At 33.0% G+C, this 72,089-nt stretch overlaps 2 protein-coding genes and 1 pseudogene across 4 annotated transcripts; 1 reads left to right on the forward strand and 2 right to left on the reverse strand.

Moving 5' to 3' along the window:
* Nucleotides 1-27,290: 27,290 nt before the first annotated feature.
* Nucleotides 27,291-37,540, reverse strand: LOC139870168 (uncharacterized; annotated as a pseudogene).
* Nucleotides 37,541-38,507: 967 nt separating this feature from the next.
* LOC139870170 (uncharacterized) lies at nt 38,508-41,450 on the reverse strand. The gene is made up of 10 exons (XM_071858012.1): nt 41,322-41,450; nt 40,562-40,829; nt 40,319-40,391; nt 40,095-40,222; nt 39,768-39,991; nt 39,465-39,679; nt 39,266-39,380; nt 38,971-39,168; nt 38,800-38,865; nt 38,508-38,672 (listed from the first exon to the last, which is right to left on the reverse strand). The coding sequence occupies exons 1-10, from the start codon at nt 41,448-41,450 to the stop codon at nt 38,508-38,510; spliced, it is 1,581 nt and encodes a 526-aa protein (XP_071714113.1).
* A 23,748-nt stretch (nt 41,451-65,198) lies between these two features.
* On the forward strand, nt 65,199-71,487 carry LOC139873010 (uncharacterized). Of its 3 annotated transcripts, XM_071860936.1 has the most exons (17): nt 65,199-65,332; nt 65,462-65,652; nt 66,042-66,164; nt 66,261-66,303; nt 66,555-66,616; nt 66,908-67,003; nt 67,205-67,259; nt 67,879-67,978; nt 68,361-68,553; nt 68,656-68,806; nt 68,889-68,926; nt 69,174-69,240; nt 69,313-69,417; nt 69,538-69,563; nt 69,658-70,453; nt 70,562-70,611; nt 71,153-71,487. In XM_071860936.1, the coding sequence occupies exons 3-17, from the start codon at nt 66,113-66,115 to the stop codon at nt 71,287-71,289; spliced, it is 1,971 nt and encodes a 656-aa protein (XP_071717037.1). In that variant the 5' UTR covers nt 65,199-65,332; nt 65,462-65,652; nt 66,042-66,112; the 3' UTR covers nt 71,290-71,487. The 3 variants fall into 3 exon arrangements, with proteins under 3 accessions (XP_071717037.1, XP_071717038.1, XP_071717039.1); XM_071860937.1 differs by lacking the exons at nt 65,199-65,332; nt 65,462-65,652; nt 66,555-66,616 and having other exon boundaries at nt 66,080-66,164; XM_071860938.1 differs by lacking the exons at nt 65,199-65,332; nt 65,462-65,652; nt 66,042-66,164; nt 66,261-66,303; nt 66,555-66,616 and adding an exon at nt 66,632-66,655.
* The last annotated feature ends 602 nt before the right edge of the window (nt 71,488-72,089 follow it).

The raw sequence follows: 72,089 nt of genomic DNA on the forward strand, positions 1-72,089 counted from the left end.
CCTTTCCTTCTGCTTTGTATTTTATGATCATTCGAAACTTCGTACCTACGAATTCTGGACCATTATTCGCTTGACTTGAAGTCGGGAAGGAAAAACAAGAGCATAGAGCTCCGACATATAAGGGAAAATATAAAGCCCGATAACAACACGGAAATTACAAACCGTGTATATCAATGCGTATAGCAACATAAAGACACGGGAGAATTAAAAACACTATAACCCCAAGGTAATTGTAGAAGTAAACAGATTTCTCTGGGGGTAAATGAAAAAGAAGAATGACAGAAACGATAGTCAGAAAAATATCCAGGATAAGAACTGGATGGAGCATTTTCACAATCTTTGAAAGTATGAATCGAGAAAGAAAGTACAGAAGTGGTGAAGATAATGAAAAAGAGGAAGCTAATTTATAGCAAAATTTCAGACACAGCAATCAAGGCAATTTTAATTTTCTTAATTACCGGAGAATCAAATCTTATACAGATTATAAAGATTTTCTTTAAATCTCTTGAATTTCGGAAATCAACTTTAATTACGTCAAGAGTTAAAACAAATCTTTATTTTCCTCATTTCATTTTTTTTTACGATAGCTTCACTCATACTCTTCACGTAATCGAATTGTTTTATTACTCAATAGTGATAAAACTCTATTTTACAACTCATATCCGTCATTAAAACATACTTATTATCAACCATGACGATCTCTGTCAAATTTCGGGACGAAATTTCTTTAACGGGTAGGGACTATAACAACCCTCATATTTTCATACTTGAATTGACTAATTTGCCCCTAGGGTTATTATCCATACTTAATATATGATTAAATTCGACGTTGATTAAATATTTTTTTTTCGTCGACACGTTTTGTTAACTAAAGTTTATACTAATTATATAAAATAACTTTAGTTAATATTAATATTAATGTGTATTATATATAAAACTATATGTAACATAATTATTAATTAAATGATAAGTTATTTTAATCATTATTTATATTTTTAGCTTATATAAAAAAAAGAAATAAGATTTTTTTAAAAAATTAAATAATGAGCCCATGAATTTTGACTAAATATTTTCAAAAACAAAAAACTTATTAAAAACATTTTTAACATGTTTTTATTATTTTGTCAAAATTGGCACCTTTATTTTATTATTTTTTTTCTTTTCACCAACCATTTTTTACCTATAAATACATGGCTCCTCATTCATTTTTTCTTGCCAAACACAAAAACTTAAGTTATTCTCTCAAAACCTTGAAGAAAATTTGAGGTACTTTCTATTTTTATTAATTTTTTTCAATATTGTCATTTATATTTATATTTATTGTATATTCTTTGTAAAATTCGAAATTAATTATGTTTATATGTTATAATTAGTATTATAAGTGTTATGATGCATAAAAATAATTTTGATAATTTATGGAATATTATTTATAATTAAATACGAATTATGTAGTGTTTAAACGTAAAAACAATGTAAAATTCATAATAAATACTTTTAACCAAAAATAAAATATATATAATTTTTTTCTGAGTTTTTAAAACTTATATAGATCTGAAAAAATTATAAAAATAATTACTTGGGTCGAATTGGTATTTATTATATAATTAAACTCTATTATTATGTAATTCGAAGGTAAATTAAGAATAAATATAAAATATTAAAAAAATATTTTTTTTAAATATTTTTCTACAGGTTATTAGACTGATAGAAACTTATAAAAATTATAAAAATAATTATTTGGGTTTATTTAGTAATTATGTAGAATTAAAATTGTTTTGTGAATACATTAAGGGTAAAAACAAAAATAAATACAAAAATATAATAAAAACATTTTCTTAAATTTCTCTACTAATCTATATGATTAACTAAGACTATAAAAATTATGTATGTAATTTTTAGATATTTAATTTATTATTTAGACATTTTTGAATAATGTTCGATTAATAAAACACTATTATTTTTGAAGTAATTTAGGTATTTATTTAAAGGTAATTATATTTAATATATATAAGACATACTAAGGTATAATAACTAAATATTAAATAAAACTTAGGTTATATTATCACATATATAATTATTAAGTACATTAATAATTCGTTGTGTGTATACACCTAAAGTGAAGATTAATCAAAGATAATGTATAATTCATGTGAACTTCATCGCTACTCACGGTCGTAAGTGAATGATGTCTCGGTTGCCATTTATGGGTAAGTTTGTGGATCTCGAATGCCATGACTTAGATTCTGGTCAAGAATCCTGGGCTCCCGGTTACATCTGGTCATTCCTGACTTATTTGATAGCAACGAAGTTTGAGTAGAGTTGTACAACATCTTGCTAAAGATTAACCCGAACTTTCTAAAATTGGAAAATTACTATAAGTGGAAACTTTCCATAAATAGTAACCTTCCGAAAATGGAAATTCTTTAGTGAACCATTACTATCAATATAGTACTATATACTATTGTCTGTTAGGCAATGTCTGATCATACGTTCTATCTCTAGGTTGAGATCTCGGTCACGTCCTTCCGTTCAATTCTTTCGTGTGCTACTAGGGTGAACTTCATAGCCCCACTTTTTACTGTTTCATAACTATTTTATAACTTTTGGGGTGAGACACAAGCTTGCTTTATAACTGTTTTACGCTTAGACACAAGTACTAAATTGTTAACTATGCTGTCATGCTTTGATTCATGTTAAATCCCTACCGTAATATCGTTAATTGCTACGTTTAAATGCAAACTTAATTATTGTGAGTAGGCCTATTGAGAGTAACGTCTCTAACCATTCGACCGTTGGTCTTTGGTTACATAATAATGATTCCACGACACTGAGAGTACAAGGTGTCATAGGGTAAACTTGTTTAGTAGCGATATTACAAAATGCAGCAACACTTTTAGATTGATATTTCTATATCAATCAACTTTAAACTAAATCTTGTGGTCTAAAACTTTGGATATTATTTATAAACCTGTGAATTTCACTCAACCTTTTTGGTTGACACTTTAAGCATGTTTTGTCTCAGGTGATGATTGAGCTAGCTGTTTGCAACTTTGTGATGATAGGTTTGATGCTTGCATGGAGTCCACATCGCATATTATATTTTAGTTCATAAACATTTATTTTACGTTTTAATAATAATGTAAACATGTATTACTGCTTCCGCTGTTTTATTAACAAAGGTTTTATTTAAAAAGTCTCATATAGAGTCGTTCTCGTTTATACAACTGTGTTATGATATGATTGGTCACAATTACCCCTGGTCCATTTTGGGGGGTGTGACACATAGCAAAGCTAATTCCATGAATCGCTGATTGTAGTTGGTGAGTTCAGTACCAACAACTTTCAGGCTTCGTAATTCAGCTTCCAACTTCCTAACCTCGTTCCTTGGACAATATTCGTTGATTAGCATTGTTTTGAATTCTTCCCAGGGAGTATCATAAGCTACATCTCCTCCTACGGCCTTCACATAGTTTTTCCACCACGTGAGTGCACTATCTTGTATGGTGCACGATGCATACTTGGTCATGTCCTTCTCAATACAACCACTGATTTTAAACACAGACTCAATCTTTTCGATCCACCGGGTTAAACCGACCGGTCCTTCTGTTCCACTGAATGATGAAGGCTTGCAACCTTGAAAAGTTTTGTAAGTGCATCCCACACGAGGATTTGGGTTAACTGCAGCACCTCTTGCAGCCTCGACCTATAACATTCTGTCATTCACTCGCTGATTGATGAGTTCCTGGATTTCTTGTTCCGTCATTCGGTTCAATCGCGCCATAATCTTCAATAAGAATGAAAAAAAATAATTATTCACATGGAATATTATAGATGTAGTATGTATTTACAGTACATCATAGCTTATTAATAATATGAACCAGTTATTATTATAAAAGCCTTTTCTTCTTATTAGCGTTTTATAATTATACCAAGGGTAGTACCTACCCGTTAAAGTTCATACTTAATAGCTTAGTACGAAAATCAATTACTATCACCCAAATAATACTCAACCATGGAAAATTATTGCATTTCATACTTCACTATTTTACATATGCTTATCTTTCATCAAACATTAAGCAAGCCACACTAGTAATATTATACAAAACGTTATATGATCCCATGGTTTAAAACAACAGCGCATCATTTAACCCAAAGCGTTCGTGTTCAAAGGAATCACTTAAAGGTTATCCTGGTTGTCTCCCTGCGTTTTGGCTGAGGGGCTGAAGAACTGGATGCCGGGATAGAACTAATAGGAATAGTGGGAATAGGTGTGGAAGTATTTGGTGGAGTTGGTGCCACAACATCCACTCTAAACTCGGGATTTGGATTTTCCATTTCAGTAGCCTTTCGTTTCTTTCCTCGTTCGAACTTGTCTTTCGTAATTTCCTGTATTTCTTCCTCCTCAGGATCACTTTCCGGTTCCTCTTCAATTGATTCATCTGGAACTTGTGAGTCTTCCCCAAAGGTGTCGTTTTCATCATCGGATAGGTTAATGACTGGAACACCATCTGAAGATTCTGGTTCGGAGTCGCTGAATGTGATAACAAGTTCTAAGCCAGACATCTATCACATAACAACTAGTAAATTAGTATCACATAATATTTACATATTAATTTTTTTTTAACCAACAAGGATAAGCAATAGTTTTCGAAATCAAACACGGTCAAAGTCCAGACTCACTAATGCATCCTAACAAACTCGATAAGACACACTAATGCAAATTTTCTGGTTCTCTAAGACCAACGCTCTGATACCACATGTCATAACCCGACCTTAACCATAAGGACGAATACAATAACATATGATTTCATCGCGAGGTATTGACCTCTATATGCGACATTTTTCAAAAACTGCATTCGTTTTTACAATACAAACCATAGCTTTTATTACAAATACAAGGTTTAAATAACTTAATAATGATTATCGTTTAGCGATAATCTTAGACTTACAAACTTTACATGTGATAATAACAATACGACCTCCAACATATTTTACATTACAAATCCTCCGATATGCAGTTTTATTTTTGACACAAATATGCATACTCAAGATCTTGCTTAAATTCAACATGTTGCAGCGGAAGCTTTTAGTTATCACCTGAGAATAAACATGCTTAAAACGTCAACATAAAGTTGGTGAGATATAGGTTTAATGCCGGCAGCGTTATAAATATAGACCACAAGATTTCATATATAAACGTTTTAATAAAAATATTCTAAGTTGTTGAGCACTTGATAACCATACTTAACATTTAATCAACGTCGCATATTCCCTTTATTATGAAATCTTACTACACCGTACCAAGTGTAGTCACCGAAACGAAGTATTGTGCAACCGTTGAATACTGGTCGTCCAGTCCGGTTGGGGTTGTCAGGCCCGATAGATCTATCAACAGGATTCGCGTTTACAATACCTCATGTAAATAATAGTTACCAAGTTACAGGGAAGTATGCCAGTGGTACAACTCAACGTAGAATATATATTTTTAATCACTTGTGTCCATAACGTAAATCATAAAATGCATGTATTCTCATCCCGAAATATTTAGAGTTTAAAAGTGGGACTATATACTCACTTTTGCCTTGAAGGTATTTATCACGACTTGGTCTCCGATAGATATCACGAACCTAACCATATATATAATATATCAACATATTTTCTTTTTAAGTAATCGTTAAATATATATATATATATATATATATATATATATATATATATATATATATATATATATATATATATATACTTTTAATACTTTTAATATTTTCTTAGTCCGTAGTTAGCAGTCCGATGTTAGTGGTCCACAATTAGTTGCTCAATAAAATAAATAAAGACCCCATCGTATTCGCATTGATCAGAATTAATCTTGACCCATGGTACCATGTTGTCAAATGACGTGTTGCGTACATAAAGTACCATGTTGTCAAATGACGTGTTGCGTACAATCATGAGGTCTTATGATTAATCTTCTCGTGTTGTTTACGGGTGGTCCTGAAATATATAAAATCAAATCATAAGTAAATATATATGAAATATCATATTAATTAGAAATATATGATTAATTTAATTTTTCTCCAAATATTTTCGTAGCTAAACTAGCTTCGCATACCCGATCTTGTTTTAGTCGTAGTTTCTTCATTACAACTCCGTTTTTGTTGGTTCAACTTGCCACTTCCTTGGATCGAGTCAAATTTTAAGAATATGAACTGAAAATACCTTAGGTTGTATTCGAAATCACAGGTTATAGGTCAAACTTTGGTGAAACTTATGAAAGTGATCATTTTCCATCATAAAAACAACATTTAATGATCATTTTTCTAAAAATACTTACACTTTGAGTTAAACCATGAAATTTTTATGTGTTAACATATTCATAAGAAATATCATTTTTCCATAATATGAACTTCCAATTCAAAGCTTAAGATGGTTTTTAATTATCCAACCCAAAACAGCCCCCGGTTGCACTCCGACGATGTAGATTCAGTTTTTAAGGTGTTCTTTGTAAAACCAAGTTATATCTTGTTAAGTTAGCATATCATTATGATATATTATAGGTCTTGAAGTGTTTTAAAAGTCAAGTTAGAAGGATCTATTTAGTTTGCGAACAAGTTTGAAATCATTCAAACTATGTTCTTGTTGTTAAAATTTTGAAACACAAAATAAGATAGCTTTATGAATATGAATTGAATAAGATTATGAATAAGGTTACTACCTCAAGTTACTTGGACAAAATTACTGTAAGAGATGAGAAAAATCCTAGAATCAAAAGAGTGGTGGAGTTGGATTGAAAGGTTGGAAGTAAACTTGTTTACTTGGAAGGATTTTTGAAGTGTTCTTGAATGGATTTTCTTATGATGATTAAGGGTTGTTTTTGAAGCTAGATCTTCATAGTTATTTGCTGAGATTGTGAAGAACACTTAAGGTTCCTAAGAGTGTTTTTGGTTAGAGAAAATGTGTAGTAAAAATGAAAATGGAATGGAGTATAAATGGTGGTGAAAAGATGTATAAATTTGTAATATTGTGCAAAAGTCTTGTAAATGCCAAATTGATTAATCATGCATGCTAAGATCCAAAATTGGCTGACTCATGGCTGCTAATAAAGTGATTGTGATGTGTATATACTAATAGTAAATACGTATAGAAGCTGGGTATGATACGGGTACATATACCCTAGATATACGTATAAAAATCTTGAGAAAATGGAACGAGAATTCAAATATAGCTATATTTTGTAAATATACTTATATTGTTTTATGTATTTAAGTCCTTAAAAAGTGATTAAATACATTATATATACGATACATGTATAAGCATTATAGGTTATAAGTATATATATCAAAGAATGTTACGTATAGTTATCGTTTTGAAAACTTAAGTTAGTAGTTTCAAAATATACTTATAACTCATTGTCATTAGTACACAATGAGATGTTAAACCATCCTTAGACCATGTTAAATATATATAAATACATATATATACACAAACGTATAATTATCGTATGTTATATAGTTCGTGATATCATCGGTCAAATTGGACGGTCAAACGTTGTGTAAAACTCTTTTTAAAAACATAAATCTCAACAATTTAGATTACTTATCATGTTGGTAAGGTTTAATTTATGTAAATATTAATCTCATAAGTATAAAATGATCGGAAAAATCCGGGTCGTTACACATTCCAAATTATCACAATCTACAACTCTTCCAATGACATCTAATAATGCTAAAAACGAACATATATTTCATAGCATTATTCCTCAAGAAAGACAAGCTTTTAGTTGCAATTGTTCTATTTACAAGTGATATTCGTTTAAATAATAAAAGGTGAAGACAAAAGACAGATTCGACGAATTGAAGAAGCAAACGACCAAAAAGCTCAAAAGTACAAAAGACAATCAAAAAGGTTCCAATTATTGATAAGAAACGTCTCGAAATTACAAGAGTACAAGATTCAAAACGCAAAGTACAAGATATTAAATTGTACGCAAGGACGTTCGAAAATCCGGAACCGGGACCAGAGTCAACTCTTAACGCTCGACGCAACGGACTAAAAATTACAAGTTAACTATGTATATAAATATAATATAATATATAATTAATTATATTAATTATATATATATTATATATATATTATAAACCGTCGGTAAACAAAGAGCCAAACTCCTCTGAGCTGTAAAAGTAACCTCCGCGACTCGCGGAGTTTGAAGGCAAAATTGGTCGCGAGTCGCGGAGCCCAAAATGAAAAACTGCCTATAAAGCCAACCGAATTCTGATCGCAAATATCCATCTTTTTCTTCCTCATTCATACGTAAAATTTATATTTATATTTATAATTTATATTTTAATTTTAATTATAATTCTAATAATAAGGGTATGTTAGCAAATGTTGTAAGGGTGTAAGTCGAAATTCTGTCCGTGTAACGCTACGCTATTTTTAATCATTGTAAGTTATGTTCAACCTTTTTATATTAATGTCTCGTAGCTAAGTTATTATTATGCTTATTTAAAATGAAGTAATCATGATGTTGGGCTAATTACTAAAATTGGGTAATTGGGCTTTGTACCATAATTGGGGTTTGGACAAAAGAACGACACTTGTGGAAATTAGACTATGGGCTATTAATGGGCTTTATATTTGTTTAACTAAATGATAGTTTGTTAATGTTAATATAAAGATTTACAATTGGGCGTCCCTATAAATTACCATATACACTCAATCGGACACGATGGGCGGGGTATTTATATGTACGAATAATCGTTCATTTAACCGGACACGGGAATGGATTAATAGCCACTAGAATAATTAAAACAGGGGTGAAATTACATTCAAGGGTAATTGGTGTAATTGTTAACAAAGTAGTAAAACCTTGGTTTACACGCAGTCGATAACCTGGTGTATTCATTAAACAAAGTATTAAAACCTTGTTACAATTCGAATCCCCAATTAGTTGGAATATTTAACTTCGGGTATAATAATAATTTGACGAGGACACTCGCACTTTATATTTATGACTGATGGACTGTTATGGACAAAAACCAGACGGACATATTAAATAATCCAGGACAAAGGACAATTAACCCATAGGCATAAAACTAAAATCAACACGTCAAACATCATGATTACGGAAGTTTAAATAAGCATAATTCTTTTATTTCATATTTAATTTCCTTTATTTTATATTTAATTGCACTTCTAATTATCGCACTTTTATTTATTGTTATTTAATTGCACTTTTAATTATCGTCCTTTTTAATTATCGTAAGTTTATTTTATCGCACTTTTATTATTCGCAATTTCATTATCGTTATTTACTTTACGCTTTAATTTAAGTCTTGTATTTATTTTATATTTTACATTAGGTTTTAACTGCGACTAAAGTCTTAAAATCGACAAACCGGTCATTAAACGGTAAAAACCCCCCTTTATAATAATAATATTACTTATATATATATTTGTATCTTTATAAAAGTAAACTAATATAGCGTTAAGCTTTGTTTAAAGATTTCCCTGTGGAACGAACCGGACTTACTAAAAACTACACTACTTTACGATTAGGTACACTGCCTATAAGTGTTGTAGCAAGGTTTAAGTATATCCATTCTATAAATAAATAAATATCTTGTGTAAAATTTTATCGTATTTAATAGTTTTTCCTAGTAAAATATAAACTATTTCGTATCCCTTAGCTTTGACATCAAGTATTTTTGGCACCGCTGCCGGGGACCTCTTAAACGCCGGAAGCGCAACGCTAATATAAAAAAAAAAGATTTTTAGTTTACTTCTATTAAAAGTCGCTTTTGTAAAAATACGTTTTAAATATTCGAAAATATAAAAAGAAAAACAAAAATATAAGCATTTTTAAGATTTTGTTAAACATTTAAGTTTTATAAAGTTTCTTTATTTTTATATAAGTTTTATTTAAGTATCTTGTTTTTATTTAAAAACATATAAATATAAAATATATATATATATATATATATATATATATATATATATCTAGTTTTAAGATTTTTATTTATAAAATTATAAAGTGATTCTATTTTTATTTAAGTTTTAAATATAAGTTTTATTTATACACATATTTTTTTTTATATAAACAGAAAAAATTAAAAACAGAAAATAAAAAAAAATAAAATAAAGAAAAAAACGCGTCGAATTTAATAAGCTGTCATCTGAATTTCTGAACCCCGCGACTCGCGGGGTTTGATGTTTAAAATACCGCAACTCGCGGAGTGACTCTGACACGCGACAGAACCCTAATTCAGCATTAATTACGGGTTATTTAATAATTATTATTATTATTAACCCTAATTATTATTATTATTATAATTAATTTTATTTTAACTTTTACTTTTTATTTAATTTATGTATTTAGTATTAATTAGTTTTATTAAATTATAAAATTAGTAGTTTTATTAAATAAATAATATAAAAATAATATTTTTATAAAAATTGTACTTTTTACAACTTTTTGTATATTTTTATATTTTGTCCCCTTTTAATCGTTTTAGCGTAATATTTGTATTTTTAGCTCATATTTAATTTTAAACTTAGTTTTTACTATAGTTATTTTTACTCCTAGATTTTTAGGCTTTGCCGTAAAATTCCTTAAGTGCTTTTTCTTTAGACTAAGATTTAGGTGCTTTAGAATTTTGCGACGCCTTTTTAAGTTTTAGTTTCTTTTTAAGTTATTTCCATTTAGGATATAGTTTTTCCTGTAAGCTTTAATATTTTTAGACACCTTTTACTATGTATCAATTATCATTCCAATTAGTAATTTCAATTTACAATTATAATTTTAAGTTAGTTGTAGTAATAAGATTAGGTTAGTCAAGTATTTTTAAGTTTTATAAGTTTCTTTTATTTTTTTTCGTCACCTTTTATTTTTCAACCATTTTTCTTTTTCGACCTTTTGCGACGAACTCTTTTTCTTTCTTATTTCTCGCTATTCTAGTTTTAGGACTTAGAATTTTTTCTACTTCTTATCTAAATTTCTTAAAATTACGAAAATTTATTTTGAGTGGTTAAATTAATAGACATCAAAATTTTCTGGTTCGTAGTAATAGTTGGATTTGTACGTGGACCGGGTTATTGGAGCCAAACAGTCCTCAATTATATTGAGACCAAACGAATCCTGCCCCTCTGCTGCATCTTTTGGCTATTCGAAACGTGGGCAAAATCAGAAAAGTCTATTGGTTGGATAACTTATTATAATTTTTCTTTCCTTTTAAAAACTAATAGGATATTCAGTGAATGCACCGAGCAAGACGTTCACCACCTTTTGTACGTTCACCACCTGTAACTAGATCAAGACATTTAGCAAATATAACCGCCGTTGATTTTTCTTTAGAATCGTCATCCAGTCGACCAAGTACTTCAGTTCAAATTTCCGATAATCCATTTTTTGAACCCGACCTCATAATTGAGAATCCGAAAAATATTCAGGAACGGTTCGTAGATCCTGAACCATTAAACTTTCCTCCGGAGCCACCAATCATTCAAACAGAGATTGTTGAGGAACGAACCATTAAATCAGAATCATCTAGTGATACCGATTCAACAAATTCAATTATGGAAAATCTGGAACCTTTAAGTATGGAAGACCGAATGAGAGCTAAACGCACTGGCCAAGGTCACGCAATTACTCGTCCAGACATTAATGCGCCAGATTATGAAATCAAAGGACAAATTCTACACATGGTGACTAATCAATGCCAATTTAGTGGTGCGCCGAAGGAAGATCCAAATGAACATCTACGTACCTTTAATAGGATCTGCACACTATTTAAAATCCGAGAAGTGGAGGATGAACAGATATATCTCATGTTATTTCCCTGGACTTTAAAGGGAGAAGCCAAAGATTGGTTGGAATCGTTACCTGAAGGGGCGATTGATACATGGGACGTTTTAGTTGACAAATTTCTTAAACAATTCTTTCCTGCATCTAAAGCCGTAAGACTTCAAGCAGAAATTGTTACGTTCACACAGAAACCAAATGAAACTCTATATGAGGCGTGGACAAGATATGGAAAGTTGTTAAGAGGATGTCCGCAACATGGTTTAGACACCTGTCAAATAGTACAAATATTCTACCAAGGATGTGACATCACTACAAGGAAAGACATATATATAGCAGCTGGTGGTTCTATTATGAAGAAAACCGAAACTGATGCTTACAAAATAATTGATAACACTGCTTCCCACTCACATGAGTGGCACCAAGAAAAAGATATCATTAGATCATCTAAAGCAGCTAGAGCCGATTCTAGCCATGACTTAGATTCCATTTCCGCAAAGATAGATGCTGTGGAGAGACGAATGGAAAAGATGACTAAGGATATTCACTCAATACGAATTAGTTGTGAGCAGTGTGGAGGACCACATTTGACAAAAGATTGTCTCAGTATTGAATTAACAATGGAACAAAGAGAGAATATTTCATACATAAACCAAAGGCCTGGAAATAATTATCAGAATAATTATCAACCGCCAAGACCAATTTACAATCAAAACCAGAATTATAACCGAAATATTCCATACAACAACCAACAAGGTCCTAGCAATCAACAAATATCCAATAATACTTACAATCAGCAAAGACCTAATTTTCAAAACAAACCACCACAACAAACCGATGATAAAAAGCCGAATTTAGAAGATATGATGACGAAGCTAGTTGAAACTCAAACACAGTTTTTCACATCTCAGAAACAAACCAATGAACAAAATGCTCAAGCATTTAGAAATCAACAAGCTTCTATTCAAAATCTAGAACAAGAAGTGAGTAACCTAGCAAGGTTAATAGGTGAAAGAAAACCGGGAAGTCTACCTAGTGATACAAATGCTAACCCCCGAAATGAAACAGCTAAAGCCATTACCACAAGAAGTGGTACAACACTTAAACCACCTGAAATACCTGTAACTTCTGATGAAGCCATTCCTACTCCACAAGAACCACAACCTGATCAAGATAAGGAAAAAGAACCGGTAGTTGAAAAGGTTAATGAAGATAACATAGTTAAGGATAAACCTTATGTTAAACCATACCAACCACCACTTCCTTACCCAAGTAAAATGAAGAAAGAAAAACTTGAAGCCGAGCAATCCAAATTCTTGGATATGTTTAAACAGATAAATGTAAATCTTCCTTTCATTGATGTGATTTCAGGAATGCCTAGATATGCTAAATTCTTGAAAGATCTAATCTCAAATAGAAAGAAAATGGAAGAACTCTCGGCTGTTACTATGAATGCTAATTGTTCAGCAGTGCTGTTGAATAAGATACCAGAAAAACTATCTGATCCAAGAAGTTTCACAATTCCATGTTTTCTGGGTAGTCTTAGTTCAATAGAAGCATTGGCAGACTTAGGTGCTAGTATAAATCTAATGCCGTATTCACTATACGCTAAACTAGACCTTGGAGAATTGAAACCAACAAGAATAAGCATACAATTAGCCGATAGATCAATAAAATATCCTAGAGGGATAATGGAGAACATGCTAGTTAAAGTTGGTACTTTAGTATTTCCAGTAGATTTTGTTGTTCTGGACATGGAAGAAGATTCTCAAGTTCCTCTCATATTAGGAAGACCATTCTTAAACACGGCTAAAGCAATGATAGACGTATTCGGTAAGAAACTGACCCTAAGTATAGAGGATGAGAGTGTTACCTTTTCAGTTGATAGAGTAATGCAACAACCACAATCTGCAGATGATACATGTTATTATATTCAAACTATAGATGCACATGCAGAATTATTAGAAGAATTTCCAGAATTACAAGGAACAGGAGAATGTTCTTTAGGAGAAGGTAATGAACCAATTGATGAAGCTGAAATGTTAGCTAGACTTATAGCTAATGGATATGAACCAACAACAGAAGAAATTCAAATGCTAAAAGAAGAAGACAGATATCGATACAAATCATCGATAGAAGAACCTCCGAAATTAGAGTTAAAGCCACTTCCAAACCATTTGGAATACGCTTATTTACATGGTGAATCTGAATTACCTGTAATAATATCGTCTTCCCTTACTGAAAATGAGAAATCACAACTCATTTCTGTGTTGAAAGCTCATAAACCAGCCATTGCATGGAAGATTCATGATATTAAAGGAATAAGTCCTTCGTATTGCACACATAAAATCTTTATGGAAGAAGGTCATAAAACGTATGTGCAACGCCAACGAAGACTAAATCCTAATATGCAAGATGTAGTTAAGAAAGAGATTATTAAACTGCTAGACGCAGGTTTAATTTATCCAATCTCTGATAGTCCATGGGTAAGCCCAGTTCAATGCGTGCCTAAGAAGGGTGGCATGACTGTCATTACAAATGAGAAAAATGAGCTTATTCCTACTAGGACTGTAACAGGATGGCGTGTATGTATTGATTATAGAAAATTAAATGACGCCACCAGAAAAGATCACTTTCCCTTACCTTTCATAGATCAAATGTTGGAAAGATTAGCCGAAAATAGTTACTATTGTTTTCTAGATGGATTTTCTGGATATTTTCAAATTCCAATAGCACCCGAAGATCAAGAGAAAACTACATTCACATGCCCTTATGGTACTTTTGCTTACAAACGTATGCCATTTGGACTTTGTAACGCCCCTGCAACCTTTCAAAGGTGTATGATGGCAATTTTTCATGACATGATAGAAGAATGCATGGAAGTTTTCATGGATGACTTTTCAGTCTTCGGTGATACATTTGAATCATGTCTAGTTAATCTGGAACGAATGCTTCTTAGATGCGAACAATCAAATCTAGTACTTAATTGGAAGAAATGCCATTTCATGGTTAAAGAAGGCATCGTTCTTGGACATAAAATTTCAAAAGAAGGAATTGAAGTGGATAGAGCTAAAGTAGATGTAATTGCTAAACTTCCACATCCCACCAATGTTAGAGGAGTTAGGAGTTTTCTAGGGCATGCCGGTTTTTACCGACGTTTCATAAAAGATTTTTCTAAAATTGCCACTCCTATGAATAAACTCCTAGAAAAGGATGCGCCATTCATCTTTTCAGATGAGTGTATCAAATCTTTTAATATTCTTAAAGAGAAACTCACTAATGCGCCGATCATGATAACACCAAATTGGAATCTACCATTTGAACTAATGTGCGATGCAAGTGATTTTGCAATGGGAGCCGTTTTAGGACAAAGGATTGAAAAACGATTTCAACCTATATATTACGCTAGTAAGACATTACAAGGAGCACAGACGAATTACACAACTACTGAAAAAGAACTCCTTGCTATTGTCTTTGCTTTTGACAAATTTCGTTCATATCTCGTTCTAGCAAAAACGGTGGTCTATACCGACCATTCTGCTCTTAGATACCTATTTTCAAAACAAGATGCTAAACCAAGATTAATCCGTTGGATCTTACTCTTACAAGAGTTTGATATTGAAATCCGAGATAAAAGAGGAGCAGAAAATCTCGCCGCTGATCATCTTTCTCGTCTTGAAAATCCTGAATTAGAAGTTCTAAATGAATCAGCCATACAAGACAACTTTCCCGATGAATATCTATTGAAGATAGATTATAAAGAAATCCCATGGGTTGCAGACTATGCAAACTACTTAGTTTGTGGATTCCTTGAAAAAGGATTATCGTACCAAAGACGAAAGAAATTCTTCAGTGATATAAAACACTATTTCTGGGAAGATCCACATCTGTTTAAAAGTTGTCCCGATGGAATAATACGCCGATGTGTATTTGGAGATGAAGCTAGTAAAATTTTAAACCATTGTCACACAGGACCAACAGGAGGGCATTATGGGCCTCAACTAACAGCAAGAAAAGTTTATGATGCTGGATTCTATTGGCCTACAATTTACAAAGACGCACACCTTCTTTGCAAATCCTGTGATGCATGTCAAAGGGCCGGAAAAATAAGTCAACGTGATGAAATGCCACAAAATGTCATCCAAGTATGTGAAGTATTTGACATTTGGGGTATTGACTTTATGGGTCCATTTCCAAAATCTCATAATAATCTATATATACTCGTAGCCATTGATTATGTATCTAAATGGGCGGAAGCACAAGCTCTCCCAACTAACGATGCACGAGTTGTAGTCAACTTTTTAAAACGTCTTTTTGCAAGGTTTGGAACACCGAAAGCTTTAATAAGTGATCGGGGTACTCATTTCTGTAATAATCAACTTGAGAAAGTTCTTAAAAGATATGGAGTAACTCATAAAATCTCCACCGCATATCATCCACAAACAAGTGGACAAGTTGAAAATACCAACCGAGCTTTAAAACGTATTCTAGAGAAAACCGTAGGATCAAATCCGAAGGAATGGTCCATTAAATTGGAGGATGCACTCTGGGCTTTTAGAACAGCCTACAAAACTCCAATTGGAACCACACCTTTTAGACTTGTTTATGGAAAAGCATGTCATCTTCCAGTAGAAATTGAACACAAAGCATTTTGGGCTTTGAAAACATGTAATCTTGATTTACATGAAGCTGGACGTCTACGATTAAGTCAACTAAACGAATTAGAAGAATTAAGACATGAAGCATACGAAAATTCGTTAATCTATAAGGAAAGAACGAAGAAATGGCATGATAAAAGAATCAGAAGTTCAAAAGAATTTAAAGAAGGAGACAGAGTTCTTCTTTTCAATTCACGATTCAAGCTATTTCCTGGAAAATTGAAATCAAGATGGTCTGGACCATTCATAGTCAAAAGAGTTTTCCCATACGGAACGATAGAATTGATAAATTCAAATGGGATTGAATTTAAAGTTAATGGTCACAGAGTTAAACATTACATACATGGTCCGATGGAAGTCGACAACGAAGTTAATCATAATTTCGACACCACAGCTAACTAAGTGTGGGGAGAATCAAGTCTTTAAAGGATAATATGTATTTCTGTTAGAGTTAGATTGTCTGTTTTCGTGTAAATCTCGAAAATGGAACCCGAATGGTCTTTTCCTAGCAGACCCTAAAGAACTAGTCTTCTCCCCCCATTCTGAATTTTTATTTTTTTTAGGTTTTTACAAAATGAAGACTGCCTGTGAACTAAACCATGGTCTAATGCTACACGCCTTGATCACTAAACGTAATAATGACATACTACCGAGTGAATTAGTATCAGTAATCAGAGAAAGAATGGATGGAGTTAGAAAAGAATCCAGATGCGAAGATAATAAGTTACAATTTGGTAAAGGAAAATCAAAATCCGCAGCGAAAAGAAGAGCACGACACCTAGAACGATGTCACAAATGCGGAAAATGGTCACATGGAGGTAAATGTTCAAATAATCAAACCTATTCAAATACCGAATTTGTTACTTTATGCAGAGACGGACCGTTCATATGTTTAGAAGAAAAGACACTGAATGCTCGAGGTTACGCCTATGTAGCCATGGAAAATCAATTAAACCGACTATCTTATGAATGAGATAGATCATATAACTAAGAAATCTATTCCACAGGTATGTCTGTACAGTTTTTATTTTTATTTTTATTTTTAACCTTTTGATAATAAACGCTAATTTGTTCGCTAAAAAGTATTAAATTGGTATTGAATAAAATTAGGTTTGGCGACCGAAATTATTGATATCATTCAAAAATTTATTACATCACTGCGAAATTTAACGTTTATTCTTAAGGTATAAATATCTTTAATCAATCAACCCAAAATATTTCAAAAATTCGTCATGAGTTAAATTAGGTCTTGGAACCGAAATTACTTTACCGAAAAGAGGGGCGCATATTTTTGATAATATTTGATTGATTAAAGTGGGATAAAAAGACAAAAAGATTTTTAATTTTATTTTTACCATGTTTTTAAAAATTAATATTTAAATCTTAAATTAATATTGTAAACTTTGTAAAAACAATATATTTAAAATTGTAAATATTTGAAAAATTAATATAAGTTTGGTGTGAATTTATAATATGAATTTTTAAATTAAGATTGGTGTGAACCTTTAATTTTTAAAATATGAATTTTTAATTTTATGCATTTCAAATTTTAAGTTTGGTGTGAATTTTTAATATTAATTTTGAATTTTATATTTAAGTTGTGTGATTTTAAAAACAAAAATTTACTTTATCTCATTAAGTTAAAAATATGATTTTTAAAATTCGTCGTAAGTTGAAGACTAGGTCTTTAAACCGAAATTGCTTTACCCGAGGGAGGGACGAGAACTTTTATTATCATTATTTTTAATCTTATTGAATTAAAGTATGCCAAAAAAACATTGAAAAAACTCAAAAATCTTAGCTTTTAAAACAATCGCTACAAAAAGACAAATTTTAAAATTTTGTCGAAGGACGGACTAGGACATCGATCCGAAACGACCTCGTCCTAAATAACAAGGGAAACAAAATTTTAAAATTAATTACTTAATTGTTTTAATAAGTTAATGATTATAAAAAAAAAAAAAATACCAAACTCCGCGACTCGCGGAGTTTGGAGCTTAAATCTCCGCGAGTCGCGGAGGGATGAAAAATCAGAAAAAAAATAAAGAGCTGGAACAGATCAGTCCCAACCCCAAAACAATAAAAACCTGCGAAAAACTGCACGCGAAAAACCCGAAAAAATACACCCCAAAATCACAATTTTTAACCGTTAATCATCAAATCTTTTGCTAAAATCATGTTGAGAAGGATGCTATCTAAGAATTACTCAAGAAAAACGGTAAATTTCTACACCTAAACACCATTTAATCCGAAATTTGGTGTTCTTGAGTCATTTTTTCCCAATTTGATTTTGATGCTTTTTAGTGTAATTAGGCTTAAATTGTTTATGTATTATGCTTGTATAACCTAGATTGATGCTGTTTAACATGATTAGAAGCCTTAAACTTCAAATTTTGAGTAATCTAGGGTTTGTGTTCTTGAGCAATTTAGGGCTTTTTGATATAAACAGGTTATGGCCGATTTTTGTCATGAATTGTTGCTAAATTAAGTAGTGTAACATGTTTAGGTAGTTAAATGATCCAAACTTTGAGCCTAAACATGATTTTGAGAATTAAAGTGGACTTTTTCAAGTCTAAAAATTCATGAACTTGATTTTAGAAAGATAATGCCATTTGAGACTTGTTTGATTGCTAGTAATGATTATTTTGACATGTTGTTTGAGTTGAATGCTTATGAACTTGGCAAACATTTTCGTATATGCTTATTTGAAAAAGTGTAGATTTGATAAAAATGTGAAAATGAGCTTAAGTTTGATATAAATTGATAATGTCATTGTAATTATTTTGATTGATGATTTTGCTGACACTAATGCATATTTGGATGCACAAAAATTGTGTTTGATGTGTTTTGCAGAATGAAAGGGGTGAATCTTCATCCCAAGCCCGCAATGCTCCTGCTGAGAATTTGGAACAACAGGAGGTGGATAACTACTACAAGCAGGATATACCTCATCCAGTCATGACCTTTTCCGATATGCACTTGGAAGAGTTGCACCCGAACCTGAGATTTGACAGACTTTGGATAGATTATCCAAAATATCAAAGGGGTTTGCATACTCTTCATTCTAAGGTTGTTGAGGTACCGAGGGTCATAGAATGGGGACCCTTAGAAGCTGTAGAATTGGCCGGGCCAATTAGAGAATTACTTGTACAGAGGTATGGTAATTCTTCTTTTAATGACTGGGTACGTTTATTCACCATGCGTAGACCTGTATATAAAGTATGGTGTGAAGAATTGTTATGTAGTATAGAGTTGAATGATCGGGTAGCTAGTTTAACCGATTGTTCTTTTATTAGATTTTTGTTAGGCGGTTCGATGCGCCACATGTCTTTACTAGACATGGCTCAGGCTTTACGTATATATACGCCTGAGGAGTTAGCGTCTGCCGATTGTAGAGGATTGATACTAAACGGTAGAAAGATAGATGAAAATTTTGATACACACGGTGTGTGGAGTCAAATGACAAGCCATCACCGTTTCAAAGGGGGAAATTACTCTTATTTGGATATAGATAGAGCCGAATTAAGAGTGATACATAGGTTTTTAGCTAATTCGATTACACAAAGGGGTAAGAACAAGGAAAAAGTAAATGAACAGGATTTGTTTTACCATATGTGTATTCGAGACCCACAAAATGCTGTAAGTATACCGTATTGTGTGGGCTATTATTTATCAGCTATGGTTCGGGGGATGCGACCGCATAGCATAATAGGAGGTGGTATTTTTATTACTTTGATTGGTGAATATCTCGGTGTGGATATAAGTCGGGGGGGATTATTAGTGGAAGAACCAGAACCCCGCGATACTATAGGTTTAAATGTATACCATGGTGCGAAAGTTTTGAAGAGGCGAAATAACGCCGCAGTACGATACCATGGTAGACATCCACAGGTGGAGAGAAACCAACAGCAAGGTAATGTAGGAGGGGGGAATGAGATGCAAGAAATGCAAAGGTTTATAGCTTCTCAGGAATACGAAAATGCTAGACAGAGAGCATTTGAAGATTGGCAAGTTCATCAGAACCAAATCATAGCTCATTGCCAACATATAGGTAGAAACTATATTCCTACACCGAAACCCATCTTCCCTCCCTGGTCTATAGAGATGCAGCCACCGTATCCTACGTATGACCCTGCCGAAGCATTCTATAGCACCTATGGTTATGCCTGGAACCCCTATTGGTACCAGTATCATCCCTAGTATACTTAGTTTTATTTATTTTGTAATTTGTAATTATTGATACGTTTAATACTTTTGTTAATATTGTAATCATTTTTATAATTGTCTAACTTTTATTCTTAGATTTTAATAATTTTTGAATGTGGGTTAATATACCAAACTTCAAAAATATGTATATATATTTGCAGTTTATCTTATGTACACAACAGGGTAAAACAACGCATTTTCAAAGACTGGCATTAAGTTCAGCAAAAGCAACTAATTTTGACGACAAGATGCAAAATATATGTGAAATAACAACAAGACGGAATGAACAAATGATGTGCACCATTTATCATTCAGCAAACAAACGCCAATATATTTGGAAACTTTGGTAAAAATTTAATCATTATCACACTAATCACCCTCAATAATTTAAATTGTTACTGATTTCTTGCAAATGAGGGCATTGCAAGATCTTAAGTGTGGGAAGGGGTTAAATTCTTTCAGATTTTAAAATTTTTATCTTAAACACTTGGTTACCATTAAAAATACTAGTAAAGCAGTAGTTGTATTAGAATCTAGTGCTCTCTGATAAAAAAGAACAGCCCTAGTCTTATATACTGACTACCCAATTCTAGTAAAAATTTTCAAAATTTTCAATTAAATGAACTAAAAATCATGTTTATACATATTTATGAACGATAAAACTAGGTTTTAACACCAAAATTATTGTTACCTCAAAAAGGACATAAATTGATAAACAAACTAAAATGTTAAAATTCATTTAAAATGGAATAGAGGACGATAAAAAGGAAAATAAAAGCCAAGTGTGGGAAAATTTACCAAGTTATCTTAAACATATGTCACATATTTCTGTAACAAATAACTGAAAATACTTTTGCTTTGGGCTAAACTAAACTGTTTTACCCGATGAAAGAAAAGAAGAGATGGATCTACACGATGAATCAATTCCATCATTAAAAGGAAGTAAAGTCTTCCGAAAAAGACACGCGCTTCTTGATTTAGGTCATGAAGTTGTCGTCCAGACCAGCTGTAGGTTGACGAAAAATCTAGAAAAGTCATCACTAAAATCAGCAGGAAATCCACGGACCTCAGCATTAAACAGGGTCACCAAGTGGTCAGATTTATCCCACTCATGAGAAGGATTTATCTCGTACAATGGGGGGGCACCATGCAAATTAGCTGGATAAGACTAATGAATCAGATTCCCAGAAAGGATAATCTCCTTAAAGATTAAAAATCAGCTTTTAAGACTGATATTACTCAATCCTAGAGATTGACCTTAAAGATTGAGAATTCAAACTCATGGAATTCAATGATATCTAAACTCGAGCTTGAACGAGAAAATATTTTGATCAAAATTATAAACCGATTTGTTTTCTGAAAACCCATTTTCAATGCGTTCATTACCATTGAACGTAAAATCCTAGGAATTCACCTGGAATTCATTAGGTCACCTGAACTAAATCAGGTGTCAACCGTAAGAACGGTGGTTGCATAGTGGTCAAAGACAGGACCTTGTGCCATACCGAAAAATCATAAGGGTGAGCTTTACTATTGCTCCTACCAAGGATAGTAATTGCGTCTGACACGTTACAGACCATAATTAAAAGCATGTCAGGGGACATTGCCTTAACAGTTGCTTGTTCAACGCTTTCCTTTACAACCGGACGGTAGTTTACCGAAAGGTAATATACGGGACAATTAAACTGGACGTGTTGCTTTCCAAATACAAGGTTAGCAAGTGGGTGACACAAAACCGCAAGTTTTGAGCTAAAATTTTCAAATCTGAAACCCACCAAACCCACAAAAATATTTTGCAAACACCGGTAAAGGGTTATTCCGGAAAACTTATCTAGGGTAAAAACTAGATTTAATTTTCAAAAGATCAAATGTTTTCATAAAGATCCAATTTCCTTAATGGATCTAAATTTTTATAGTCATGTGGGACTGTAAACCATATCGTTACTACCATTGTTTATACCGCCGTATAGAAATCACTGATGTACAAAGTGTGAAAAATAAAGAAGTGATTCTAGTATTTCAAGACAATATTGCTTGAGGACAAGCAACGCTCAAGTGTGGGAATATTTGATAATGCTAAAAACGAACATATATTTCATAGCATTATTCCTCAAGAAAGACAAGCTTTTAGTTGCAATTGTTCTATTTACAAGTGATATTCGTTTAAATAATAAAAGGTGAAGACAAAAGACAGATTCGACGAATTGAAGACGCAAACGACCAAAAAGCTCAAAAGTACAAAAGACAATCAAAAAGGTTCCAATTATTGATAAGAAACGTCTCGAAATTACAAGAGTACAAGATTCAAAACGCAAAGTACAAGATATTAAATTGTACGCAAGGACGTTCGAAAATCCGGAACCGGGACCAGAGTCAACTCTTAACGCTCGACGCAACGGACTAAAAATTACAAGTTAACTATGTATATAAATATAATATAATATATAATTAATTATATTAATTATATATATATATATATTATATATATATTATAAACCGTCGGTAAACAAAGAGCCAAACTCCTCTGAGCTGTAAAAGTAACCTCCGCGACTCGCGGAGTTTGAAGGCAAAATTGGCCGCGAGTCGCGGAGCCCCAAAATGAAAAACTGCCTATAAAGCCAACCGAATTCTGATCGCAAATATCCATCTTTTTCTTCCTCATTCATACGTAAAATTTATATTTATATTTATAATTTATATTTTAATTTTAATTATAATTCTAATAATAAGGGTATGTTAGCAAATGTTGTAAGGGTGTAAGTCGAAATTCTGTCCGTGTAACGCTACGCTATTTTTAATCATTGTAAGTTATGTTCAACCTTTTTATATTAATGTCTCGTAGCTAAGTTATTATTATGCTTATTTAAAACGAAGTAATCATGATGTTGGGCTAATTACTAAAATTGGGTAATTGGGCTTTGTACCATAATTGGGGTTTGGACAAAAGAACGACACTTGTGGAAATTAGACTATGGGCTATTAATGGGCTTTATATTTGTTTAACTAAATGATAGTTTGTTAATGTTAATATAAAGATTTACAATTGGGCGTCCCTATAAATTACCATATACACTCAATCGGACACGATGGGCGGGGTATTTATATGTACGAATAATCGTTCATTTAACCGGACACGGGAATGGATTAATAGCCACTAGAATAATTAAAACAGGGGTGAAATTACATTCAAGGGTAATTGGTGTAATTGTTAACAAAGTAGTAAAACCTTGGTTTACACGCAGTCGATAACCTGGTGTATTCATTAAACAAAGTATTAAAACCTTGTTACAATTCGAATCCCCAATTAGTTGGAATATTTAACTTCGGGTATAATAATAATTTGACGAGGACACTCGCACTTTATATTTATGACTGATGGACTGTTATGGACAAAAACCAGACGGACATATTAAATAATCCAGGACAATTAACCCATAGGCATAAAACTAAAATCAACACGTCAAACATCATGATTACGGAAGTTTAAATAAGCATAATTCTTTTATTTCATATTTAATTTCCTTTATTTTATATTTAATTGCACTTCTAATTATCGCACTTTTATTTATTGTTATTTAATTGCACTTTTAATTATCGTCCTTTTTAATTATCGCAAGTTTATTTTATCGCACTTTTATTATTCGCAATTTCATTATCGTTATTTACTTTACGCTTTAATTTAAGTCTTGTATTTATTTTATATTTTACATTAGGTTTTAACTGCGACTAAAGTCTTAAAATCGACAAACCGGTCATTAAACGGTAAAAACCCCCCTTTATAATAATAATATTACTTATATATATATTTGTATCTTTATAAAAGTAAACTAATATAGCGTTAAGCTTTGTTTAAAGATTTCCCTGTGGAACGAACCGGACTTACTAAAAACTACACTACTTTACGATTAGGTACACTGCCTATAAGTGTTGTAGCAAGGTTTAAGTATATCCATTCTATAAATAAATAAATATCTTGTGTAAAATTTTATCGTATTTAATAGTTTTTCCTAGTAAAATATAAACTATTTCGTATCCCTTAGCTTTGACATCAACATCTAAAATATACATTACATATACATATTATACAAATACATTAAATTTAATATCTGATTTATTACATACATATATATAAATAAACAAACACAGAGTATAAATTTGTGTACCAGCTTCAAGGTTTGGTTCAAGATTTATGTCTGACACTTGATTCAATGGCAAAAACTGAAAGGGATTATTGGTAGAATCAAAACAACAAACCCTCCTAAGAGATGTATCACGATAGAAATTAAGCTTAAAGATATGCTTCAAGGTAGGATACTTTTCTTTATAATCACCCACAAGATATCTTTTTAGAATTAAGACACCACCTTGTTCCAAATTGTTTTGAAAATCTGGACACAAGACTTCCTTAACAAAAGTATCCATGTTTAGACACTACATGATTAAAAATAATAAAATAAAGTAAGCAATTGTAGTGTAAAAACCAAATTATGTATAAACGACGTAAGAAAACAAATATGAAAACAAATATCCACACAAATATCTACACAAATATATGATTGATATGAAATGGGATTTTTCATTGTTTATAAATACTGTCTGTAAAACAAATTACATACATGAGCCTAAATATTCTTACATAAACTAATGTAACATTAAGCATTTACTATGATTTTTTTTTGGAAAGTCAGAATTATATTAACAAAAAAAGACCCACAATACAGCAATAGTGACTATCAATTTGTGCAGAACACCAACATCAATAGCAGTTTGATTGTATTTGGCAACAGAGTTGCACCAAACTACTTTTTACCACTACAGCAACTAAACAAAATTAAATACAGTTTAATTTTCTATTTGGCATGAGCATGTAGTATGATAAACACTAAAGAAATTGTCGTATTTTTTCGACAGTATGCAATAAAGTTTCATGTTTGGGTTTTTATGCTACAATGAAACTAAACTTACTAAAGTAAATTAACTATGTAAGTATTCATAAAGAAACGATAATTTTCAATTACGATGGGTTTTTATGCTACAATGAAACTAAACTTACTAAAGTAAATTAACTATGTAAGTATTCATAAAGAAACGATAATTTTCAATTACGAATGATACTGAATATGTTCAATACCATATTCAAGATGAATTAAGAAAATACCAAAAGCAATTTCATACAGTAAAATATATCAGGCAACCCTGTGTTCAAATCAGACATGTATTATGAACAAAAGGAAAGGCTTAAAAAAGTATATAAGACGATAATACCTTTTCCTCCATGAAAATCATCTGCAGTTCGTACATCTTGTTTAAGAACAGAGTATCGTAAAGAATTTGAATATGTAGGGTTTTGAGATTGAGGAAGAAGATGAGGGTTTAGGTTCATATATAATTATCAGAAGATTAAAAAGCACCATCGATATACTTGAAAATCTTTACAGGATTTTTTGGAAGCGTAAGAATTCAGAGTTGATTCTATTATCAAGGGCTATTTTCAATTTGGGGAAGGAGCGAAGTGGAAGAGAAAGCCGAAACAGTTGTGCAGTTATTAAATGATTCTTGAATGGATCGATGATATATTAATGGATACGACAAATTGAATGGGTCAACTAAATATCCAAACGTTATTGGATCACATGCCCAATTGTGTTCATAATAATATTACTTTTATTATAACGGCCCAATATGAAGTGATAAATCATACAGTATTTTTTTAGAATAATATATGTTTAAAATACTTGAATCATTTAATTTTATTAAATTGACAGCATATTTTGGTTGTTAGTTATTTGATGTCATTAAAACATATTTATCGATTAAAAATGTTTTTTAGCATGCTTATAAGGAATGGCTAAACCTTGTAGTGAACACTAATACATGAAGAACAAAAATGGATATAAATATTGAACTTCAAACATGTTATGTAAAATAATCTAAATAAAGCAAAACATACTATTTTAACAATGAGAAGATGGCAATGCTTAAATTTTTATTCTGCTTTAGTGAGGTGGTAAAATTGCAGAATAATGTTTTTTGGCTAGGTTACAAAACATGCCACACATTAGTTTTACACAATACATGCAATTGTTCTAAAACGTAAATATCCGAATCACTACACACAATTATGCTATATTAAACAAAATGGCATAAGTTTGAATGAATACAAATACAATATGGTGCCATTACTTTTGAATTTTGATCCATTTCAAATTGATTTTTTTTACTCAAATTGTTAAGTGTTTTGGCTTTCAACCGGATCTTTGATACGGATTGTAGCTGTTCCTTTGAAAACCTGGACTCCAACCTATTAGATTAATGCCATCACAAAAGAAATGGTTATTGATAAAAAAAGTTGAGGGCAAGAGTTAGTAGTAAAGTACAAAATTGAAGGTTAAAATTTATTAGCATGGCATTAGAAAAAATTTACATATAAACTTGACCTGTTGTGCAGATTCAACCATTCAAGTTCTTGTAACCATCTTCACCCATGTTAAAAGTATTTTCGCCAACCTGCATCATGAAACAAAAATTAAAATACAATTGACCATTTTTTGTACCTAAAAGTATTTTGAAGAGATACAAAGTACCTTATAATAATCAGCCATCTGTAAAGTTGAATGAAAATTATTTTCTTACAATCTTTGTAGCACTTCCTTGTAAATGACATTTTTTTGTAGTACTTCCAATATTCATATCATTGTCACATATAAGTATCTTTAATCCCTTCTTACTTTTCACCCTCGAAATTGCAACGTATAACTGGCCATGGCTAAAAACTGGACGTGGTAAAAATAGACCAACATGAGATAGTGATTGTCCTTGGCTTTTATTAATGGTCATCGCAAAGCACATTGAAATAGGAAACTGCTTTCTCGTGATCTTGAATGGTAACGATCTATCTGAAGGATTAATTTTCATACGTGGAATTAGAGTTGTAAATCCAACGTTTGTACCTGTTATAACTCTGGCAGTAATTAAACTCTTTTCAAGTTTAATCAATGTTAGTCTTGTTCTGTTACACAAACCGTTAGGCTGATCAATGTTTTGGAGTAACATTATGGGAACACCAATTTTCAAGACTAATTTGTGGTTAGGAACACCAGAAAACCTAAGGCTATTCAAAAATTCTGGAGATCCCATACCTTGTTCTGTATCTATGGACTTCTCAGACTCATCTACACTATCAGAACTAAGGTAAATCATTTCATTCCCAGGAACCATCTGTAGCAAACGATCATTAATTTGATCTACTTGTTCATGGGTTGGAGCAAGAATAGCTCTCTCTTGGAAATATTCTGGCTTATAAAGATTTGCAATGACATTCGGATATGTGGATTCAATAATAGACATGATTGGATCACTACTTGCCTTTATTAATAATTCATCTGGTATTTCAATGTCAGCTTCACCATCATTTGGCCCGCCATACGTACCATTGCCAACATCTAAAATCCATTCGGCAAATTGTTTCATCTCATGTATATCTTCTGGAGTTGAACCACATTTCAATCTCATGTTGACAGTAAGCTTTAGAACTTGAATATGATCCCAAAGATAAGATGAATTTAAAGAAGCATTAACTATGTCTTGTCTACTACCTTTAGGAATAACTGGCAGAATTTGTCTAAAATCTCCACCAAAAACGACAACTTTTCCTCCAAAAACCTTTTCCTCACTATCACGAGTTGCAGAACGCATAATATCTCGCATTGTCCTATCTAAGGCTTCGAAACAATGTTTATGTATCATTGGTGCTTCATCCCAAATTATCAGTGAAGTTAACTTCATTAATTCTGCCAGTTGGCTGTTTATTTCAATGGAACAAATTGAATCCTCATTAATATTTATTGGGATTATGAATCGAGAATGTGCGGTTCTACCGCCACTCAATAAAAGAGAGGCAATACCACTTGAAGCAACATTGAGGACAATCTTTCCTAATGAGCGGATGGCTGTTGACAATGTTTTCCACAAAAAGGTCTTACCGGTACCACCATATCCATAAACAAAGAAAACACCGCCAACATCTTTTTCAACAGCAGAAATTATTTTGTCATATAAACCTTTCTGTTCCGAAGTTAAACTACTAAACAATTGATCATGTTCTACTTTTAACGCTTTACGATCATATCGAAGTTCATCATGAATCAATTTGTTTGAAGTATTTATGACATACTCATTTGAAGGATATGGCATACCATTAAAATTTTTCAACGAACTACCTTGGTTGCGCAGAAGCTGTTCAATCTCATACAGTGTATGATTGTCAATCTCGTCTTGCTCCATAGTATAATCTGTAGTCAAAAAGGTAGTGTTAGCTATTTATTAGATAAATAAATAAAAATATTTTTTTTACTGTCTTAAATTAAAAAATTAAAATTTTTAGTGAGATAGGGTTATAGGTTTTATAATAGTTCAAAACCATAAATGTATGACATAAATTAAAAACAGTTACACTAAATGATTAAAATAAAACCTGCATACTGGATGATCGTCCTCTGTTTGTGTAATATGTCTTCACCAAGTTCCTTGTGACATTTAGACCATACCAACTCCGGTTTTGTCACATTATTAGATATTAATAACATCACAAATAATGTTCTTAAATAGTGACCCGATGCCCATTTACTTGCTTCTTTAATAGCTTCAACATATTCTTTGTCGTCATCTAAAAGTCCAAGCTCATAGCAAGCATCCTTAAATGTTGGACAAACTTTTCCTCTAACTGTTCGAATATCTTCAAAACACATTGGACCGTGGACTTTGTTAAGAAGAATTCTCAAGTAATAAGCTTCACCTGCTGATGGAGATACATGATGAATTCTTCCCAACTTGGTCCCTCTTTTCCTTGGCTTCCAACTTCTACTTGCTGAATCCCAAACATACTGACTTGGAATTTCTATGTACGATAATTTTCGTGCATTCGCATCTACCTTATTGAGTTCCATCCAATTTGTAAACTGTGAATTAGCTACCGAGTGTGATGACCAGGAAATTTCCGATCAAATTTAAACTTTAATCTTTATATGTTTCCGACACGATAAGCAAAATCTGTAATGTTGAGTCTCGAAAGTTATGAAATCTATATTTATATAATCAATTACCCTTTGACTATGCTCAACGATTCACTAACATTTATGTGTATATTGATATGTATATATAATATATACTTATTAGTTGAAAACGTTAACAAAGTATTGGACATATAATACTTTACATGAACGTATTTTTGTTTCAATATAAGTTAATATAGTTATTGACGAAATTAAAAGATAATATCATATGATTGAATTATCAGATACATTGAATTATGATTACGAGTCTCTGTTATGAGGTCCACGTTGATTTGAGAAATCGTTTGCTTTTAACGGTATTCAGAATAAATGATAAAGTGATTTTCAAATGAAAACAAAGTATCACTTATCTAGTGTCGGACAAATGTTAGTGGAGAATTGAATTTCATATTACTTGATTGATCTATTTACAAACGTGCGAAAACGTTTTCCAATGTAATATAACTTGGTTATTAAAATGTCTTTGTTAAATAACGTTAGTTGAATATTAATTGTTAAGATATATTTAAATAACTTGCAACGTGTATTTAAAACGTGTTTATGTATATTAAATACATATCTGATTACAAATTATTTATGTAAACGATAGCAACACTTGTTATTTGATTTGATCGATATTAAGATATATTATTTAGAAAGTTTAAGGAAATTAAACTAAATGTTGGCGCATAAATGAATTATATCAAATTAAGTTTAAAGTATAAACGTTACGTGTTATAAGATTTTCTAAACGAATTTAAAATAAACTTTTGAACTATTATTAGTTTTGAAAAGCTAAATATTATATTATTACATTAATATTTCCATTATATACGGTATGTACAAGTTTATATTTTAAATGAAAATATATTTTTATTTTACAAAGTGATGAATAATAATATCAAATTAGTCATAAAACGTTTTGATTTAATATTATTAAATATGCTTTGATAAATAACGAGACTATGATTTATAGAAGTAAATGACCAAAACACTCAAAAGATTAAGTTACACTTTGAGTGGGTTAGTTTTCCATTAATTTAAGTCTAATTATTAATAAAGGTACAATTCGCGAAATGTAAGGTATCAGTTTTCTAAGCATACGAAAATGCGTTCGAGAAACCGGAACCGGGACGTAAGACTGGTGACAACGTACAAATTATTAGAAACTAATACAATTTATTATTATTAACACTAATAGTATTATTATTATCAACTTTATGAATTTTGTATCATTAGTACTTATATAATAATTATTATTATTAATATATTATCAATTATTAATATTAATTTAATTATAAAAAAAAAGAATCAAGAACTAGTACCATTCAGTTTCACATCCACATCCCTACTGTATATGATTTTTGTATCTGTCGGAGTTTGTTATGAGTCTGCTTCAATCACAATTCAAAACAGAAATCCTTTGCTATATATTGTCTATTGCATTCAGTTATTGAATAAAACTGAAAAACCCAGAAAATAAGCTCCACACTCTGTACATTTATCTTTTTCATCATATTTTGATTTTGAATGAATTTTCAAAATGTAATAATACAGTCTTCTTAGGAATCATCTATCTAAACTATCTGTAAGTTTTCAATCCTCAATTCTTTCTATTAATCTCTAATTTTGGAGTCAAAGTTTTGGTTTTAAAAGTCAACTAAGTGTTCTTGAATCAAATTTGAGTTTGTTTTAATATCTCCAGTTAATTTGATGATCCATAAAGATTATAGGAATGATTTGCAACACAATTCATGTTGTAATCATAACCTATAACACTCTTAATCTAAAAATCAATTTTTGAGTTCTTGAGTTCTTCACAGTAATATACACTAACGTAAATTCGAAACAAATTTCAAAAACTAAAAATGCAGAGTTGTTAGGAATCATTTACTTAAACTTCCTGCAAAATCTCAAGTTCCAATTCTTAATAACGAATTCGAATTTGCGAGTCAAAGTTAAATTGTCAAAAGTCAACTGTTTTGTTCTTGGAGAAATTAGAGCTTGTTTTGATGTTTTAAGTTAAATTGATGATTTTGATAGATTTTAGGAATGATTTGAAACATGTTTCATGTTGTAAAGATTGTCCAAAACGAACTCAAAATTGAAAACAAATTTTTTTTTTCTAGCTACTAGCAAGCAGTAGGATTTTTTGTGTTTTTTTTTCTCATTTTTTTTTATATCATGAACACATTTTTTTTTTGTTTCATGTTGTTTACAAGTCATAAATGAAAACCCGTTCGATTGTTGTTGAGTTTTTGCCCCCGTTTGATTTTAAACTTGGTGAAGAAGATGATGAACTAAGATGAAAGAAATACTAGATATATATGTTTGGGTTGCCTTATAAGTCAGAAAAACATGGATGGCAGAATGGTTAAGGGTATTTGCGGGTGGGCGAGAGGTCTCGAGTTCGAGCCCTGTTTGGGGCAGTTTTTTTTAGAAAAGCTCTTTGAAGGTAGTTCTCATTTCTAAAATTAATATTATTATTATTATTGTTATTATTAGTAGTAATATAATATAATTATTACTATTATTATTACTAAAATAAGAATTTATGATCATTTAATAGTATTATTATTATGATTGTTATTATTAGTATTATAAATATTATTATCACCATATAAGTATGATAATCATTATTATCATTATTATTACTAGTATCATACTATTAGTATTATTATTATTATTACCCTTAGTCAGGTATTTCTACGATTATTAATTTTGCAAAACAAAAGATATATATGTAAATATATTATAACATAAAATACACTAATATTACATAAAAATTATGTTTCAACTAATATGATTGATATAACATTAATTAAATATCAAATAAGTATCATAATATATTATAAGAATAATTAATACATAACAAATATATAAACTTAATTGATATATACTATAATGTGTTAATACTTGATATAGGTTCGTGAATCCGAGGCCAACCCTGCATTGTTCAATGTCGTCATATGTATTTTTACTACAAAATACATTATAGTGAGTTTCATCACTCCCCTTTTAAATGCTTTTGCAATATATATTTTTAGGACTGAGAATGCATGCGCTTTTATAAATGTTTTACGAAATAGACACAAGTAATCGAAACTACATTATATGGTTGAATGATCGAAATTGAATATGCCCCTTTTTATTAAGTCTGGTAATCTAAGAATTAGGGAACAGATACCCTAATTGACGCGAACTCTAAAGATAGATCTATCGGGCCCAACAAGCCCCATCCAAAGTACCGGATGCTTTAGTACTTCGAAATTTATATCATGTCCGAAGGAGGATCCCGGAATGATGGGGATATTCTTATATACATATTGTGAATGTCGGTTACCAGGTGTTCAATCCATATGAATGATATTTTTGTCTCTATGCATGGGACGTATGATTATGAGAAATGGAAGTATAAAATCTTGTGGTCTATTAAAATTAGGAAAGGATTATTTATGTTAAACTAATGAACTCACCAACCTTTTGGTTGACACTTTAAAGCATGTTTATTCTCAGGTATGAAAGAAATCTTCCGCTGTGCACTTGCTCATTTTAGAGACATTACTTGGAGTCATTCAGGAGATATTTCAAAAGACGTTGCATTCGAGTCGTTGAGTTCATCAAGATTATTATTAAGTCAATTATAGTTAGATATATTATAAAATGGTATGCATGCCGTCAACTTTCGATGTAATGAAAGATTGTCTTTTCAAAAACGAATGCAATGTTTGTAAAATGTATCATATAGAGGTCTAGTACCTCGTAATGTAACCAAATGTAATGTATTCGTCCTTGTGGATTAGGACGGGTCGTTAGACCGAGGGCTTTTCAAGTACATCAAGAAGATCAGCGGAATCTTCAAAAATCACAGAATGTTCATTGGGAAGATGGAATGATAACCTTTCTACCGCAGGAGTTCTATGGTGCAGTTCGTTTCCAAAAATTCTCCAAGATGCCTCACAAGCAGATATATATCTGCAGTCATAGTACTCCTTTATCTCATCCACGATTCGTTCACTTTGATTTCCCCTTTCATCTACACTTGTGTCTCTATTTCTATGAATTACTCCAACAGTTATTCTATCGGGCCCTTTATTAATATATTTAAACAAATATTTAATGGCACCATGCTGGTTGCACAATTCAACATTAATATGAGACTGGTATTTTTTTAACATAAATTTGTTATATGGAACAACAAATCCATTGTGTAAGGTGCAATCACCTTTCTGTATGCTGGAACCGTTATCACGCCTTCTATAAACATGATATCCATTATCATCAACAGATGTTACCTCTCTGAAAGATTTAGGAAACAATTTGGAACAGCTATTTTTGTCGTTCATACATGGGCTTCTGGGATTCTGAGCTCCACATGGACCATACATCATAAAATCATACACAAGCTCGTACAATTCTGGATCCTCAGATTTTTCTGGAATTTCAGCTGAAATAACACGATCAACATCTTCTACTGTGGGAAACTTATATGCAGCTTTCAAAAACAAACATATATGTGCATGAGGGAGGCCACGTTTTTGAAATTCGATTGTGTAAACAACTGTAAGGAAAGTGTAAACATATGTTTAGATTAGTATTCATATAAAAGGTGTAATTATGAAATTTATTTATTATAAAAGTACAGAAAATAAAAATAAGATTTGGAATTACATGCTTCCACTTCACCGAATACATGATTTTCTCTGAAATCTTTAATTATACTATCCAGCTTCATTTTAAATACCCTAGACAGGATTTCCGGTCTATCCTCAGGTCTGAGGTTCTTATTGTGTAGGAAACGAAGAATTTCAGGCCACTTTGGATTGCAAGTAAAAGTTATGAACAAATCCGGATATCCAAATCTTCTAACAATTGCCATTGCATCCAAGTAGTTTTGCATCATATATCTTGAACCACCGGTGAATGAGGAAGGTAGAATATATCGTTTTCCAGTGTTTGATGCTTGAGTATTGCCATTTGTAACATTGTTACAAATGTCATTGTAACTATCTAACCTAAGCTTCTTTTGCTGTGCACGAATATATCTCAACCTGTCAGACTCCATCATAGTATATGCATCGACCAAAAATTGTTGGAAAAGTTTCTTGGCCGAGTGCATAAGTGAATAGGAATTACATCTTTCTTGAATTTGATATGCAAAAAACTCTCTGATGGTCAAATCAGTATGACCAGACTTGCTGCTATCACTAACATTTCTATGCTTGATTCCAGGTCTATAACCATCTTGTCCTAATGGAAACAGAAGAGGATATTGAAGAGCAAGATAGGATGGATGTAGTTCACTGATTCTCTTCGGCTGACCAGACTGTTTTTCAACTATTATATCACGTTTTTCCAATCCGCATTCAACGTCACCAATGATTAGACCAGCTAATTCATCAACAGTAGGAAGATTGTAGTTCCTTCCATCAGTATTTCGTCCTCCTATAAGTTTTAATCTAACACTTTCATGTGGATTTTCAGCAAATCCGTTCCTTGCCATTCTATAAGCTTTGACTAAACGATTACATTGGTCCAAAACTATTTTTATTTCCTTCATGAGTGCAGGATCAATTGAGTCATCGCATTCTCCATGTTTGGCATCAGGCCTGATAATAAAAGAGATTAATATACTGAATATTTTAGTTAATGATAAATGTATCTGAAGTATTAAAGTAGAAAAAAAAAACAATTGTTAACATACCTGTAAGCATTCATACGATGGTGATCTTCATTTTCGGTATCATATATATAAAGTTGTGAATACTTGGGGGTATTTCCAGCAATAGGAAGCAAACTACCCAATCGATGACAATTTTGACCTGATAATCTAAAAACATATGGACCACGACCATTATTCAGAGAATTGTCGATTTTGCCACCCATAGAAGTAAAACAAAACATATTGTTATATTTCCTAATGTATTTTATGAAGTTGTTGCTGCTTGGATGTTTGTTTGAATATAAGTTGATAAATAACTGAGGAGGTTCTGGTGTTATTGGAAGCTGAACTTTTCCATTACTGCAACAAATTGAATAGGAAGTTTTGACACATCTGGGATTGTTAGTAAGTGCCTCCGAATGCCAAACAGTAGCACGACAAACAGTATAAATGTAAGTTGGATCTCCATGGTCAAAGTACTCTATAGAAAAAATAAAAAACAAAAAATGAATTTGAAGTCAACATTCAATTTTAGTGTAAATAGCATTTGTATTAAATGAATTCTACATAATGTAAGTTGTATGTTTACCTTTAGATATTCCAAAGAATTTTTTGACTGACTCAACATATTGTTCATTGTCAACAGAAAGTTGAATAGAACTGATTTGGTTATTAGGATTAATCCTTGACATACACTTGTTCTTTTTTGTAGAGTCTCTGAAGTTGAAGGTTTCATCAGTATGTGAAGTATTTGAGTTACAATTGGACACTTGCAAAATGTTGCATTGAACATTTGGTGTATTCATCAAACCTGAAATGATGGGTAAATTTGTTAAATGCTAAAAATATATTTTGGCAAAGAATTACAATCCATGAAAAAGGATATAACTAACTACCATCATATTGCATATTAACTGAGGAAGTAAAATTAATAGATGTAGAACCGGGTGAAAAGATCTCTCTTGCCAATATAGAAATAGGTGTGTGAAGATCTGTTATATTGTTGGTATACATAAAGTTAGAGATTGATTAGTCATATTAAATTAGAATAAGCTGATGAACTATATCATAAAAACTAACCAAATGGAAGAGTGGTATATTCTGCACGTGTAGATGGAACAGGAGTAATAGAACCAACCGTAGTTGACGATATAGATGTAATGTTGGTCAAACATGTGTTGGTCAAGTTGTCTGTTACAGCATCAACTGCAGTGTATTTCAATGATGATTTTAACAACTTATAACACTAATTTACATAATGATACTCCTGTAAATGCTTGTAAAAATATAACTTACAGGGAGTCAAGTTTGGTGTTCCTGCAACCAAAATCCTCTTAGGAAATGCTTTATTTTTTGATCTATTATCTATATTTTTCCTTTTCTTATCAGCAATAATAGAAATTCGATTTTGTCTTGCTTGGTAGGAATTGCTAGCACATTTTATGGTTGGTGTGCTTTGTAATTGACCTGGATACAGATGTAGTTGTTTTATAATGTGAATAGCATTTAAAGTTTCAACATGCTTGTAATTGAATATGTTACAGTCCCAGGGTTCTTGAATGATAAATACACTTTAAGTTTATGTTAAACCATAATAATCATCAACAGATTTAACATTTTGATACAAATAACATTTGAATAGCAGGATGTTTCAGAACTTCATGCAAAATCATATCATAATCATAACATAAAAGTCTTTACAGTCTTTTGATACAATGTGATGAGCAATTTGGAACTTACCATTAGAAACATCACTTAATGGGGTTCTTGAAGAACTGGTCAAAGGAGTAGATTGTGTACGCTTGTAATTGAATATGTTGCAGTCCCAGGGTTCTGCAATGATAAATACAGTTTATGTTAAACCATAAGTTTGATCAACACATATAACATTTTGAATCATTATATGAAATACTTTTATGATCCCAGTTTACATCTTAAATATTTGACCATATGAATTTAGCATTGTAGCATGCTAATGAAAACATAAAGATATTTAATGTATACCTTTTGAATTTGATGAAACAGGTAACACAGAAGATGTGCATGCTGATGGTGTAATTGAGTTTTCTTTATCATGTTTATTGAGATTGAGATCTTCGTTAGTTTTCTTACTCCTTGCCATTTGAAAACGTCGTCTTGCTGTCGAATTGTTGTTGTAAGGATTCATGATGTCCAACAGCTCATGAACAGAGTTTCTTTGTTAATATTAGGTAATATGAAAGTTTAATCAAAATGACAAATTATCATTTTTTTCGAGCTAATAATTAATTAGAGCAAATGAATCATTTCCTATGTATCAAGGTTTCGTGTCTCGAGACAGTTAATCACATTATCAATCTGAATTTATCCAGCAGTAAATATAATGATGATGACTTACAGACCTTTTAAATTCGACAAAAGATAAGGATGTAGTTGATCGGGTATTATTTTGCAGACCCCAATAATCTCGAGAGTTGAAGCGTAGGAGTAAATATCCATCCATATAAAGCATGCGGTTTATATAATGATTATAACATGTTGATAATGGCGACTATTTAAGATATCAAAAAGATTTTGTTTCCAAGTTATAATTAATTTACATAAAGCACGCGTTTTAATAAAGTCTAAGGGGTCCAGATTGCTACACAGAAAATTTTAATAAAGTCTAAGATGCTAACTGACCAAAGATTGAATATTGGTCAAACAAAAAAAATAGGTCAAAATGCATTTCAGGGCACTCTAGATATGCATACATGTAAACATAAAAATGGGTCTAAATGTCCAATGTAGATGTGTCAAAACAGAAAATCAGTAAGAACATGTTATATTAAATTTTAAATGTATTCATTGATAACATTTAGTTAAGATAATATACACATTTTCATGAAAACATTAAAAAAACAATGTAGAAGCTTGATGATCAGATAACATAAGAAAAATTTAAGAGTCTAATGAAAGCATTGAAAGGAAAATTAAAATAAGCATAAAGCATCATCAAATGCAAATGTGCTGCTTATCATGAATGTTTATGAAACGCTTCAAAACCATGATGATAACCAAACACAAACAAAAGATAGTCTCAAATTGAAATACATAACACAATGAAAAATACTGAAGCATAGAAAATATGAGGTAAACTTTTTTTTTCAAAATGTTCACTTCTCAATTTTAACTGGAAGTAACTTCTTCTTGGTGCTTGAGTTCTGACCAATTGTTTTATCATCATCAACTGCTTCATGTGGACGTTTTATAGGACTGGCAGCTGTTTCAGAAGTGGCCTCCAAAGCATTCGACGATTCATCGGTACACGAAACCACATCCTATAGAGAAACATAATGACAAAGTTAATTCAGTTTTTAAATAGTTCTTATGATTGTTCATGAAAAATAGTTAACTAAAATTATCATTATCATAAACTATTAAACTTGAATTAGATATGGTTACAACCTTGATTAGTAAACATTCCTTTTTTGTATTACCTGCTTCCTCATAAGCACCACCATGGTCATTACCCTGACATTTTATTTAATAAATTAGTTAGATAATATGTACATAAATTTTAAGTGATCAAACTCAGTTTTGGAGGAGTTAAAAAACTGAATTCTGTGTAGTCAATACCTGATCATCATCATCATCACCAGGTTGATTGTTATCAAACTCAGCCATAATACTTGGATCATTACACACTTTACTAACTGTGTAGACATGGTAAAGTGTGTCGATATTATTTTTTGACACACTAATCATGAATAGAACTCTTTTTTCTTTGAGATTTACAAACACTTCAGGAAAGGTAACCTCATCTTCATCTTGTAACTTAGTTTTGTAAAACAGTAAATGTGAATGTCAGTATCACTATACTATAATATCTATAAAATTTGCATAAAGGTAATTGAATAAATATGTGAAATACCTGTTTTTCACGAACTTCAGCAGCAGTCGTTCGAAGTAACTTAGTAACCTCTCTTTCAAACATTACAAATGATGCATTACCAGAACCATCCCGAACTCGAGCTTGTATTTTGAAACTGGAATAATTAAAAACAAATGTGTACATTTAATTTATAATTTAATTATTGTGCTCACAATTAAATATATTCTGTATCATTTACCTTGGAAACACTGATGATGCGTAACATTCACATCCAGGACAATACAATTTACCATCGTTTTCAAGATTTTTTCCCACACTATCCTCTTTGTTTTCTAGATCAATGTGTTCAGACTTCTTAATGACTTTCTTCTTACACTTTCTACAGGCAATATACGACCAACCACACCTCTCCTCCACACATGTTATGGTAGCAAGCACAACACAAGTAATAGGCTACAAATTTTGCATTTTTAAACATTATTACTAAACATATCAAAGGTCAAAACTAACATAGTATATAGATTTTATTTGCCATTGATACCTTAGTTGCATCAATGATTTCACCAATCGTCATTTTTGGCATTGAAAGAAACTCATCACGAAAAGACTTAACCTTTGAAGAAAGTTGACTTGCACCTTGAGAAGAAGAAGCTGTGCCAAATTTGGAAATCAAAGTTTTTCTGAATTCCACTACTTCAGGTAAATCAGAGTTGAACAATAGTTTTGTGCAATAATATGCATTCTGGATGGATAATTCCTTTTTAACTGTGAGCAGGAAAAAAACAGTAAGACAAAACCAATAAAGCCATTATATATGTACATAAGATTCAAACTATATTGATGTTCATAAAGTTGGTCATTAGGGTACCTTTCCAGTATTTAACTCTTCCAAACTGAATGATTAAAACAGGAGTATATAGACTTTTGTTTCCAGCAATAAAATCATGCATCTGTTGTGCATAATCATCCCAAAATGTGCAGCATAACTTCAAATTACTATAAATACAATTACAAAGATGAATTAATATTGACATTATATTGCACTATTTAAACATAAAAAAAAAATATTAAAAACTTACTCAGCATCTCAACCTTTTTCCTTCTCCTCCATCATCTTTATCATATGGTTTCACATCACCAGAGTCAACAACTTTCCCAATGACATCTAAAATAATATTTATATAAGTGTAAATGTCATATTTGTAGCAATTTCTTCAATATATATATATATATATATATATATATATATATATATATATATATATATATATATATATATATATATATATATATAATAATTATAAGAAAAGCATCCAATAATAAAAAGTTATTTACCAACTAAAAGGTTAGTCTCATCCTTTTTGTCAGAGACTTGACTAAATGGCAAGAATTGGAAATCGTTATCAGGACCATCAAAAGAGGACACACGCCGGAGAGTAGTATTACGATAAAAGTTAAGCTTCCACTTATGCATATACACTGGATAAGAACCTTTGTTATCTCCCACACCAAAATTAGTTAAGATGTACACTCCACCTTCTTGCAAATCGTTCTCAAACTCTGGACATAACACTTTTTTCACAACAACACCGATTTTGTGGCACTACATGATACAAATTCAACAATCTAAAGTAAGGACACCTTTCAATCATTTTAACATCGTTAAATTCAAAATCAGAAAATAGTATAGTAAGAAAACATAAATGCTATAACAACAATAACAGCAACATTAAAGATAAACACTAATCAATATGTTTAATCTATCTAATTGGCCTATTATAACAACTTAATAATGCTTAGAATAATACGAAAATGTGCAAATTATCTACAAACATACATACATGTTCTAACAAAATTAACAGAAACATTAACATCAACATTAAAGAACAACACTAATCAATATGTTTAATCTATCTAATTGGCATATTATAACAACTTAATAATGCTTAGACTGATACTAAAATGTGCAGATTATCTACAAACATACATACATGTTCTAACAAAATTAACAGCAACATTAAACAGCTACAATAATCATTATCAATCATCTAATTCAAGTATTATAACAACTTAATAATGCTAAAATTAAAGTTACCTTTTCATCCATGACAATCATTTGCAATTCGTAGAGTGTCTTCCAAATACGCAGAACCCTGACCTTCAATTTCCATGAGCTTTTGACATTGTCAATCTCTGAAATTAAATCGTATTTTTCTTCAGCCATCTTGTGTTATTGTTTAAACGAAAAGCAATTGAATTGAAGAACTTTAGATGATGTGAACTGAGATGATGTTTAGGTAGATTTATAATGGAAGCGTGAACCATATCTTTACAAAGATGCTTGGAAAACTGAAACGTTCGTCTTGGAATTGATCGAGGATGCAGAGATACAGATTATGCAAATCTAGGGTTTCAGACGCAAGCGTGAAGCATATCGATACTTTTTGATTTGTATTAAATGTATTGATTAAAAAAACCTAAAAAAGGTATTCGCATTTGTTCGGTTTATTTTTTTTAATTACGTATTTTTTTTTAAACTAAAAAAGGTTTTTTTTATGATGTAAGCAAGGTTATATATTAATGTGCCAAGTGTCCAAATATTTTTTTAAGCTAAGATTTTAATTAGGAAGTGATGTCATCTTCATGGCCTTTTCAAAGAATGTAATAGACTATAGATTATACTTATATTCTAGGATGGCAAAAATACCCGTACTCGATGGGTAAACCCGAAACCCGATATTATTGGTCCGGGTTTGGTTCGGGTATACGGGTTTAGGGTCGGGTATGGGTAAAGGTTTACTTTTTTTCGCGGGTTCGGGTTCGGGTTTGGTTTTAAATGAAAACTCATATACTCGACCCGTATGCCCGACCCATATACCCGATAAGTTTATCTATATATTACATTGAATGTTACAAATAAATACTAACCTGGGCTTATATCCTACTAGCCCACTTCATAAGGCCCACCAAAATGGACAAGAAAAACATGCATACATTACATCCGAGTACAGACATGTAACTGAGATTAATCCATGGATGCTACTATGAACAAGCTGCACAACAAGATTCTTTAACATTTAATTCTTTAACATTTTAATCTCAGTTAGTAATGTAGTTTGTAAATTCTTTAACATTTAATTTAATTTGATTTGAATTAAATGGTTACCCGATTATCCGTGGGGAAATCCGTTACCCGATGGTTAATTAGTTAATTGTTACCCGCCGGGTATGGTACCGGGTTTGCGAGTGAGTTTCTTAATCGAGTTTGGGTTTGATATTGCCTATACCCGACCAAACCCGACCCGATGTCATCCCTATTATATTCTATAATTCTATGATTCTATAATAAGTATAACAGCGGATACGAATAAACAGTACGAGGGTTATTTTGGTCATTTACTTCTCTTCAAATTGGAACACGTTCTAGCTAATTTGTTGCTACAGCTCTATACACCACTCTTCGCCCACAAGTACAACAAATCAACCTCTCCTATCTCTCTCTAAAAAGTGAAACACCCCAAAATTCTTTTCGCGGTCGATAGTGCCTTCATGCCGCCTTATTACCCGACGACTTTACCACCAACGAATCCGTCACGATTTACCCTACAAAACCGTGTAAATTTTGTGTATCAACGGCAGCTTTTTCGAAAGCGCCGGAAACATCTCCGGTGACCGGAAAGTCGACGAAGAAGACGACATCAGTCTCGACAGCGACCGTAAGATTAATTACGTAACCGATTTATTTCACTTCTTTTAATAATTTTTGTGAAAGTAATTTTGTGTTATGAATCCAGGGTTTTTTTTTATATATTCTGGGAACCGATATAGATGTTGATCGGGATTTGATTGTGCTGGTGGCGAGATGTGCATTACCTGGTATGTATACATATCGCGAGTTACGATCTTTTTTATGTTTATTGATGTCATTTGATATGGGTTTATGTTTTCGATTCATGTCAGTATTGTGAATAAAGGATACCAAGTTTGTTGTTTTTCATATTCTGTCTAATTCATGACAGGTGGTTCACGAGTTCCTCAACAACTGTTTAATGTAATGCTGTAACGACCCGCACTTTTTCGATCATTCTATACTTATAAGATTAATATTTACATAAATTAAACCTTGCCAACATGATAAGCAATCCAAATTGTCGAGATTTATATTTCCGAAAAGAGTTTTACATAACGTTTGACCGTCTAGTTTGACCGATGATATCACGAACTATACAATATATGATAATTATACGTTTGTGTATATATATGTATATATACATATTTAACATGATTAAAGAATGTTTTAATACCTCATTTTATATTAATAACAACAAGTTATATGTGTATTTTGAAACTACTAACCTAAGTTTTCAAAACGATAACAATACGTAACGTTATTTGACATATATACTTAAGACTTATAATGTTATACATATATTGTATAAGTAATGTATTTAATTACTTTTAAAGAACTTAAATACATAAAACCATATAAGTGTATTCACAAAAGATAGCTATATTTGAATCCTCATTTCATTTTTCACAAAATTTCTATACGTATACCTAGAGTATTTGTACTCGTATCATACCTAGCTCCTATACGTATTTACTAATAGTAAATACACATCAAAATCACCACCTAACCAGCCATTATTCATGCCCTTAGAGCTAGGTAATTACTTTTGGATGATTACTTGACTAATTAGCAAGATTACAAACTAGAATTTTGTCCATGAACACCTAATGCCACGTTTTTTTAAGGCCTTTATATGTATCATCATCTTCATTCATTTTACTTCAACTTTCTAGCCAAAACACACACATACTTTGAAGCCTTAAAACCCTTAATCAATTCAGCAAAGTTTCCAAGAAGATCTAGCTTCAAAAACCATACTAAAACACCATAAGAAAACCATACAAAAACACTTCAAGAAAACCCTCCAAGAACACCAACTTACTTCCAATCTTTCATCCACTTCTATCACCCTTGTGATTCTAGCTTCTTACTTCTCTCTTACAGCAACTTCATCCAAGGAACTTGAGGTAGAATCTATGTTCATAACCTTATTCGATTCATATATATATAGCTATCTTATTTTGTGGTACAAAAGTTTAACAACAAGAACATAGTTTGAATGTTTTCAAACTTGTTTGCAAACTAAATAGATCCTTCTAACTTAACTTTTAAAATACTTCAAGACCTGTAATATAACTTATGTATATGCTAATTTAACAAGGTAAAACTTGGTTTTTCAAAGTATAAGTATTTTTAGAAAAATGGTCATTAAATGATTTTGTTGTAACAAAAATGTTTAACTTCATATGTTTCACTAATGTTTCACTTATGCCGTATGATTTTGAATACAAACCAAGGTATTTACAGTTCATAGTCTTAAAGAAGAACTCGATCCAAGAAGATGGCAATTTGAATCAACGAAAACGGATTTGTAACGAAGAAACTATGACCGAAACAAAATTGGTTATCCTAGATCATTTCAACTACGGGATCAATTGGAAAAAAATGATATAAATCACATATTTCTAAGATAACATGATATTTTATATATATGTACTTATAATTCAATTTTATATGGTTCAGGATCACCCGTAAACAACACGAGAAGATTAATCATAAGATCCCATGATTGTACGCAACACGTCATTTGACAACACCGGTACTTTATGTACGCAACACGTCATTTGACAACACCGGTACCATGGGTCAAGATTAATCTCGACCAACACATATACGATGGGGTTTTATTGATTTCGTTGGGGGTTTTATTTATTTCATTGCGGGTATATTAAACATCTAAAAATGAACCATTAAAATTGAATTACTAACATCGGACTGCTAACTACGGACTAAGGAATTATTCAAAGTATTAAAAGTATAACAAGTATATATTTATAACGTTTGTTTAAAAATGAAAACATATTGATATATTATATATGGATAGGTTCGTGATATCAACCGGAAGACCGAGTCAAAATATATATATCATCAAGACAAGAGTGAGTATATAGTCCCACTTTTAAACTCTAAATATTTCGGGATGAGAATACATGTATTTTATGTTTTACGTTATGGACACAAGTAACTGAAAAATATATTCTACGTTGAGTTGTACCACTGGCATACTTCCCTGTAGCTTGGTAACTAATATTTACAGCGGTATTGTAAACGCGAATCCTGTTGATAGATCTATCGGGCCTGACAACCCCAATCGGACTGGACGACCAGTATTCAACGGTTGCACAGTACTTCGTTTTGTGACTACACTTGGTACGGTGTAGTAAGATTTCATATTAAAGGGAATATGCGACGTGAAAATGTTAAGTATGGTTACCAAGTGCTCAACCACTTAGAATATTTTTATTGAAATGTTTATATACGAAATCTTGTGGTCTATATCTATATATTGCTGCGCACTAAACCTATATCTCACCAACTTTATGTTGACGTTTTTAAACATGTTTATTCTCAGGTGATAATTAAAGCTTCCGCTGCATTATGTTGAATCTAAGCAGGATCATGCGTACTCATATTTGTGTCAAAAATAAAACTGCATATCCGAGGACGTGTGTTGTAAAATATGCTAGAAATCGTGTTGTTATTATCATTTGTAAAGTTTGTAAGTCGAAGATTATCGTTAAACGATAATCATCTTTTTATTGTCTAAAGCTTGTAACAAAAATAATGGTTTGGTTTGTAATGTATAATATATGCAGTTTTCCTTTTTAAAAATGTCGCATATAGAGGTCAATACCTCGCAATGAAATCATACGTTATCTAACACGTTCTTATGGTTAAGGACGGGTTATGACATGTGGTATCAGAGCGTTGGTCTTAGCGAACCAGGTCTGCATTAGTGTGTCTAACCGAGAAGCCGTTAGGATACATTAGTAAGTCTGGACTTTGACCGGGTCTGATTTAAAAAAAAACCATTGCTTATCACTGTTGGTTAAAATTTATATGTAAATATTATATAAGTACTAATGGGTTAGTTGTTGTGTGATAGATGTCGAGCTCAAAAATTGTTATCACAATCAACGACTCCGAATCAGAATCTTCAGATGGCGTTCCAGTCATTAACCTGTCCGATGACGAAAATGATATCCTTGGGGAAGACTCACAATTTCCGGATGAACCAACTATAGAAATATCGGAAAGTGAACCCGAGGAGGAAAGTGAACCCGAGGAGGAAAGTGAACCCGAGGAGGAAAGTGAACCCGAGGAGGAAAGTGAACCCGAGGAAGAAATACAGGAAATTACAAAAGACGAGTTCGAACTAGGAAAGAAACGAAAGGCTAATGAATTAGAAAATCCAAATCCCGAGTTTAATGAGAATGATGTGGCACCAATTCCACTCAACACTACCACCCCTATCCCCGCTATTCCTATTCGTTCTGTCTCGGCATCCAGTTCTTCAGTCCCACAGCCAAAATATAGGCAGACAGTTAGGATAAGCGTTAAGCAAATCTTTGTGTCTAAACGTCCTAGAAAATAGATCAAACGATGCGCTGCTGTGTCAAACCATGGAACCGAATAATGTTTTGTATAATATTAATAGTGTGGTTTGCTTAATGTTCGATGTAAGATAAGCATATGTAAAATATTGAAGTATGAAATGCAATAATTTTCCATGGTTAAGTATTATTTAGATTGTAGTAATTGATTATGTACTAAGCTATTAAGTATGAACATTAACGGGTAGGTACTACCCAAGATATAATTATAAAACGCTAATAAGAAGAAAAGGCTTTTATAATAATACCTAGTTCATATTATTAATAAGCTATAATGTACTATAAATACACACTACATCTATAATAATCCATGTGAATAATTATTTTCTTTCATTAGGAAATGGCGCGATTGAATCGAATGACGGAACAAGAACTCGAGGAACTCATCAACCAGCGAGTGAACGACAGAATGTTATGGGTTGAGGCTGCAAGAGCTGCTGCAGTTAATCCAAATCCTCGTGTAGGATGCTCCTACAAGACGTTTCAAGCTTGCAAACCTTCATCATTCAGTGGAACGGAAGGACCTATCGGTTTAACCCGATGGATAGAAAAGATGGAGACGATGTTCAAAATCAGCGGTTGTGATGAAAAAGACATGACCAAGTATGCATCGTGCACTTTACAAGATAGTGCACTCACATGGTGGAAGAATTATGTGAAGGCGGTAGGAGGAGATGTAGCTTATGATACTCCATGGGAAGAATTCAAAACAATGATAATCACCGAGTATTGTCCAAGGAATGAGGTTATTAAGTTAGAAGATGAGTTACGAAGTTTGAAGGTGGTTGGTACTGAAATCACCAACTACAATCAGCGATTCATGGAATTGGTTTTACTATGTCCTGAATTGGTTCCAACCGAAGCACGGAAGATTGAAATGTACAAAGGTGGTTTGCCCAAAAAGGTCAAGGCAAACGTTACAGCATCGAAACCTAAGACAATTCATGAAGCTATAACCATGGCAAACGAGCTAATGGATCAGGTCATTTTGGACAAGAAAGCATTCAATACTGAGGTGAAGGTATTGGGGAACAAGAAAAAGTGGAATGGAGGTTATGATCAAGGTAACCAACAACAACCTTATAAGAAACAAGAAACCACGAAAGGTGCGGGTAGCGGTTCAGGCTTTGGTTACAAAGGACAAAGTCCTTTATGCAACCGTTGTCACAAACATCATTTTGGTTACTGTAGTGTGTTGTGCACTAAATGCAATAGACAGGGACATCTTGCTGAAGATTGTAAGGCTCTCGTTACAAATGCAAATGGTAACAAGACTCCTGCCACCAACGCAAATAGAACTGCTTTGGCTAACATTACTTGTTTTGGGTGTGGAAAACAAGGTCATTATAAGAGCCAGTGCCCGAATCAGAATGGCGGACCTGCACGTGGAAGAGCGTTTGTTATTAATGCTAGAGAGGCACGAGAAGACCCGGAGCTTGTTACGGGTACGTTTACCATTAATAACTTATCAGCATCTATTTTATTTGATACTGGCGCCGATAGAAGTTATGTGTGTAGAAATTTTTACACTAAATTGAATTGTTCATCATTACCTTTAGATGCTAAGTACTTGATTGAGTTAGCTAATGGTAAGCTAATTAAAGCCGATAAAATTTGTCGTGATTGTGAAATAAATCTAGCCGGAGAAACGTTTAAAATCGACTTAATACCCGTAGAATTAGGAGGTTTTGATGTAATAGTTGGCATGGACTGGATGTCCAAAATAGGAGCGGAAGTTGTTTGTGCCAAGAAGGCAATTCGTATTCCTGGTAAGGATAAAATGCCGGTGATGATTTACGGAGAGAAGGGTGATTCAAAGCTAAAACTCATTAGCTGTTTGAAAGCCAAGAAGTGTTTAGAAAAGGGATGTTACGCTATTTTAGCACATGTTAATAAAGTCGAAAAGAAAGAAAAGTGCATCAACGACGTGCCTGTGGCAAGAGATTTTCCTGAAGTTTTTCCGGAAGAATTGCCGGGATTACCTCCATTTAGATCGGTAGAATTTCAAATAGATTTAGTACCAGGAGCTGCACCAGTGGCTCGTGCTCCATATAGACTTGCACCGTCCGAGTTAAAAGAACTTCAAAGTCAGTTAAAAGAATTACTGGACCGTGGATTCATACGACCGAGTACTTCACCGTGGGGAGCTCCAATTTTGTTTGTTAAGAAGAAAGATGGATCTTTTAGGATGTGTATAGACTATCGTGAATTAAATAAGTTAACTATCAAGAATCGGTATCCACTACCGAGAATTGATGACTTATTTGATCAATTGCAAGGATCATGTATTTATTCAAAAATCGACTTAAGATCGGGCTATCATCAACTACGCGTCAAAGAAGAGGATATTCCGAAAACTGCTTTTCGGACACGTTATGGTCATTACGAATTTTTGGTTATGCCGTTTGGATTGACGAATGCGCCAGCTGTATTCATGGACCTCATGAATCGAGTTTGTAGTCCGTATTTAGATAAGTTTGTTATCGTTTTCATTGATGATATTCTTATCTATTCCAAGAGTGAGCAAGAGCATGAGCAGCATTTAAGGTTGATATTAGAGTTGTTGAGAAAAGAACAGCTATATGCTAAATTTTCTAAGTGTGCTTTCTGGTTGAAAGAAGTACAATTTCTTGGCCACGTTGTTAGTAGCAAAGGAATTCAGGTTGATCCAGCAAAAATTGAAGCCATTGAAAAATGGGAGACTCCTAAGACACCAATGCAGATACGCCAATTTTTGGGTTTAGCCGGTTATTATAGAAGGTTTATTCAAGATTTTTCTCGAATAGCTAAGCCGTTGACAGCATTAACGCAAAAAGGGAAGAAATACGAATGGACCTCGGAGCAGGAGAACGCATTTCAAATACTGAAGAAGAAGTTAACTACGGCACCTATATTATCGTTACCAGAAGGGAACGATGATTTCGAAATATATTGTGACGCTTCGCGACAAGGTTTTGGTTGTGTTCTTATGCAACGGAAGAAAGTTATTGCATTCGCATCCCGACAATTGAAGATTCACGAGCGAAATTATACGACGCATGATCTAGAATTAGGAGCAGTCGTGTTTGCATTGAAGATGTGGAGACACTACTTGTATGGGGTTAAATTCACTGTGTTTACTGATCATAAAAGCCTTCAACATATTTTCGATCAAAAACAGCTGAACATGAGGCAACGTAGGTGGGTCGAGCTGATAAACGACTATGATTGTGAAATTCGTTATCATCCCGGGAAGGCGAACGTGGTGGCCGATGCTCTAAGCAGAAAGGAACGAGAACCAATTCGAGTACGAGCGATGAACATAAAAATTCGCATGAATCTCAACTCACAAATCAAAGAAGTTCAACGAGAAGCACTTACTAAAGAAAATATAGGAAATGAAATAATGAAGAAGTATGAGAAGCAACTCGTTATGCGGGAAGATGGAATTCGATATTTTGCAAATCGTATTTGGGTACCGAAGTTGGGTGGATTAAGGAAGTTGATATTGAACGAGGCACATAAGACCAGATATTCGATACATCCTGGAGTTGGAAAGATGTACCAAGATCTTAAGACGCATTATTGGTGGCCTAATTTGAAGACAGACGTTGCAACATATGTTGGGGAATGTTTAACTTGTTCCAAAGTCAAAGCAGAACACCAAAAGCCGTCAGGGTTACTTCAACAACCAGAAATCCCAGAATGGAAATGGGATGGTATTACCATGGATTTCATCACGAAGTTACCAAAGACTGCCTGGGGATACGACACCATTTGGGTAATTGTTGATCGTCTTACCAAATCTGCACATTTCTTGCCTATAAAGGAAACAGATAGAATGGAGAAATTATTACGATTATATATAAAGTAAATAGTTTCAAGGCATGGAATACCTATTTCCATTATATCCGATCGTGATAGTAGATTTACTTCAAAATTTTGGCAATCACTACAGGAGGCACTAGGAACTCGGTTGGATATGAGTACCGCATATCATCCACAAACCGATGGACAGAGTGAGAGAACGATTCAGACTCTCGAAGACATGCTCAGGGCATGTGTGATCGATTTTGGAAACGGATGGGATAAATATCTACCGTTAGCAGAATTCTCGTATAATAATAGTTATCATGCGAGCATTGGAGCTGCGCCATTCGAAGCATTGTACGGAAGGAAGTGTAGATCTCCTATCTGTTGGAATGAAGTAGGAGATCGACATTTAACTGGTCCCGAGATCATACATGAAACGACTGAGAAGATAGTGCAAATCAAGGAGAGATTGAAAACAGCCCGTAGTCGCCAAAAGAGCTACGCCGATGTTCGAAGGAAACCATTAGAGTTTCAGGTTGGGGACATGGTTATGCTAAAGGTGTCACCTTGGAAAGGTGTAATACGTTTCGGCAAAAGGGGTAAACTGAACCCAAGGTACGTAGGCCCGTTCAAGATCATCGAACGCATTGGACCGGTAGCTTATCGACTCGAGTTACCGCAACAACTCGCCGGAGTACATAATACCTTTCACGTCTCAAACCTTAAGAAGTGTCTTGCAAAGGAAGACCTCACCATTCCTCTTGAAGAAATCCATGTCGACGAGAAACTACAATTCATCGAAGAACCAATTGAAATCATGGATCGTGAAGTTAAACAGCTCAAGCAGAGCAATATACCGATTGTTAAAGTTCGTTGGAATGCTCGAAGAGGTCCCGAGTTTACGTGGGAACGGGAGGATCAGATGAAGCAAAAGTATCCACACTTGTTTCTCGATGACGCAAAATAGGTACAATTTTAAAATTTCGGGACGAAATTTATTTAACGGGGAGGTAATGTAACGACCCGCACTTTTTCGATCATTCTATACTTATAAGATTAATATTTACATAAATTAAACCTTGCCAACATGATAAGCAATCCAAATTGTCGAGATTTATATTTCCGAAAAGAGTTTTACATAACGTTTGACCGTCTAGTTTGACCGATGATATCACGAACTATACAATATATGATAATTATACGTTTGTGTATATATATGTATATATACATATTTAACATGATTAAAGAATGTTTTAATACCTCATTTTATATTAATAACAACAAGTTATATGTGTATTTTGAAACTACTAACCTAAGTTTTCAAAACGATAACAATACGTAACGTTATTTGACATATATACTTAAGACTTATAATGTTATACATATATTGTATAAGTAATGTATTTAATTACTTTTAAAGAACTTAAATACATAAAACCATATAAGTGTATTCACAAAAGATAGCTATATTTGAATCCTCATTTCATTTTTCACAAAATTTCTATACGTATACCTAGAGTATTTGTACTCGTATCATACCTAGCTCCTATACGTATTTACTAATAGTAAATAAACATCAAAATCACCACCTAACCAGCCATTATTCATGCCCTTAGAGCTAGGTAATTACTTTTGGATGATTACTTGACTAATTAGCAAGATTACAAACTAGAATTTTGTCCATGAACACCTAATGCCACGTTTTTTTAAGGCCTTTATATGTATCATCATCTTCATTCATTTTACTTCAACTTTCTAGCCAAAACACACACATACTTTGAAGCCTTAAAACCCTTAATCAATTCAGCAAAGTTTCCAAGAAGATCTAGCTTCAAAAACCATACTAAAACACCATAAGAAAACCATACAAAAACACTTCAAGAAAACCCTCCAAGAACACCAACTTACTTCCAATCTTTCATCCACTTCTATCACCCTTGTGATTCTAGCTTCTTACTTCTCTCTTACAGCAACTTCATCCAAGGAACTTGAGGTAGAATCTATGTTCATAACCTTATTCGATTCATATATATATAGCTATCTTATTTTGTGGTACAAAAGTTTAACAACAAGAACATAGTTTGAATGTTTTCAAACTTGTTTGCAAACTAAATAGATCCTTCTAACTTAACTTTTAAAATACTTCAAGACCTGTAATATAACTTATGTATATGCTAATTTAACAAGGTAAAACTTGGTTTTTCAAAGTATAAGTATTTTTAGAAAAATGGTCATTAAATGATTTTGTTGTAACAAAAATGTTTAACTTCATATGTTTCACTAATGTTTCACTTATGCCGTATGATTTTGAATACAAACCAAGGTATTTACAGTTCATAGTCTTAAAGAAGAACTCGATCCAAGAAGATGGCAATTTGAATCAACGAAAACGGATTTGTAACGAAGAAACTATGACCGAAACAAAATTGGTTATCCTAGATCATTTCAACTACGGGATCAATTGGAAAAAAATGATATAAATCACATATTTCTAAGATAACATGATATTTTATATATATGTACTTATAATTCAATTTTATATGGTTCAGGATCACCCGTAAACAACACGAGAAGATTAATCATAAGATCCCATGATTGTACGCAACACGTCATTTGACAACACCGGTACTTTATGTACGCAACACGTCATTTGACAACACCGGTACCATGGGTCAAGATTAATCTCGACCAACACATATACGATGGGGTTTTATTGATTTCGTTGGGGGTTTTATTTATTTCATTGCGGGTATATTAAACATCTAAAAATGAACCATTAAAATTGAATTACTAACATCGGACTGCTAACTACGGACTAAGGAATTATTCAAAGTATTAAAAGTATAACAAGTATATATTTATAACGTTTGTTTAAAAATGAAAACATATTGATATATTATATATGGATAGGTTCGTGATATCAACCGGAAGACCGAGTCAAAATATATATATCATCAAGACAAGAGTGAGTATATAGTCCCACTTTTAAACTCTAAATATTTCGGGATGAGAATACATGTATTTTATGTTTTACGTTATGGACACAAGTAACTGAAAAATATATTCTACGTTGAGTTGTACCACTGGCATACTTCCCTGTAGCTTGGTAACTAATATTTACAGCGGTATTGTAAACGCGAATCCTGTTGATAGATCTATCGGGCCTGACAACCCCAATCGGACTGGACGACCAGTATTCAACGGTTGCACAGTACTTCGTTTTGTGACTACACTTGGTACGGTGTAGTAAGATTTCATATTAAAGGGAATATGCGACGTGAAAATGTTAAGTATGGTTACCAAGTGCTCAACCACTTAGAATATTTTTATTGAAATGTTTATATACGAAATCTTGTGGTCTATATCTATATATTGCTTCGCACTAAACCTATATCTCACCAACTTTATGTTGACGTTTTTAAACATGTTTATTCTCAGGTGATAATTAAAGCTTCCGCTGCATTATGTTGAATCTAAGCAGGATCATGCGTACTCATATTTGTGTCAAAAATAAAACTGCATATCCGAGGACGTGTGTTGTAAAATATGCTAGAAATCGTGTTGTTATTATCATTTGTAAAGTTTGTAAGTCGAAGATTATCGTTAAACGATAATCATCTTTTTATTGTCTAAAGCTTGTAACAAAAATAATGGTTTGGTTTGTAATGTATAATATATGCAGTTTTCCTTTTTAAAAATGTCGCATATAGAGGTCAATACCTCGCAATGAAATCATACGTTATCTAACACGTTCTTATGGTTAAGGACGGGTTATGACAAATGCCTTAGTAAGTTTTTAGTTTTGTCAACATAAAATGTCAGTTGAATCGTTGGTTATTACTTCCATTAATTAGTTTTTTTTGCATAATAATTGTGCTTATTTACTAAAAGGCAAAATCACACTTCATTAGTACGTACAAGTGTTTCTGTGCGGTGGACATTGACGGGTGGTAGTTATCCGATTGAATGCCCTATTTTGGTTAGAGTTTTGATGTGCTGAGGTAGGCTTCATACTCTGAAATATTGTATGGTGAAGTTATTGGGAAGTTGTTTGTAGTTGGCACTTTGAAGCGATCGTCACTGATCACTTCATCAAAATGTTTGTTTGTCTTTGGATGGAAAATGGGCAGCGAATCTAAGTGAGAAAAATGATATTAAATGATCGATCAATGATAATAACAAGTATCAATATCATACGTGGTTCGCGGTTTGTTTCGGCATATCAAAGGTATCAACATATACTTGAAACATTTGCTTCTACTTATACTTAACAAAGTTAATTGCAAGTTTATAATCGTGTAGTTCTTAATCTTTTATGAGGTACTAAATCTATGAACATATGAAAGTATTAAAGTTATTTAATGATTTGAGCAGAAGCACTCCGAAAAATATATTAATTTAAGTCCTTATATATATGCATAAGGTACGGTATTCTACAACGTCCAATAATTAACACCCCACATGTCACCGGTATGGTTCATTTGCTATTTACTTTCTCAATGGCTTCGATTTTTGCTTTATGTTTGTATTGACATCCTTGTCAAAGCTGTGAAAATGTGTTTGGGTCATAATTGCTACTTATATTGAACTAGCTGAGTAAAATACTTGCATTTTTACATTTATTTTAATAGATGTTTGTGACTGAATTAATCTTTTCAGTATACATTAATACTGTCAATAGTTTTTTCGTTGAGTCACAACCAGTTAATGTCAATGGTATTTTTTTACTTGTAGTCATTATATATTCAACTACCGGTGTAAAAGACTTGGGTTTTTGCATTTGTTTTAATAAATATATATGTGATTTGTGATTGTAACTGAATATGTTTTTTATTTTCCAATATGATAGGTGTAACTGAATATGATCAAGCCTTAGGCGATTGTGACAGAGGTAACAACTACAGTTCTGCAGCGTTTGACTGTTTTATCTGAGCATGTCGCTGGTTCGTGCGCTCCCGGATAGTTTGTGTGCTCCTGGATAGTTCTTGTGCTCCTGGACAGTCAACCTTTGATGTTAATCCAATTACAAATGTTCATGCTAATGTGGATACTACATGAAGTGGTAATACTCATATGTAGCACATTTTTTGTAACACTTTTGATATTATAAACAGCAACCAAATCTTTTGCTATGTAAAATAGTAGAACTCGTATGATATTGTATCACTCATTATCTTTGTTATGTAACACAAGTAGACCAGTAGTAGCATCCCTTGGTAACACCAACAATAGCACTCCTTTGTAACACCAGCAGTAGCAGCAACCACACCGAAACCGTTAAAATATCTCGAATAGAAAACACGTTGTAAAGCGCAACAACGTGCGCCCCGGACCTCTTTCTAGTTCTAAAATATATAGGGGAAATGAATAGTAACCAGGGGTATTTTTGACTTTTTGCCTCTTTTTTTTCTTTCCCAAATTCAACCACAAACAACCCTACACTTTATCCAAAAAATCAAATCCACCCCTCAAACAGGGGGTAAAGTGTCAATTAACCATTATCATAAAAAATTTTAAACAAACTCCACCCAAATATCCAACGAGCCATATCTTTGCACTCGCAACGAATTAAATTTTTCCGCCAACATCGTTAAACTCGAAATAATTTTAGGAACACAATGTCACTAGCTATACGCAAAACGGGCGTTTTTTAAAAAACGCTAAATATTTGGGGTACTTTTCATACACGTTAATTCTCCGTTAAATTTTTAAAAGTCGACAACTCCATAGCGAAACGCGGAGATGCACATATATTGTTAATTTTAAATAACATTTAAATCATTCACGGGTTATACCTTTTAGTTCGACTCGAGTTGCGCTTCAACAACATCATCGTTAGCCACAAAAAATTTTTATAAACTAAACGCAATAAAATACATTAAAAACCGAACTCCCGGCGCGAAGCGAGGGTTCGAACACTAGTTATCTACTAACTATTCATTATTATTATACGTTTATCTAAAAACAAATTGATGAATAGTAACTTAGTCTCATGCTTAAAATATTTGTACCCAATGCTTTGGATGTTATACACACAAGGAAACACCAACTATGACTAAATTGAGGGGCCAAAGGGTAATTTTTTTGGCTAAAATTGGGATTCATCTTTTCGTTCGGGTTGAGTAACGTTTAACCGACATAACCGTTAAACTCAAATAATTTTACAAACTAAACGCGATAAATTATATTCGAAACGGAGCCCCGACGCGAAGCGAGGGCTCCTCACCTAGTTATTTTCATTTGTCACTAAAGACTTTTCTAACCTTGTATTCTTGTTCTTGTAATAAGTGACACCCACTTAGTTGCTACATAAAAGACTATTTTATAAGTTTTCATGTTCCGAAAAATTTGTTGGTTTTGTTATCAGAGATGTTTGTTTTTTTTCTAGTCACTACGTTAGAAACGACTATTATACAACTATTATACAAGTCTCTATGTTTCGATAATTTTTTTTTTGTTTTTGTTATCATATATGTTTCAAGTCACCACATCTGTTTAAAAACAACTATATACATAACTTGAAATAATTTATAAAATTCCACACACTAGGCGGTAATAAGAGTAATCAAGATCTGTACAATATGTATTCAAAAAACTGAAAATTAAATCATACAGAGTAATATATATTACGATCAGGTAAACAAATAATCAGATTACCACATATGCTGAATGTAAAATACAATCAAACCAGAAAACGGGTTGGATCCGGGCTTGTGTTGAACAACATTTCCCTTAAATTGATTATGCTATCTGTTCTCATTCTCATGGTACACTAATCCGAAACATGATAATATTCAAGCAAGCTGATGATGGAAAAATGGTCACAACGGGCAAACTACAAAGCGGAAACAAACCCGTTTGACAAGCATTTCCCGACCCGTATGAACCCGTGAGGAAACTAACAAATAAGGTATACCACAATCACCACAAATCAATACCAATTCTGTCCCAAATCAGCAAATACGAAATAACAAAGCACACACAATACACACGAGACTTTTTACGTGGAAAACCCCTCAAAATCGAGAGTAAAAACCACGGGACTCGTAAGCCACTTAAATTCCACTATCATCAACAAGGAGAGCAATACAATAATCCTTCTCTAGCTCAACTAGAGGTATACAACATCATCATACTCTTGAACAACAATAATCAACAAGTATATGAAGAAATTAAAGACAAAAGATGAACAACACTACCAATAAACTGCCCTCTGTTCCAGCAGCAAAATCACGAGCTACAGGCCTTTCTAGACGAATTAAACGGTTGAAAATGTTGGCACTGATGTCAGGAAGACACAGCCCAAATATCGTGAAGATTCAACGGTCGGATCTCCGGGGATCGTCTCTTTTCTGGCCTGCTGTCACTGTAGACGGGAAATGTGTTTTTCACTCTTTTTCTTGATCTCTATCTAATCTCTCTCTCTCGTATCATTGAAAACAGCTGCACAACTTCAAATTAAAGATGCCCTCTGATGGTTGACCAAGTCAAACAACCAATTGGGCCTAATTTGTTGGGCTTGGGCCATTACTTTCACATAAATGGAAACAAACTAATAAACCCAACAAATCTCCCCCTTTCCAATTATGTGGAAGAGTTCGCCATCCCGGCGATCGAGCAACATACCTTGAGCTTCTCACTTGCTAAAGCCTTTGTGAACATGTCGGAACCATTATCATCGGTATGAACTTTATCAAGTTCAAACAAACCATCTTCAAGACGTTCTCTAATCCAATGATACCGCACATCTATATGTTTTGTCCGCTTATGATACATAGAATTTTTAGCCAAATGAATCGCACTCTCATTATCACAAAGAACCACATATCGTGATTGCTTAAACCCAAGGTCTTGTAGAAACCTTTTCATCCACAATAGTTCTTTGCACGCTTCTGTTGCTGCCATATACTCAGCCTCGGTCGTAGACAATGCAACACACTTTTGTAACCTTGATTGCCATGAAACTGCTCCCCCTGCGAAAGTCATCAAATATCCAGAAGTGGATTTCATGTTATCTTTGTTTCCTGCCATATCTGAGTCTGTATAACCAACAAGCATCGGCTCTCCATTTCCGAATGTGATACCTAACTTTGAAGTACCTCGTAAGTATCTCATAATCCATTTAACCGCTTCCCAATGCTTCTTACCCGGATTTGACATAAACCGACTAACAACACCTACCGCATGAGCTATATCAGGCCTAGTACACACCATAGCATACATCAAGCTACCAACTGCTGACACATATGGAACTATATCCATCTCCTCAACATCCTCCTTTGAAGTAGGACAATCTCTTTCTGTTAGCTTAAAGTTGTTTGTAAGAGGGGAACTAACCACTTTAGCATTCTTCATGTTGAATCTACTTAGCACCTTTTCAATGTATTGCTCTTGTGATATATGTAACGTCTTAGCACCTCTATCTCTAGAAATCCGAATGCCAAGAATCTGTTTTGCTGGCCCCAAGTCTTTCATAGCAAAAGACTTGCTCAATTCTCGCTTCAACTGCGCAATTCTTTTAATATTTTTACCAACAATCAACATATCATCAACGTATAACAACAATATGATGAAATCATCATCACCAAACCTCTGAAAGAAAACACAATGATCTGAAGTTGTCTTTCGGTAGCCTTGCTTTCCTATAACCGACTCAAACTTCTTATACCACTGTCTCGGTGCTTGCTTCAACCCATATAAACTTTTCTGAAGTCTACAAACATAATTTTCTTTACCCTTAACCCGAAAACCTTCAGGTTGCATCATGTAGATTTCCTTATCCAAATCACCGTGAAGAAAAGCAGTCTTGACATCCATCTGTTCAACCTCAAGATCAAGACTAGCAGCTAATCCAAGAACCACTCGAATAGATCCCATCTTCACAACCGGTGAGAAAATCTCATCAAAATCAATACCCTTTTTCTAGCTGAATCCTTTAACGACTAACCTAGCTTTGTACCTTGGTTGTGAAGTAAGCTCATATGTCTTCACTTTGAATACCCATTTGTTTCTCAAAGCTCTCTTGCCTTTAGGTAACTTCACCAGCTCATAAGTATTGTTCTCATGCAAGGAATTCATCTCATCTTGCATAGCTTCACCCCACTCTTTCTTATGCTCATCTTTCATTGCTTCTGAATAACATTCTGGCTCTCCCTCATCAGTAACTAATACATACTCATCAGCAGAATATCTAACAGAAGGATGACGGTCTCGGGTAGACCGCCTAAGTGGGACAAATGGGGGCACATCTGGTACTGGAATCTCTACCTGCTCCGGAGCATAATCATCATCAGTACCATGTTCATCATTATGAACATCATCTCCAACATGTTGTGGAGTAACTGGATCCAAATCAACAAGATCAGCACTAGGTTGAGGAACTGAATCTGTCTTATCAACATCTTTTAACATCTGATCTTCTGTAAATACAACATCTCGGCTTCGTACGAGTTTCTTCTGAACTGGATCATATAACCTGTACCCAAAATCATCTTCACCATAGCCGAGGAATACACATGGCTTAGTCTTCATATCAAGCTTTGACCTCTCATCTTTGGGAACATGAACAAAAGCTTTACATCCAAAAACTCGTAAATGACGGTAAGAAACATCTTTGCCGCTCCAAACCCTGTTAGGAACATCAAAATGCAAAGGAACACAAGGGGTTAGATTAATAATATGAACTGTTGTATTTAAAGCCTCACCCCAAAAGGAATCGGACAACCCTGCATGTGAAAGCAAACATCTAACTCTCTCAACCAAAGTTCTGTTCATCCTCTCTGCTAAGCCATTCAACTGAGGTGTCTTTGGTGGAGTCTTTTGATGCCGAATACCATTCTCCTTACAATAAGCATCAAATCTGCCAATGTATTCACCGCCATTATCAGTCCGAATACACTTGAGTTTCTTCCCCGTTTGCCTTTCAACTAGTGTATGAAATTCCTTAAACTTTTCAAATACTTGATCCTTTGACTTTAAAGTATAAACCCACACCTTCCTGGAATGATCATCGATGAATGTAACAAAGTAGGAACATCCACCAAGTGTCCTAGTCTTCATAGGCCCACAAACATCCGAATGAACTAGATCAAGTATGTTCTCCATTCGAAAAGGAGAATGACTCTTAAACGCAACTCTGGTCTGTTTCCCTGCCAAACAGTGAGAACACTTACTCAAATCAATACCACTAACACCCGACAACACATTCTTCTTGAACAAGATAGACATCCCCTTTTCACTCATGTGGCCAAGTCTTTTATGCCACAACTCATTAGAATCAACATTGTCCACTGCGTTAACAATGTTCTGGATGATCTTCGGACGCGTGATGTATAATCTTGAGTCTTTCTTGCCTCTTCCCACTATCATAGAACCAAGAGTTAGTTTCCAAATACCATTACCAAAACCGTTATAATAACCATCATCACCAAGAATGCCTGTTGAAATAACATTAAGTCTCATATCCGGAACATGTTTTACATTATGCAAAACTAACTCCATTCCCGTGTCAAATTTCAAACAAACATCTCCAATACCAACGATCTTTGATAACCCGGCATTACCCATCCTAGCAAATCCATAGTCACCTGGAGTGTAAGATGAGAAGTGATCTCTACAAATTGCAACATGACATGTAGCACCACTATCAACAATCCAACTCGTGTCATCATGAGTAAGATTGATCATATCATAATCAATACAAACAAAGAACTCATCTGTGATAGCGTTAACTTCAACCTTATCATCATCACCACCATCACTTTTCTTTTGTTCATTCTTGTCATATGCCTTTTTCTTCTCATTCTTCAACTTTGGACAATACCACTTTGTGTGCCCCTTTTCATGACAATTATAACACTCAACATTAGCAAATTTGCCTTTGCGTGAGCTGCTACGATGATTGCCTCTTTTACCCTGACCTCTACTATGACTTCTCCCCCGCGTTTCTGTGACCAAGATATCTGACTGTGAAGAGGAACCTTGTGACTTTCTTCTCATCTCTTCATTCAAAATACTACCCTTAGCCAATTCCATGGTGATAGTACCATTCGGTGCAGAGTTGGACAAAGATGTCCTAAAAGTCTCCCAAGAGTCCGGTAATGTACCAAGTAACCAGAGACCCTGAATCTCATCCTCAAACTTGATACCCATACCTGCAAGCTGATTTATAATACCCTGATATGCATTTAGGTGATCTGTAATAGGAGTCCCATCATGGTACTTCAAAGCCATCATCTGCTTAATTAAGAACAACTTGTTATTCCTAGTCTTTCGTTCATATAACTGCTCAAGCTTTTTCCATAAGGCTTTAGCATCAGTCTTCCCAGTAATATGGTTCACTACATTATCATCAACCCACTGCCGAATATACCCACATACTTGTCTATGCAAAATTTTCCATTGAGCATCAGATTTTTCCTCAGGTTTATCCTCAGTAAAAACAGGCAAATAATAATCTTTTACATAAAGAGGATCCTCCATCTTGCCTTTCCAAACATGATAATTTGAACCATTTAAACTAATCATCTTACTTGTATTAGCTTCCATCTTTCACACAAGTCAAATCAAATAACCTAGCTCTAGATACCAATTTGATGGGAAAATGGTCACAACGGGCAAACTACAAAGCGGAAACAAACCCGTTTGACAAGCATTTCCCGACCCGTATGAACCCGTGAGGAAACTAACAAATAAGGTATACCACAATCACCACAAATCAATACCAATTCTGTCCCAAATCAGCAAATACGAAATAACAAAGCACACACAATACACACGAGACTTTTTACGTGGAAAACCCCTCAAAATCGAGAGTAAAAACCACGGGACTCGTAAGCCACTTAAATTCCACTATCATCAACAAGGAGAGCAATACAATAATCCTTCTCTAGCTCAACTAGAGGTATACAACATCATCATACTCTTGAACAACAATAATCAACAAGTATATGAAGAAATTAAAGACAAAAGATGAACAACACTACCAATAAACTGCCCTCTGTTCCAGAAGCAAAATCATGAGCTACAGGACTTTCTAGACGAATTCAACGGTTGAAAATGTTGGCACTGATGTCAGGAAGACACAGCCCAAATATCGTGAAGATTCAACGGTCGGATCTCCGGGGATCGTCTCTTTTCTGGCCTGCTGTCACTGTAGACGGGAAATGTGTTTTTCACTCTTTTTCTTGATCTCTATCTAATCTCTCTCTCTCTCTCTCGTATCATTGAAAACAGCTGCACAACTTCAAATTAAAGGTGCTCTCTGATGGTTGACCAAGTCAAACAACCAATTGGGCCTAATTTGTTGGGCTTGGGCCATTACTTTCACATAAATGGAAACAAACTAATAAACCCAACAGCTGAGATTAAGTTTTCTATCGTTCACTTTGGCTTAGTTCCTGAACAGCCACAATAAAGTCTTTCATAGGTCTTATGTTTCCTTAGTACGCTTTAATTACGGTGTTTTCCATGAGCAAGATCATTCATGAATTTTGATGCTCTTAGCGAGATATCTAATAAATCTCCCCACAAAAATTTGTACACAAACATATTATTCTATGAAATTGAGAACTTAATTTCAGGGTTGGTCCCGAGAATTTAAGGCCTAGAACGAGATAAACAAAAAGCCCTTTGGCCCCAACGAATAATATAAACTATTTTAAAAAAGGTATTTCCGGCCTTGCTAGAATGCTAGTGGACTTTAATATTTTTTTTCGGGACCTTTGATTGTTGTTTCTTATCATATTGTGCTTTGTCTTCGTTGCTTCAGTTGTATTTCTATTTCCATGCTTCTCAAGTGTTCGATTACGTTTGTATATATAAAAAAAATTTAGGCCCCTAAAAATATTGGGCCCTTAAAAATAATGAGTCCTAAGGCTAAGTGATCGATCACTTTATTCCTCTCTGAGTCTCCGGTCTCCCTGCTTGATTTAGGTAAATGCTTAATTTACTTAAATAAATGGTTCATTGTCGCGTCAATTTTTTTTAATAGAATTTTCGTTACTTATAGATATTTATTATTGCCCTTAACGTTAAGTATGCCATTTTAGGGGTAAAAAATTTATTATTGTTATTCACGTTTGCTGAAGTTTCGATTCGGTTAAGTTTTCACCGTAACATCACAGGTCAATTACAAACCTGTTACCTGTACATTGATTTATTTTTCTTTTTAAATATCTAATTTCTGATAAACGATTCAAACTTGGCACCAAAATTTCATTAACGCGCTCATCATTCTGTGCTTCTCGAAGATGCAAATTCATAAAACCTAACTGTTAATTTCGCTCGGCAATTTCTTTTTCATTTCTATAATTGATCTTTAATTCCGAAGTTACATTACATCAATTTTAGTAACGCATTTGATTATTACGGAGTAATTCATTCAATTGATCTTCGATCATAGATCTCAGTCTTATACGTTCTACCGTAAGCTGATATGCTCGTTACCGAATTCAAATCGTAAATTAGGTAAGCTTCTAATTTTAGCTTGAATCGTTTGCATAGTTAATGTGTATTTGATATTCGCAGCTATCATGATTAACGTTCTATAGATACATGATACAAATCTGTATATCGTTACCTGAATGTGATTTAAGTTGATAAACCTAGACGAAATTAATGAGTCGTGCATAAATGAACTTTTATTGTAATTATTTACAGGTATACTGGATTTTTATATTGAATTATTTACAGTTTTACCTGTTAGGTTTGTTAAGTTCTCATGCTTCAGTATAATTGTAATTGCTAGTTATTGAAGGATTTGATATTTTATTGGGACAGAATACATAAATGAACTTTTGAAGCTCTAGCAATCAATACATTTGATCATCTTAGTGCTATACTGCTATTTCAGTTGTATGAATATTGTTAGATTGACTTACCGGTGTTTGTGTATGCGATAATGTCTTACTGTTATATTTACTTTGCATTTGTCAGGACTTAGAGATATAATCCACATTCAAAAATGTTACAATGGATGGGAGGATCAAGGCGGAAAGTCACGACTGTAAGTTTCTGGCAACCAATTGCTTTCCCTTATAGTGTCGAGAATTTTTCAGTTTGTAATGCAGTTAGCAATTGTACAATATTGTTCATCAAGGATCAGTTATGTGTAATGATTTTATTGTTCAACTGTTATTAATATACTCTGCTGCACCTAATATCTTGAATCGTCTCATACTGATATTCAGTCATCTCGGCTTTGTTTACTGTAAGTTTGATCGCTAGACCTTTCGTAGGTTAGTTTCTTTATAGACTTATAGGTGACATGATACCATTATTTTAGGATACAGCCTCTATGTGTGGGTTTCATCTCGTGGCATGCTTAAGTGCTTACCGCTTTATACAATTCGTGCCATTTAGTGGGTGGACGAGGGGATGATACTGAAGGTGACCACAGCTATGTTTTGATTTGGGACATAATAGAGATAAGGTGTCAAAAGATGTCTGGAAATCTGCCTAATCAAGAATATTTAATCAAGGCCATAAGCAGAAGCAATGGCTCTAGAGTAGGTTAATAAGAAACTGACTAAGGATAATAAAGATCTATAGTGTGTGTGTGTAGATCATACCCAACTACTTGTTAACTTGTAGTTTTTTATCCCATGTCATAGTTTGATAATAATAGCTTATCATGTAGTTAAATGGTTGTATTACTCTTCCGATTAGATATATGTTTTGATAAGCTTCTAAAACATTTATTTGGTCAACAAATTAAATCGTGTTTGTTTGTCCTGTTCTGGCTGTGCTCATATGAGGAAATTTCCAGTCAAGAAGGTCAACACAGAAAAGGTATGTTCTGTATGTCATTTGGCTCTACAAGTCTACAATGTGATGGATGTCCTCAAACAAAGATTGAGGGGGTGCTTTTATAAGTAACTCATGGCTAACATTAGATTGTTTTTACATTTGCTTTACCAGACAAAAACAATATTTTGAACAAAGAAAACGGCAACAACAAGGGCAAGAGCAGAATATAAGTGGGCTAGAGAGCTATTCCCATAAAAGGGTTCCAAACACACAATTTCATGAAAATAATAGATCTCTTGATGTTCAAAGTCTGCTAAACTTATCAAAAAATGGTCAGGATTGCACTTCCAGACCCTCAGAAGGTACCATTTTAATCGTTATCCATTTCAGGTGTCATTTCTTAGCTAGCTGTGTTCTTGAACGATTTGATGTCTTTGTGTACTTGCCTAGTATAAAACTTGATAACAGTCATGGAGGTTGTGTATCTTACATGTTTAAGCAAGTTGATTGAAATTCTTCACAACAATTTACCAGCTATTGTGAGTAGTCTCTACCATAAAAGATGATAACAAAATGTTGATAAACAATAAGAAAATTTTCTTTAGGTTTGTTGAATATGTCTTTATTCTCGGATAGGGCATGCTCTGTTAGGTTTTTACTGCATAGAAGTTCTTTTCAAGTATCTATATTCAACAATCCATTTGCTTACGATGAACTTTATATTGTTTATGATCTTTTAAAAAACTGCAAGGAAAGGGAAGGCCAAATGGTGAACATACAACATTAAATGATCAAACTGCGCAATGTCCAAATGCGAGTCAAATGGAAACCAAAAACCTCCATCCATCTGAACATTTTGAAATAAGGGAAACTAGTATGTAATTTTGAACTTTTCCCTATTCTCACATGTCTATATTTTTTTAGGCACACCGGTTATTCATCTTGAGCCCTTATTCTTTGAATTTATCAGGAATTGCATCCAATAACCTGGAAGAGACAGCATGTTGCCAGGGGTAAGCAGATCTTTGCACGCATATGAACATCCCTGACCTATAGCCATGTTGAATACTAAAGTCTATTCATGACTAGTTTGCTAAATTATACACAATTTCATGTGGGATCGAACAGCATGGTTTGCAGTATACTATACTGTGTTTTTTCATAGTATGTAGTTTTATTTACTGCTCACTACATGGGTGTTCTGTCCTTGTGTGAATCTGGTTTTTTGGTGCATCTAAGGTTCTGTTTGATTTTTTTCAAATAGTCACCAAGGTGCTTCAGAAAGGAGTGATGCCAAAGATCAGTTGAAGACGACTACCGAGTACAGTGAGTAAACGATACCAAAGAAAGCATTTATCCTTTAATGTATGCTTTCTTAATGTTTAAAGTCAATTGCCATGTCTGATGTCCACTGTTCACTCTTAATTGCTACAGCCATTACAGTGCATGTAATAAGTACTTGTAACAGAAAAAGTGGATTATCTAAAGCTTTATTAATAACTGTCTTTTTTAAGCACAGTGGTCATAGTTTCTATGATGTTTGGACCCTTTAGCTTATCAACAGCTCCTAGTCTAATCTAATAATTTGGTTCTCGTTTTCTTGTTTGTATCTTCCAGAGTTGTCTGTTATTGATATGCTCAGTGATGATGGGCAAAATAGCAGTCCAAGAGGAAACATGGTACTTGAGAATCACGTTGCATTTTCAGTTGAAGGTACATAATGGGTCATGACCTGCATTTTTGAAGATTCATGATAGTTTCACTTTTTATTGTATCTTAATTTATAAGTATAATCTCCACAGACAGTAATACGTTATTGTGAAATTTACTAAATTACTATGGAGTATAGATTTGTGAAGCTTGTTATTGTTTTGACACTCATATATCAATCTGAACTCTGTCCTATCCCTTCACGTCTAGGAAAAGTAGAAATGGCAACTCCAGTTCATTCACCACAACATCCTACAAGGTAACTATTAGGCTTAATTTTGTATTTGTTTATGATTTTACGTACTCAAATGCATATCATAAATTCTGCACTTGTAGTGCTGGGTGTAGTTACTAGTTAGTTCTAATTGTTCTCATTGTAGCTGCTTGCTCTTTATCAGATAGTCAATATTATAGCCCCTTAAATTTCAAATTTAACTGTTAGAGAACTTCATTAAACTAACTAGTTGGTGTTTAAGAGTTGATTTTTTATCTTTAAAATTTGTGTTTTGACTAGTATGGTGACTCAACAATTTGGCATTCACATATACACTTCTGTTACAACTGAAATACAATGTGTAAGTGTTCATCCTCACTGGACAACTACAAAATTTCAGCATATATAGATAATAGATCACTGGTGGGTGTAAACATATTGATAAGAATGAGAAAACATGCTTTAGTTCTTATCTACCATTTTTGTAACAAATGACACATTATAGTGATTGTTTTGTTTCTGTTGTTATTATGTAACTTTTTATGTATTCTTGAGTTCATTCTTATATTTACTCCTAGAAAATGTGAATTATGATGAATATCTATTCAGCACTTCAAATTTTGTTTGTCTGTTTTCCAAAAAAAATCACATTTTTTTGTCACAGAAACTTCTCCTATGGATGTCCTGCACCACCCAAAATCTCCAAGGGATTCCATTCCTTCAAGAACCTTAATTCTAGTCTGGACGACCAATTGAGTGAATTGGTGAGATCTTTTTACAGTTGATTGCTCTTTTTCCAATCTTGTAATGTATTTTTTTTTTTTTCTATTTGCAATTTATACTCCACAGGTTCTTTGTCATGGCCTTACAATAATCTGCCTGTCCTGAATTTTGGAAATCGGCGTCACTCTTGTTTTTGTTCTAGCATCTCAAATAAGCTTCATCTTTTCAAGAACTTACCTTACGTACACAATCACACTAACTTAACCCGTTCCTTTTGTCCTGATATTACTAAAAAATTATTTAGTAAAACTTACTATAACAACTGTCTTTTTGTTTAAGAGTCTTCTTGTTGATCATCACTTCTCAGTTCTTTTAATCTACTAGTCTTGCAGTGACTCATTGTAATTACTGTTTTTATTGTAGGATGATACAGCTTTTGGTGTTGACTTACCAACTGACGCCACTCGGTTAAATCTTACTTCTAATATAGAAGAACTTTGTCATAATTGGAAACAGAAGACAACTGTTGGAAAAGAAAGGTTGATGCAGAATGCAAGATATATTTTCACTGATGATGAAGATAGAAGGGTAAAGCAGGATGGATTTAAATGGCATGGTAATTTTTCTTCAATTTTATAGCTATTAAGAATTGTAAGGTTGCGTATATTCGTATGTATAAAGGGGGTTTTATCAGCACTTCAATTTTCTGTCTTTCCAGATGAAGCTAGCTTTTTAGATGACAGTTATTTTGATGATAATTATGGCATATCCCGAAAGAGCTGGCCATATGATTCGGATTACTATGTTTCCAGAAGAAGGAAATATGATAAGCCAGAATTCTCATTTGAAGGACTTCATATGCGAAACAGGTTTATATTCAGTTGCTACTTTTATATATCCATATTTATGTTTTGTTTTACTTGGGTCTTAACTGACAAGTTATATCTGCAGGGATAGTGTGAAAACTGCCAAGAGCTTCAATAAACAAGGTGCTTTTTGTTTCTTTAACATTTTATTGTTTCTATTTCCTTTATTTTTTTTTTTTATGTCCAGAATGTACCACTATTAGAAATCCCTATGATGAGTGTTGACATCACACAAACGCAAACTCCCTTAATGACATGGATGAGATGAATATATTATTAATCTAACAACAAAAAGTAATTGTGATGAAAAATTTAAATATCTTTTTATATGTGTTGAGGCCTTGAGGCATTTTACCTTTGACTTAATCAGGGGTATCTTCTCCATATAAGCGACAAACGGATCATGGTTGTGATTTCATTGCGTCAGATAAGACAGGGTATGCCACTCCTTTGATGCGTTAACTCATATATAATGCTTGTATATATCTAACGAACATCAGCAATTGCAGTTATCCAACTACAAGTAACAACTGCGAGTTTAGTGAGATGACTCATTGTTCAGCATGGCCTTCTTTTCAAAAAGAAGATACAAGAGACCGATTGAGCCTTTTCAGGTCAACTTTTGATATACAACATAACTTACATGATTTTCTTCTTATTTCATTCGATTTATCTATGATCTATGACACATTTTTCACATTGCCCGTCTAAAATATCGATGAATTTATGTACAGCGAAGATTCATGCTTGTCTAGTGCAGGTAACATATTGAAAAACTCCATCTTCTTATTATCTGATTATGTCTTATCTTCTTAGATATCAAAATTAAAAACATGTTTTTTTTATGTATATAGTATGGCATGAAAGAGTGATGGATACATCATTTAACGATATCGAAATACAGAAAACAAGAGCACCTGTAGGTGTTTCCAGAAAACCAGCAGTAAATAAGTTCAGTACAAAAAGGAGTACATTTGACCAGGAATTCGGGCAACAAGAAAGCGGTTTTTTTTCGGGAACACGCAACAGGATGCCCGATTTTCCAACTTCAGATGATGTTTGGATGTTTGGAGAACAATTCAATAGTGAGACCGTATCTGTCACCAAACAGGAATCCCCCTTTGATAACAAACATTGGACTGAAGAGCCATTTGATCCAGATTTTTATCCGAAAGTTTACGTTGATGACAAACAATCGTCTTCCAGGTCAGACCATGATGCCTTCAGTGGCAATCTTTTTTCACCGAAAGTTGCATTCAGCCATCAAGTTAGTCCCATTCACTCGTCTCATATTATCAAAAGCACCGATGTAGAATGTTTTCACCAAGAGTCATTTAATAGTGATTTCAAAAAAGAAGATTTTAGTACGATTAACTTCCAAGAGAGTGTTAGCACTGGTGAAAACAGATCATTAACTTTACCAGCTATCAGCAGCACACTTCATCAGAGTAATTACTCATCCTCAACAAAAGAGACACCGATGAATGTTTTGGATTCGGAAGATAGCCATAGTCAGTTTGAGGAATCAAAAGTTAAAACTCCAGAAATTACTCCCGGTACAAATGTTGCACTGTCTCCTTTACGTTCTGATGGGGGGTCGTCATCGGTCGCGATGCCACAGAATCTGGAAGAACACGATGAACTAAAAGGGTAAGTCATAGTTGTATTATGCTTCTTTTGTCTCCTTTTTTTATTGTTGACATTGGTTGTTAAAGAATTTTTAAGCGGTGTCCTAAATTGCTGTATATGGTAATCCAGTCAAGCAGATGGTACAGAAACTTCTCTCCTGAGACAAAATGGGCATAAAGGTAGACTTCCAAGTTTCTTCTATGCTCGTTTTGCTTTTTATGTGATATTGTTTTGTGTTTAGATCAGAGGTGGCAATATGGGTGGGTTAAGCTGGTAATAAAAGGTGGTTTTTGAATGCCGGTCTATCGGCTTGGCCCATCAGCAGTGTTTGTATCTTTTATATATTTAAAAATCGCTAATATGTTATGACCAGAAGTGGCCTGATAGATGGATCAAGCAGGTCCAAAATAGGAAGTTTTTTTGCAGGTCAGGTCAACAGTGGGTTTGATACTTTTCTGTAAAATTCTCTATCATATTAAACATGTAAAAAACTATAATATCAGGATATTTTCGTTTCGTTTATCAAACTTATTATGAAATAAGCAATTTAAATACACATCGATCACTTGCAACCGTTGGACAACTAACTTTTTAAAGTTTCTTTTTTGATCCTTTAGAGTTAACATTCATACCAAATTAATCCATTTCCTAAGTAAACTTTTAGCAGGATTACCTCTAGTTTTGACTGAATTCGGTAGTGATACTTCTTTTTATCGGCAGATCCTGCTCTTGAAATTATAGAAACAGAGGAATGTGGGCATGGAAAAGAATCTTTCTTACATGAAGGGCCACACAACAATTTGGCCAATTATCATAAGGTAATGATGCTTGGGAGTTTTGTTCTTCAAATTCTTTAAGTACAGAAATTTGGATAAACTATCCGTACATAACACTTCTAAGTAGGTATGATCCTTCTGATGGAACTGATAACATTTACATTCTATTGTAATAACCAATAGAATTCATAAAAATGCAATATATATATGTAGCTAGTCTTAATTCCTAAATTTTCCTATTACATATTGCTAGGAACATTTTTGTATATCCATGTACAACTGAGTATCAACATATTGTTTCCTAATGTCCATTAGTGTTCATTGAGACACAGTTACATCCCGATTAAGCATATTCCGACGAGAAAAGTCACCATTTAACAGCATATTGTTTCTTCATCTCCATATAAACCTTAGCTAATTGATTGTCATTTGTCGTTGGAGTTGATTTTGTTTTGTCAGTCGTTATAGGAACTCTCTCTGGATAAGTCTAGTGTTAATACTTTTTTGTACTATTTAAAAAAGTTTAACTAAAGTAATTCAAAATTATACGGAGTATAATTTGGTTTGTGAATCGAATGATCACAACTCAATTTCGACAATTTGAATATATCTAAATTGTGAACAGAAATATATAGTCGCTCAAAAGAGTGCCTATGCTACTTTATAAGCCAATCTGGTTCTAAAATATCATACAAAAGTAGTAGTTTTTTCCATAGCTTTCACACCTTAAAATTTCCATCACATCACTTTTGAGGTTTAGAAAAATCAACCAAGGGGTTAGTGTGATTGATACTTGAATTTTTTTTTTAGTCATAAATTGTAGCTTTGGAGTCTTGTATTTTAATTAAAAAACAGAAAAATCACATGAGAGTCTATTTGAG

The sequence above is a fragment of the Rutidosis leptorrhynchoides genome, chromosome 10 (assembly GCF_046630445.1).
Source record: "Rutidosis leptorrhynchoides isolate AG116_Rl617_1_P2 chromosome 10, CSIRO_AGI_Rlap_v1, whole genome shotgun sequence".
Classification (NCBI taxonomy): Eukaryota; Viridiplantae; Streptophyta; class Magnoliopsida; order Asterales; family Asteraceae; genus Rutidosis; species Rutidosis leptorrhynchoides.

Excerpts from the sequence above, each read along its gene's own strand:
- LOC139870170 (XM_071858012.1), bottom strand. The coding sequence starts at position 41,450 with ATGGCTGAAGAAAAATACGATTTAATTTCAGAGATTGACAATGTCAAA. Across the intron at positions 40,223-40,318 it reads GATGGAGGAGAAGGAAAAAG|TAATTTGAAGTTATGCTGCA; the intron begins GTTGAGATGCTG and ends TTGTATTTATAG. Across the intron at positions 38,673-38,799 it reads AGGAATGTTTACTAATCAAG|GATGTGGTTTCGTGTACCGA; the intron begins GTTGTAACCATA and ends GTTTCTCTATAG.
- LOC139873010 (XM_071860936.1), top strand. The coding sequence starts at position 66,113 with ATGGAAACCAAAAACCTCCATCCATCTGAACATTTTGAAATAAGGGAA. Across the intron at positions 66,617-66,907 it reads GAAGACGACTACCGAGTACA|AGTTGTCTGTTATTGATATG; the intron begins GTGAGTAAACGA and ends TGTATCTTCCAG. Across the intron at positions 69,418-69,537 it reads GACCGATTGAGCCTTTTCAG|CGAAGATTCATGCTTGTCTA; the intron begins GTCAACTTTTGA and ends ATTTATGTACAG.